Source organism: Onychostruthus taczanowskii, unplaced genomic scaffold (genome assembly GCF_017590055.1).
Source record: "Onychostruthus taczanowskii isolate IOZ18803 unplaced genomic scaffold, ASM1759005v1 scaffold3, whole genome shotgun sequence".
NCBI lineage: Eukaryota > Metazoa > Chordata > Aves > Passeriformes > Passeridae > Onychostruthus > Onychostruthus taczanowskii.
Window position 1 is genome coordinate 23,342,567 of NW_024500349.1, and position 56,859 is coordinate 23,399,425.

At 42.2% G+C, this 56,859-nt stretch overlaps 1 protein-coding gene and 1 long non-coding RNA gene across 8 annotated transcripts; one reads left to right on the forward strand and one right to left on the reverse strand.

The window, feature by feature from the left end:
• Positions 1–8,817: 8,817 nt before the first annotated feature.
• NKTR (natural killer cell triggering receptor) lies at positions 8,818–47,022 on the forward strand. Of its 7 annotated transcripts, none has more exons than XM_041408430.1 (17): positions 8,818–8,942; positions 9,194–9,273; positions 17,434–17,508; positions 20,149–20,256; positions 20,901–20,945; positions 22,613–22,700; positions 30,822–30,851; positions 31,743–31,888; positions 33,130–33,352; positions 33,894–34,046; positions 35,079–35,166; positions 36,673–36,818; positions 37,753–40,683; positions 41,292–41,387; positions 41,516–41,575; positions 42,829–42,927; positions 44,627–47,022. In XM_041408430.1, the coding sequence occupies exons 2-17, from the start codon at positions 9,216–9,218 to the stop codon at positions 44,703–44,705; spliced, it is 4,425 nt and encodes a 1,474-aa protein (XP_041264364.1). In that variant the 5' UTR covers positions 8,818–8,942; positions 9,194–9,215; the 3' UTR covers positions 44,706–47,022. The 7 variants fall into 7 exon arrangements, with proteins under 7 accessions (XP_041264364.1, XP_041264366.1, XP_041264365.1 ...); XM_041408432.1 differs by having other exon boundaries at positions 42,832–42,927; XM_041408431.1 differs by having other exon boundaries at positions 33,897–34,046.
• Positions 42,941–48,771, reverse strand: LOC121337957. Its single transcript, XR_005952963.1, has 3 exons — positions 48,668–48,771; positions 48,200–48,408; positions 42,941–44,138 (listed from the first exon to the last, which is right to left on the reverse strand). It is a non-coding gene; the product is annotated as an uncharacterized LOC121337957 (long non-coding RNA).
• Between the last annotated feature and the right edge of the window lie 8,088 nt (positions 48,772–56,859).

The following is a 56,859-nucleotide window of genomic DNA, read 5'->3' on the forward strand; positions in this document are numbered from 1 at the left end:
ACAGCAAATAAAAGGTGTAGGGAGGGTGTGAGCGAGTTCCTGCCAGGGGTCAGTGGCAGCTCAGTCAGGCCAAGCAGCAGAAGGTGGTTCTGACAGCAGGTTCATCCTACAATTGTTTGAGACAAGTCAGTGGCTGAGGTTGACTTTAGAGAAGGAAAATGATTGATGTGGTGCTCTGGCAGGAAAACAGGAAGAAAATTAAGGTAGAGACACAGTTTTACTTCAAGAAATGAATTGTTTTCACCTCAGAATTAAAGGACACATTATTCACATTTATAGCACCAGGAGAATTTGATTCAGCCACACCTTACTTGTCAGTGCCAGCAGGGATGCAGGAGAAAATGTGGCCATGGAGATGTGATTAAATACCCTTTAAAGAAGTTTTCCAGTTATTTTCCTTGGCTCATATGTTCTAACTAGACCCAGGGGCATCCAGTGTTTGGGACAAAAATTACACTCAAAACCTTTTTCGATTCTGTGGGTTTCGGTTTGGTGAGCTCTGCAGATGTTGGTCGGTAGCACTGAAGTGGCCAGCACCTGAAACATTTTCAGTGTAGCCAGGATCTAAAAGCTTAGGCAAAAAGAGTCATAGAATGGAATCACAGAACTGTTTAGGTTGCTAAGGTCTTCTAAAACCAAAATTAACCATTAACACTGCCAAGGCCAACACTAAACCATGTCTCTAAGTGCTACATCTACACATCTTTTAAATCCTTCCAGGAATGGTGACTGTCCTACTTCCCTGGGCATCCTGTTCCAATGCCTGGCCACCCTTTCCATAAAGAAATCTTCCCTAATATCCCATCTAAACTTCCCCTGGTGCAACTTGAGGCCATTTCCTCTCGTTCTGTCACTGTTCCCTGGGAGAAGGGACTAACCCCCAGCTGGCTGCACCTTTCCATCAGGGAATTGTAGGATCAAAAGCCCGTCTGAGCCTCCTTTTCTCTGGGAACCCACAGTTCCATGGGGTTTATATACAAACCTGTATGTAGGTTTACAGCTGTTTCTTGCCTCAGAATCTGAGGCTGAATCTGTGCAGCCACTCTTGTATTGATCCTGATTTATGTTTATAGACATTGTGTGATTTTATCACTCTTTCATTTACCCACATCCATTAACACTTCCACATCTGACTGCCTATTTAGATACCAACAGACAGAAACAGCTTCATGGCTGGATTTTCCCTCATCCTGTTCTTTAATTCACCATTAAAGCTTCGTTATTATTGTGATGGTAAAAGGCTTAGTTATCCACCATTACTGTCCCAAAGGCCAGGCAGGTCCCCTGGACAAACACTTGGCAGATTCAAGCACCAGGACTAAATCTTATAAGGTGATGCAGAACGTAACAGAAATTATTTCCAGCTTATCCATAATCCTCCATCAGAAAAGCAACATTTATCTGTCTTTGACTGACAAGAACACATGATTTGATCAGGACATCCAAGCTGCAGGTACAGGATACCTCACCTACATGATACCTGCAGCAAGATGATCTTTAAAAGATCTGTTCCAACTCAAACTATTCTATGATTTTCAAAATCTCTGTGTGGTTTCTCACATGGTCAATCCTAATTTCTCATGCTGGGAGGGAAGTTTTGGCACGCACTGGAAGGAAGCAGGCTGGAGTTTGGCTGCTTCCTAATTCACATTTTATTTACATGTTTAAATTCAGGTTGTACTTTAAGCTCCCGTCTTATCATAAGGCAAACTCTTCCTATGCAGAGGCATAAACAAGATTTTCACTACATCATGCCAGAGTTTTATATATCTCTGTCCACCAAGATATCTTTTAGTATCAAATTAAGAGAGGCACTGAACTCCCAGCACAGATATTTTGCTGCTGCTGCAGGAAAGAGAAATTGTCATTGCCAAACAGATCGATGCAGTTTCCTGTCTCTGACAGTGGCCAGTGCTGAATGTTTCAGAAGACAATATAAATCCTTCCCTTCTTCCAACCTGCTCTATCCATAAGTGCACACACTGCACTTAATTGCTCAATCCGGTAAAATAATATCTTCCTAACCTTAGCTGATCGTAATTGCATAGAGCTTTATTTATATCACCATCAATATTCATCTGGATGGGTATTACCAGCACTGCTACCAGGAGGCACTGAGTGTTTTATTACTGCTGTTCTCTAAAGGCACTGTGCCAATCCAGGACTTCTGGCAATCCTTCATTCCCCGATAGAAACCGCCCACTTCTGTGCCGGAGCTCCCTGCAGGAATCCATCCTGCCTGTGCCCACAAGCCAGAATTTCACAGGGTCATAGAGTCACTGAATTATTTGGGAAGGAATGGACCTGAAAGATCATCATCTTCCAACCCTCCTGCCATGGGCAGGGACACCTTCCACTATCCCAGGTTGCTCCAAGCTCCATCCAACCTGGCCTTGGACACTTCCAGGGATCCAGGGGCAGTCACAGCTTCTCTGGGCACCCTGTGCCAGGGTCTCCCCCCCCTCAAAGGGAACAATTCCTTCCCAATATCCCACCTAACCCTGTCCTCTCTTAGTTTGAACTCATTCCCCCTGTTGCTGTCACTCCAGGCCCTTCTCCAAATTCCCTCTCCAGCTCTCCTGGAGCCCTTTTAGGGTTCTGAGACCTTTCTCTTCTCCAGGTGAACACCCCCAGCTCTCTCAGCCTGGCTCCAGAGAAGAGCCATTCCAGCCCTTGGAGCAGCTCCATGACCTCCTCTGGACCAGCTCCAACAGATCCATGTCTGTCTTGGACTGAGGACTCCAGAGCTGGACAGGGCACTCCCAGGTGAGGTTTCATGAAGGCAGAGTAGATGGGCAGAATCACCTCCCTTGACCTGCTGACCCGAATTCTTCTGTGCCCTCATTTGTTACCAGGATTCTCTTTTCATTCCTCAGGTTCAAGAGCAGGGAGCTGTTCCCTTTTGCCTACTCAGATCCTCTGTGAATTCCCCAGCTCGCTGGAGCTCATGGCCAGCTGCTCAGCTTTTCCTTCCTGGCACTGCTCTTGCTGTTATTATCACTCTGCTCTGGAGCCTCAGCTGCAGATTCACTGCTTTAACACCAGAACAAAGCACTGTATCAATTAGTTTGACCTCCCAGCTCACAGGGGCCACTACATTTCACCCAGTTCCCTTCGCACTGTGCCTTGAATTCTTTATTTTTAAAGCACTGGCAGCTGTATGGATTTATCCATCCCCAACATGGCTTTGTGTGGAGTCAGCGTGGTTTCCATATGATTTAATGGTTCAGGACCAGCAGTGCATACAAATGGAGCTGCACTTGTTCCAGGGCCAGTCTGGGTCTCAGAGTGATGCAGAGCTCAGCTGGTTCTGCTTGGAGCCAGCTCCAGCCTCTCTGTGCCACATGTCACACCCCTGGAGCAGGAAGTTTGGGACAGCAGTGACAAGGTGTCCCAGCAGTGCTATGTGAAGTCATCTCTGGCTCAGCACAGCAAAGTGATGAATCTCTGCCGCTCGGCAGAGCTGCTTTGATGGTCCCCAGCACGGGCAGGGCCCCGAATCTCTGCCTATATTTGCATCTCAGCTAATTAACAATCCCTCCTGCGAGCTGCAGAAGCTGTCTGAGCTAAAGCTAACAAGCTCTGAAGCACCTGAGCTGACTCAGATTCAAGCGTTTCAAGCTGCATAACAGAGTGTTCTCAGATGGTGCTGGGTGAGAATATCGAGCTGGATTTACACATCTTTAATAATGCAAAGGCAAAAAGGTAAATTAAAATTTAGGGGGAAAAACAAAGGGAAAAATCTAGGGGAGAGGAATCATCGTGCCATGTTCCCCTGAAAAAGGTATTAATTAAATATTAGTTCCAATCGGAGTGATCCTGGGGATATCACAGCCTCTTACAGGGTTGTGTGGTTGCCTCCAGCAATACACATGAATTTTCTTTTTCTACTTGCTCAGTACCATTTTTTATTTCTAATCTCTGCATTGGTGTCACTTCTGAACAAGAACAGGCTTTTAGGCAAAATTGCCTTATCCCTTTTCCCAACTGCAGACCAATAGAGGTTGTCAAAGTCCCTACCAAAAGCTCTCCGTTGTCACCCACTCCGAGAGCTCAGGATTTAATAGGAGAGACAAGAGGCACAGGGAGACAGATGGGAGATGGCAAGAACACAGTAACACAAACAGTCTAATTTTATTGGAAAGGGTAAAAACTCCCTTGTGCTGCTGTTCTGCAGCGTGTCCCACTTACTGCCTTTCCACATAAGACTCCACATGCAGAACCAGACATGGCATCGTTAACCTCCACAATCTCCCAAATTCACTGGTTAATTATACGCTGTAGAAACGAACCTCTTGTTTTTGACCTAGTTTGAGTGCCACTGAGTGGGTAAATCATGTCTGATATGAGGTAATACACTTCTGCCTTTGCATAAAGAATAGTTTTGAGTGCTAACAAGACATCAGGGTGGGAGTTTTTTTCATAATTCTGAATTATAACACCCTGAAGTAAATGAAAAAAATAATTAATCACTTTGGGGCTGGGATCAGGCCAAGTGTGATCTTGAGACATTCCCAAGACATCAACCCTCACATCAGGCATTTATTAGTTAAGGAGATGTAAAATCATCAACCCCTTTATCTACACACAGCAGAATATTTTAAAAATGGACATATTTTTGTAAAATTATTTGGGGAGAACTCATACTATTGCAGGCAGGGGTAAGGGGAGCAAATAAGGAATCGTAACGTAACATAAACAGGAAGGTTGTGGAGGTAGAGATCACCCTGCAGCAGCTGGGATGAAATGTGGGTTTCAAGGCCTGAAGAAGCCACAAGCACAGGAATACTCCCTGCCCCATTAAGCAATTCACACATAATGGATTAATGAGTTGCTGATATTTCTATCACGCTGGGGCAGTCATTAACAAATTCTGCTTACTGCCTGGATAGCAGATGGGGCCACCTACTCATGCCAGGGATGGAAACACTCCTAAAGCTTCAGGGCAGGATGGGGGGATGCTCAGTAATCCTTCAGGAAGTGTGTTAGTGGTTCAGGTATTAAGTGGGTTCACAGGAAATCCCAGGGGAAAGGGAAGCCTGAGTGAAGAGAACCACAGGCAGTGTTTGGATGTTTGAGGTTACAGATACCCCTGTACCCTGTCCAAGTGTGTCCCCACATCAGCACTCCTCCCCAGAAAAAGCCCTGGGATAAAAGTTTTGCTTAAGATGTGCTATTTCCTCCCCTTTAGCTCTCTAAACTCAAATGCTGACCTGGGGATTTTTTTAATGAAGCCCCTTTTTGCTGTTCCCATTTGTTCAACAGATAAACTGCCTATCAGCCTTTCACTTTTAATTTCAAGTGTGCTCAGCACTGAGGCTTGGTGTAATTAAAGCCCCTTTTCAGTTATTCTGGACTGCAATATTTACTTTTCGTAACAAATACCAAAGAAATGGTTTTGCATGACTGACTGACTGAAGGAAACACTCCAGGTGCTCATCTGTTCTTCGGTAACAAGTTTTTTTTAAATTTAAATGCAGAATTTTCCAGCTCTTTTTTTATCTTTCAATGCTCAAAACCTCAGTGACCCCCGTGAACAGCTCTGAGTCAGTTCTTCTCCTGGTGTCAACACTTTGCATGCTTCCTGGAGCAGAATCTGCATGGAACAGTGAAGAGTGAGATTTTGAACAAACAGGCATGAATTTGTCTCACCAAAATATTCCAAGCACCAGCCCCAGAACCCAAATGCCCCAGAACCCAAATGCCCCAGATAATGAAAAGCTTGGTTGGAAATTCCTTCTCCTCCTTAAGTAACAAACTAGGTAGGAAAATACTCAGCACCAAGGAGTAGAGCAGAGGTTTTTCAGGCACTAGGCCTTCTACCAACAACTTGTTGCTCAGAAAAAAAACTCGTTTCCCATTGTAGTCTCACGTTCCATGCATGGAATTTGCAAAAAAGATAAGGAAAAGCCTCGAAAATACCTAAACAAAAGCTGCTTAGTTCAAGCTTTCATGGCCACATGGAGACTAATAGTTATTAAGGCAATCAAAGACTCTTTGGAAATTAAAGTTTACGCCCCAGCTCAAGCAGTTTTACCCCAAACTGCCTGCAGGCTCTGTAGCTTTGCAGCCTCCTACTTTTCAACCTCGCAGACCAAGAGGGCTCTGTCTCAGGCAAGAATGCATCTTCCAGCCAAGATTTGTCCACGTGCATTCTTAGGCATGAATTGTACCACCAAGAAATCTCTAATGTCGATTTGAGGTAGGATAAAGTTGGATCCGCAGATCTTGGTGTGCTCAAAAGTTGTGTCTTGGACTGGAAAATAAATAATCAGGAAAATTTTGGCCTATAAAAGGAGGACATTTCACAAACTTATGGCTTCTTGGTGTGCTCAAAAGTTGTGTCTTGGACTGGAAAATAACCAGGAAAATTTTAGCCTATAAAAGGAGGACGTTTCACAAACTTATGGCCTATCAAAAATTAGAATGACACAGAAGCAATTATTCATAACGGTGCTGAGTGTGATGCCCCTCACACAGCCTAGACCCAGAGCCTCTGCCATCAAAGGGGACTTTGTCACTGCTTTCAATGGACACAGGATGTGACCAGAGCAGCATCTGCAGCAGCTCCCAGAGAGGAACACGAGGGAAAAAAGATCTTCATTTGTAACTCAGTGTTTCATCTTTCAAAAGATCGGCTTCAGATGTGCTTCGGAAACTCTTCTTTTGGGTATCTCTTTCTTTCACCAAGCTGCATATTTATCAGCTCTATCTAGACATGATCTTAGGAGCTTATCTCCCAAGAGATCAGAACTTCTTTCCAATTTGCCTTTGTATTAAAATAATCAGGGCTTGAAATCAGCTTTTTTATTTTTTTATTGCTCACAATCTTTGCTATTTTCATCATGAGCAAGCAGCACATTTCCATGTCTTTTTTGGGACCTTCTGCTTATTTATTTGCTCATCTGCCTCTAGCAAGTTCATGAGGACAGAAAAGCAAGAAACTGCAGGTGAAAGGGAATCAATAATCCATTTGAAGATTAAGGAAATCAAGGAGATGTGCTTTCAAATTTTAATTCTGGCAAGGAATTCCTGCAGACCTCCTGCAACTCAACCTCTCAGTAGCTTTGTTTCTCAGCTACCATGGAAAAGTGAGGCAAGTAACACCCTTCTACTTTATGAGAGCATTTCACAGCCAAATAATTGAGGACCAGACTTGTTCCTTTTTATTTTTTTCCCTCTTTTTTTTTTTTCACATTTTTGACAGCTTACCCTGTAAGTGTCCCCCCAAGGACCAGCAAACCAGCATGACAACTCCAGTGACAGGATTCCTGAGGGACCACTTGCACAATCATGTATTATTACCTAATAAAGAATGACAGAATCTGGCTGTTAAAACTTCAAGAGATCCTCAAACACTATAGTGACAGCAAGCATAAAACCATAGATAAATTACATCTAAAACAATCCCACTTTGCTGCATTCCCAACTGCTAAAACATCCTGTGATTTCAGCATTGCTACTTTATTCTCAGCAGGGATTTTTTTTTTTTTTATCTAAAACCTCTGAATTTCTCCTCAGACAAGGACATAATTGCAGATACTGCTGCCAGGTAAAATTACTGCAGAGTTCTGGTTTGTACAACTTTTGGGAAGCATTGGAAATAATTTGTTTTTTGAGTGCTGAGGACTAAGTATCCTTCCTGCTTAGAAAGAAACAAAACTTCTTTCTGGAATTACTACAGGTACTGTTACAACAGGATTTATATAAATTAAATTAATAAACCAAAGTGTTTTAAGCTTCTGGATATCCTTGGTGTGAAGTAATTTTGCCTGAAGGATGTGTTAGGCTGAGGATTTACAGTTTTAACACTCCTTCCTAAACAATTTGACGCCTCAATTTCTCGTTACCACTTCCACACTCCAACATGGTCCAACATCTGAAAGGTGGAATAAATAACCTGTGGCCTGCTGCAATCATTAAAATGTATTTGGTTTAAATTTTTTGGAGTTTTTAAGGCTGAGGCTGAGCAAGAGGCAGGATGATCCCAGGCTGGCTGCAGCCACATTCTCATCCTGAGGGGGAATCAAGAATTCATTGCAGCAATCATTTTCCATCCATAATCTTCTGAGGGCTTATTTATACTCGCAAAAATATTTTTCTTTCATAGAGAGTTGTCTTAGACGTGTCAAATTAAAGAAGTGAAGGAACTTGGGGGCGTCCCTCGGCACGGCCATAAGGGTGAGGGGTCAGGGCAGAGAGATCCTCCCACCACGGCGGGTTATTTATTCTGTAAAGGTTATCTATTCTGTAATTTATCCACTATATTTATTCCGCAAAGGTTATTTATGATGCTATTTATTCCCTTTATGTATTCTGTAAAGCCCCTTCCTGCTCCCCGAGCAGCGTTCAAAGAGGTGGGCAAGCAAATTCCCACTCCCGTTTGTACAGAGAGGGGAGAACACCAGAGGGAACCGAGCCGCTATTCAAACTCACAGCCCACCACTTAAAGGCAATTACATTTCCCACGGGGGAAAAGCATGAGTTAAGAGTTGGGTTTTTAATTTTTTTTTTTTTTAACATTCATCGTTTCAAACGCGGCAGCGGTGAAGCTCGATCACGCCACTTCTAGCACGGAGAAGAGCCCCCTTCCCCTCATGGCGCCACTCCCCTTCCCCCCCACCCCGGCAAAGCACGAGTTAAGAGCTGGATTTATTTCTCACACTATCATTACTATTATTATTATTTAAACATTCATCATTTCAAACGCAGCACGGCGGAGGCGGCTCACGCGCTCCCTCACGGAACCGCCCCCCGGCCCCTCACGCAGAGGGCGGGAAAGCGCGGCGGGCAGGGCGGGCAGGGGGCGTGGCCTGGCGCGGCCATTGAGGCCGGGCGGGTAATGGCGGCCGGGGGCGGCGGCGCCGCCTGGCGGCGGGGCGGGGGGGCAGCGGGGGCTGAGGGGGCCGCGCCGTGAGGGGACAAAGCGCTGGAGCCGCCAGGTAAAACCCCGGGAGAAGGGAGCGATGGTGCGGGCTGGGAAGCGGCTGCGAGGAGGAGATGGGCCGCGCTGACGGCGCCGAGCCCGGCTGCGTGTTGGCGGCAGGAACCGCTTCCCCTCAGAGCGAGTTTCCCCCGCCGCCGGGGTCGGGGCTGAGGCGGAGCCGCCCCGCTGTAATTGAACCCCGGGGTGAGGAGGGAGGGACGGACGGAGGGAGGGACCGCGGGGGCTCCTTCTCTGCTTTGTGTCCAGGTGGCGAGGCCGAGGGGCGGCCATGGGGGTGCAGGACCGGCCCCAGTGCTTCTTCGAGATAGAGATCAACAGGGAGCCAGGTAAGGCTGTGTTCGGGGCTTTTAAATCACGTTGTTTGCCTGCATAATGGGCCCAAGCCGCTAGCAGCGAGTTTGGCCATTGATGCGTTATTTCTGAGTTACTTTTTAATAACTTCGGATGTTTTCTGGGGTGCTGGATGCTCCTCGTTCCCCCTTGAGGTCGATTTTTATTTGCACACGTGAATATAAAGGTTCGGCAGGGCTGATAAACGCTGTTCTGGAGGTAAAAAGCCGTCTGGTGATGTATTATACCTTCTCTGTGATATCTTTGTTATGCCACTTCTGTAAACTGTGGAAAATCGGGGCAGGCAGTGAGGACACTGGATATTTTCTCCTATAAGTATTTTTAATGATACAGTAATTAGAACTGGGAAGGAACTTAGGAGGTCATCTGGGCTAAATCTTTCCTTGTCCTGCTCAAAATGCATCTTCTGAATATAAAGGAAGGACTGGGCATTCAATCATAGAAGCACAGAACATCTCACCAGCCGGCCTGTTAAAAAAACCCCAATAATTAAAATAAATCCATCTTTTAACTCATAGTTTCCCTGTACAAGTGTGATGCCCAGAAGCAGTAGGCTGTGAGTTTTAATGCTGAAGAGCAGCTTGGATCCCTCTTGTGTTTTCCCCCTCTCTGTAAAGGTGGGAGTGGAGATTTTTCTCACCCATCTCTTTGAACGAGCATTTATCAATGCGTATTAGTTGTCTCACACATACTCCGTGCTTTATCTTGCTACCGCTTGTCTCTAGAAAAATGATTGTATGTGATGGCTTCATTAGGCTTTCACTTTCATTTTCTGCTTCAATGTTTCTCTGGAAACCTTTGAATTAAGAGCTTATATCTCAGAGATTCCAAATTTCAGCCTCATTCAGATGCAACTGAAACCCTTTCAGCGTTTTATTTTCACCACAGTTTCAGAAGAGAGGTTCTGTTCTAACTTCAGAGACCTGATAGGGCATATCTATAAATCTGTTGCTGTTGTAACTCCTCTCTGAGTTATTTTGATTGGCACAGTGGTTTCTGAGTACTTCCAGTGAGGAGATAAGTGATGATGTACATGGAGTTTTAACGTGTTCCGTTGCTTTAATTTCAGGTGAAATTTGCTATGGAACGAGACAACTAAAACTGTTTCAGGTTGGGTGGGTTTCCACTTAGGAATGGTAGTTTGATGGGAGTGATTTAGAGCAATGACAATTCATTCTCAATCTCATTTGCTGTTAATCTTTTTAGGTTTAGTGTGGGTTTGGGTTTTTTTTGTTCTGAAGGATCTCTCCCTGCGCTGTTTTCTCTGCTCTCCCTGCACAGGTTGCTGCTCCCATTTCATAATCTCTCCTCCTGCCTCTTCCCCTCCTCAGCCTTGAGCTGTTCATCTCCAGTGAGAGTGGATTACCTCGTTTTCCCCCAAACCTATTTGGGTTTGGTGACTGATAGAGCTGTCAGGGAGGAATTGCAGTGTTGGTGTTCTTGGTGGTGCAGAGCTTGGGTTACCTGGAGCAGACCCAGGGCTTTGGCTCTGTTTTTGTCTGTCTGCATTTATTTTCTTTTGGAAGTAACAGGAATCTCCCAGCTGCACATCAAACTTGGAGCCCTGCTGGTTTCATTACACCTGACTCATGGCTTGGATTTTGCAGGAAAAATGCCAGTTTGTAAAATTGGTGTTGGGACTTGCGTGCTGGCTGGTCATGCTACTTTATTCTGGTGCCATTTTATTAATTCACCATGCAACTCTGGCTCAGGATTTAAGGATATATTTTAAAAGCTTAAACATTGCTCTCTTAGCTCTAAGATGACCTTCAGAAGCTGAATCAAGTGGTAAATCAGTGCTTCCAGATGACACCAAGCACTTACTCAGAGATGTGCTCTCCTGCTGGCACTAGTGAGGTATTCATTTTAACTTCTACACTGCCAGCAGATTTCCAAATGAACATTTTGCTTATTTTGGCTTCAATAAATAAGCTGACGTGCTTATTGCATTTTAGGAGAAGTGGGGAGCAGAACAGCCTTGCATTTTGTTGCTAGCCAAGAAAAAAGGCCTTGCCCCCCACCTTGTGTGCACTGAAAAGCTGAACCAACATCTCCAGAAAATGCAGAGAGAAGGGGACGTGCCTCTTGCAGCAGTGGGAGCATCTTTTTGCCTGCAGAACACAAAACTGGCTCCTTTTTTACACTGTAGGTTGCTGCCAGTCCAAAAACATTCCCCCCACGCAGCTGCCAGATCTTGGCTCTGCCCTTCCAGGCTTTGCTTGCTCAGGGTGTGCCAGGATACCTGTAGCAATTAAAAGCCAGGTCAGTTTTACTCTAATAAGATCCCTTGGAAAATGCAGGAGTGAAGCTCTGTTTTGGCTGTGCTTCCAGAAGCTTTATTACAGCTTTTGTGTCCATATTTTATTACAGCTACAGAACCCTAGAATAAAACTCAGTGCCAGCTTGTGCTTGCCTCTTGCAGTGGGGCAAACTTTGTTGACTTGGTGTTTTTTAGAGCTAAATTTAGTCTGCTTTTAAATAAGTTGCCTGTTAAGCATTTTTCTTTTTAATAAATGCAGGTTGTGGCTCATAATTTTTAAAGGGCAAATGGAAAACAAATCAGGGAGAAGCATTTATTTTGATACTGGCACAAACAGTGCTTCTCCTTTCTTTTGGGCCCCCCACCAGTGGATTTGGGCACATTGAGTGTGCACACAGGATTAAACTGCTTACAGTATTCCAAGAATTTTGGGATGGCAGCAGATGCTTGTTTAAATAATTCTGTCTTTACTCTGTGAGGCAAAATCTGTGTGAAGCTGCAGCCTTTCAGGTACTGTGGTAACTGGAACAGATGTCCCACTAGCATGTCACAGATGCATTCTGCTGCTGTGGCAGCTTCTGTGGCCATCCAAGATCTTTTTCCCACGTCTCACCCCACCTTCTGACTGGTGTCATCCACATGAAGTTTGGTAAATTTACTCAGTTTTGATTTGTTTCATTCTTATTCATAGAATTTTTTTTTTCTCCTGTGTGCTGTTACTGTTTCACCCCTGGCTCATTGATTTGTTCCACTTCAGTTTCTTTCATTCCTGGGATGTGCCCCTTCCCAGAGCAATCAGTCTGGTCTTTACCTCTCTCTTTCTGGTCACTTTAGCCTGAAGTTTGGTGTATTTTGGGATTTCAGCTGCTGTGAATTTATGTGAAAGGAGCACCCTTGCAACAGTCATTCTCTTGTGCCTCCAGTAATACACCAGTGATGCCTTGTGGAGTTTTTGTTAAATTCCTAAAGACAGAAACTGTTCTCAACCGGCTCCACATTAACTTTTAGTCTTTAGAAGGGAAAAAGTTGTATATTTGCAGAAAATAGAACCCAGAACTTTGGCTGCCCATGAACCCATGGGCAACCACTGTGTGTGGGACAGCAGGAGCCAAGGGGATCCCATATGGAGAAAACCCTTCTCAGGGGTGGGAAATGGAGATTTGAAAGAAATTGATTTAATAAAAAATGTATTCAGAATAATCTTGTGGAGTTGTTGTCAGGGCAGGATGAGAAATACCCTGAAGTCTCACCTTGAGGTCTGGAACAAGTTGGATCAGTAAATAAAAGAAAAACTGATCAGCCTCTTCTGCCAGGAGAAGGCCAAGTGCTGCCTCTCGCTTCCATATCCCTGGGAAACTGAACCCAGGGAATGTTTGATGTGTGCAGGGCTGAAATAAATTTGGTTTTGTGGAGAATGGAGGGAACTTCAGGTGGTATTTGTGGAAGAATGGGCTTAGAGAGAGAAATTTGTGCAAGTTTTCCTTGCAAAGAGTGCAGGTGGGGCATGGAAATGTTTAATGTGTCAGGGCTACAGGTCCCTGCTCAGGCAACTGAGGCATCCATTCTTGAAACTCATATTTTAAATAAAATCTGTGCTTGTTCCACACTGAAGTTTTATTTCCTTGAAAACTGTAGCCACATTTCTACTTTGAAGCAGTTTTTTTTAAATCCCTGTGCCTTAGCATTGACAGATTTAGGGATAAACAAATTAATAAAATTCAAATAGGGTCCTTTTAGTGAGCTGTTATTTAAACTTGTATGCAAATCTGTCTGAGCCTTTGGGCCCTTGGCAGCCATCCTGGGCTGTGCATCATTGTCTCACTGGTTGCAATCCCTGCTTTCTCCTTCTGCAGGATATTCCTGCTGATAGGCTGGGAAAAATGCCTCTTGTGTGGTTTGCTCAAAGAAACTGAGGAAAGATACAATCCAGGAAATACAGTTTTGAAAAACCAGGTTTGTTTTGGGAGTGTGTGGCTGAACTTGATACCTGTGTGCCCCAAACATAATAAAATGTAGCAAAGCACATTAGTTGGAAAATAACTTGAAACGATATGTGTTTGGCTCCAAAGGTTTTTTTTTTCCCAAAAAAGTTAAGCAGCTAAATTAGGGGATTTACCTTTGAAACAATAAACATTTGAAATCAATGATTATTTTAATAAACTTTGCTAGCAGGAGCCCTTGTTTCAGTATAGCATGGACATTGCTACTCTGAGTTTCTACCACTTCATTTGAATCAAGTACAAGCTCTTCCTCAGCTGGAAAATTGTTAAGGAGTTCAAAAACAAAAGAAAAAAAAGTTCATTGTTTAGTTTGAAGACAAAGTTCTGAAATTGGATTATTTTCGGTCATTTTGCCTTCTGGTTTCTCTTAATTGGTACAGCTCATTAGCTGTAGAGAGCACTTATCAAATTTAAGCACAGCTTAAATTTTATATAGGTATCACTTGCTGTATGTAATGTACATATTTTTTAAAGAATAGAGCAAGTGGTGAAAGAAAAAAGTTAAAAGCCTGTTTACAAATAATACTTAATCAAATTATTGTTTCATAAATAATAGGCAAATGCAAGGCTTTTAAAGTAAAAAAAAAAAAAAAAAGCAGTTTTTACTTTAGCCTGGAGTTGAGGTGTGCAGGCTCTTTTCTTGGTTAAAGCCAGCTGAGGACTCTGGGTAGGTTTGGGAGCAGATTTTGCCTGCTTGACTGGCTCTTTTTAGTGATTTTTGTTTGTTTCTTTTAATTTACTGTTCAAATATTATGGTTAGTCACAGGGAGCTTGTTCCCTGATCAGATCACTTAACCTTTGCATTGGGGAAATGAAGCTGAAGAAAGCTTTGGAAATTCTCTGCAGTGAAGGTGGATAATTTCAGAGGAGAGGTGTCTAAATCTGGGGAAATAAGTAGCATCTCAAATGCTTTTTTTATCTGTGCTATATCAGCATATACCTCTGCACCAAGTTTAAAATGAGAATTTTTTTTTTCTTTTTTTTGGTGAGGGATGAGGTAAGAGAAAGATTTGTAGGTGCTAATCATACGTACTTTTATTGTTTTTTTTTTATTAGCAGCTGTTCTTTCCTGCATCTTTGACCAAGGTGTGAAAATGGGTTTGATCTTTCTCTGGCACATTTCATTGCCTGTTTGTCAGTGGAAAATACAACCTCTCAGTGATAATGGTATTCATGCAGTTGCAGTAAAATGCAGCCAGTAACCCAGCAGATGGATTCACAGTGTGTGGTTTGTGTCTCAGGAGCAGACAGCAGCGTTCTGTGTGGCTGCTGGGTAAGCAGTGCTCCAGGTTTTATGGAGGAGACAGCCCTCATCTTATAAACTGGATCTGTCATCTTTGGATCTTGGGTAACGTGCACTACAATTTGGAGGATTAAAGGGCATAAAGAGATCAGGCTGGATGGGCATGGAGTAACCTGATCTACTGGAAGGTATCCCTGCACACGGAGCTGGATGATTTAAGGTCCCCTCCAGCAGGAATCATTCTGTGGTTTTATGAGCACCTGGCAGACTTTGTTATTGACAAAGCGCTGGTGAAAAATACTGCTGAAACTGATACCTTAGTTATGAATGTCTCCTTCCATCTTCTGCCTTGTCATCTGCAAGAACATAAGAGAGTTCTTCCAGTGAGCACCACAGTGGAGGTGTCTGCTGCTTCAGGTGCTAAATGTGGTGGGTTTGCAGCAAAATCCTTCTACGATTTATGCCTCAGAGTACAAGTCCCTGCTGGAGCCTGCAGGGACTAACAGCCCTCAGTTACTTGGCAGCTGGCACCTTGGTGAAGCAGCAGCTGGGCTGGAGAGCAGAATGGGGGGAGTGACAGCTTTTTCCCTGGAAAGTGTCGTGTGTTATTTCACACAGTGAATGCAGGAGGAATCTTCTTGTGCAGAGACAGAGTTGGGGCTGTTCAGCCTGGAGAAGAGAAGGCTCCAGGGAGACCTTAGGGTCTCTTCCAGGACCTAGAGGGGCCCCAGGAGAGCTGGAGAGGGACTCACATGGGCATGGAGCAATGGGACAAGGTGTCAAACTGAAGGAGGGTGGGTTTACCTGAGATATTAGGTAGAAATTCCTCCCTGTGAGGGTGCTGAGGCCCTGGCACAGGGTGCCCAGAGAAGCTGTGGCTGCCCCTGGATCCCTGGAAGTGTCCAAGGCCAGGCTGGACAGGACTTGGAGCAGCCTGGGACAGTGGAAGGTGTCCCTGCCATGGCAGTAGAGCTGGGACTGGATGAACTTTAAAGTCCCTTCCAACCCAAACCATTGTGGGCTTCTCTTCCATGGTTCTGTGCAGCCTGGACGTGGCTCTCTGAAGCCCTCAGTCACTGCTCAGTCCTGTCCTTGTGCAGCAGAGGAATGGGAATGGGATTTGTGTTCCCCTGAATTCCTGGGCTAGAATAAAAATTGGGAACTCTTCAACTGAACTGTCTTCTCTGTTGTGTTCCTTGTGGGAATCTTCAATCCTCCCAGCTTACAATGGTTTCTTCACCTACAAATAGCTATCCTCTCATAGTGATAGTTACAGAACTGCTGTTTGATGGGGGATCTTTGAATATTCCCTATTTCTTCATTCTTTGGACACTCTCCCTACCCATTTCCTTCAGATTTTCCTGCTTAGAGAACATTCTTGCTGCAGTTAATGAGATTCAGACCTTTCAACAGCTCAAGGCATCTTGAATTTTTATCTAAGATTATCAAGTACTGATGCTGTTATTTTATTTCTTCTTTTCTGAACCACCAATTCACCATCTTATAATTGCATATATTTGAACAGAGCCTTAAAATTGAATGCAGTTTCTTAGGAGCTCTAAAAAATTGTTTTGGTGACTAAGTATTGAATGAAATACATTTGAACTTGAATTTCTTTTTTCTTTAAAGGAAAGAAAAGAGAAGTTATTCGTGGAACAGTTACTTTTTAAAATGAAGTCTTACCAGTGTGCACCACTAGAGTGTAGTGCTCATTGACAGATTATTGCTGGTCTCCTTGTAATTCTGCCCAACAGTGAGGCTTCTATGGATTACTTTACAATCTGCAGAGATACCACTTTTTTCTTTATTAATTATGTATTTTTTAAAGATTTCATACATTTGGGAGCAGTTTGTCATGGATTTTTTTTTTAGTACTTTACATCCCAGTATCTTGGAAAATAAAATATAAAGTGTAAATCAGTTTTAAAACAGTTTTCTTTATATTCAACCACTTTTCAGCAGTATTTTAATAGATTTGGAAGGTACATAACACAATTACCACCAGTAGCAAAGAGAAAATATTTGGTTCCTAATATCTGGCAAGTGAAGCATTAGTCCTGCCTGCCTTTCATCTTCCCTGTTTGATTCATCTGGGTTTTTTTGAAACTGAAGGATTTTGGGCCAAGAGTGCCAATGCAGCTGTAATCCTCAGCACAATGTGGAGCTAAGCCAGTTGGACTTTGTAGGTAATGATCACAGGGAAAACTGTGGAAATGTGATTATTAATGTATTTGTATAAACACAGTAATTGGGGAGGGAATTGCTCCAGCTCTCTGAGGACCTGTATTTATGGGAAATCATTTTCAAAATGGAAAAGATCTGACATGATTAAACTATTTTAGTAAATCAGCTTGGCTTTCCAGGTTCAAATCACAATGGAATCTCTAGGACTTCTGATAAATTGGATGGAGTGACATTTCTTAATGTTTTTTTTTTTATATAATTATGTTATTCTTCTTTCTTGCTGTGTGTTTTAATATAAGCATACGTAAGGTGTTTTCTTATTCTACTTGATAAAATAACCTTTTCTCAGAAAAAATTACATTTTTAGAACATACATATTGATTTATATGCAGATTTTCATATTCCAGACAGTTCTAAAACTCTAATTTTTTTTTTAATGATTTTCTAGTTGGTCGAATTATGTTTCAGCTCTTCTCAGACATTTGTCCAAAGACTTGCAAGAACTTCCTTTGCTTGTGCTCGGGTACGTAGCTGAAATTTTTCTTGTTGATAAATAACATTTTTATTGTTCATAATAATTTTATTGTTAATAATTTTTTAATTGTTAATGATAATTTCGTTGTTGACAGTAATTTTTATTGTTAATAATTATTTGTTTATACAAGTACAAACCACAGCCATATGCAAGGCCTGTGCCCACCTGAGGAGGGGGGATGCTGTCCCATTCTGGACCATAGAATCTGCATGAAGCCATCGTCAAGCCAGGGTGTTTTTGGCAGATGGAGGAGGACAGAGTGATCCTGGCATTGCTGTCAGAAGTAGATTTGGCCCCTGGAAAGGTCCTTTCTGCCCAGAGAGAGAGTGGCTTTTGAATTCCAGCAGCTGGCCTTGCAGATGCTGCCCACCTGTGGAACAACCACGGGCCCATCTGCTGTGGTGCTTTGTCAGGAGCTGATTCCCTTCTGATCTCAAACGGGCACCACTTGGCACCCAATTCACCCTGGGTCACACTGAGCTGCCAGTCCAGCTGCTACCAGGGCAGCCAAATCTCCTCTGCCATCCCATTCCCACAGGGTTTGCAGGACATGGAAAGGGCTGTTTAGGCAAGATGGGGGTCAAAGACAATGATTTTTCTTTTCCTGACAAAATTCATGCATGTCTAGAGCAAAAAGAACAGGGCTGGTGTTTGGGCTGAAACAAAAGAGAAGCTGAGCTCAAGGGCAGTGTATTGGTTGTTGTGTGAAAGTGTCTGAGCTTAGGGAGCTGCTGCAGCTCTTGCCAGTGCAACAACTGCTGTGTCTTTACCTGGCTGGGAAAGCACTGGCAGTACTCTAAAGGGGGGTAAGAAAAGGGACTGGGACTTCTGGCCACAGCCAGAGCTCCCATCTCACCTCCAGCTCTGTTAAGAGCTTTAATTTTCAGTTTTAAAAGGAACAGAAATGTTATCATTTATGTGTTCATAATATATAACTTCAGAAAATGCCACAAAAGTATTACAATGCCATAAAAATACTTCATTTGCTGTGAAGTATACCATAGATAACTCATTTCATTGTTAATTTTTGAAGTTCTAAAGTGTTTCAACTGATGTAATATTTGTTTGGAAAAGAGTGTTAAAAACTCCTCACTGGAGGGTTTTATGATTTTCCATCTTACTAAAACAATTCCAATGCAGACTCTGGTCTGAGCTGCATTTCACTTCTGGGGCTGCAGTGGAGGCAGCACTGCTGATGTTCTGTTGGTACAGGAATGTAACTGCACCAGCTCAGGTGCCATGCAGGATCCAGTTCCAGGGGGTTTTCCATACCCCTGAGGGACATCCTGAGACAGGACCAAACATGCAGGCACCATTCCATGGTGTTGTTTGATGAAGGGTTTCAGTGCTGTACAAAGAGGGGCATGTTTTGGGGAGGAGTGTGTCCATCCCTGTCATAAACAGCATTGCTTGCATAACTCGTGTGGAAATCAAAAATGGGGTAGGAGGAGGTGTGGACTGGGATTATGGGTGTGGAGAGGCAGGTAAATAACTTGTATTCCATGAGTGAAGGATGATATACAGCAATGCCCTGAGTGGGTTTTGTGCCACAAACTGCCCTTTGCCCTCATCCTGGCAGTGATGGGCTTGGAATGGCAAATTTGGGATGTTTGGGGTGGCAGAGTAATAGATTGCAGCAGGGGAGTGTTGGCTCTGGGTAATGAGTGTATCTGCATTTCTGAGAGTGCAGAATATTTGGTGCAATGTCCTAAAACCTGTTTATCAAATACCTATTCCATAACCAGTGATGGGATGAAAATGAACACTGGGTTATTTGTCCTGTTATTTATTCTGTTAATTCATGTTTCAGTGCACAGCATCTCCTGTACATGGGGATAATGTGGGGTTTTAACTGCTGCACAGTGTATAATATTATTAATATGACCTTTTACTGTTAATTGCCACCTTCTGCCAGCTCCCCTCCTCTGGGAAGCTCAAGCCAGTGTCTCTTGACCAGTATAGATCCCTCATGAACCTAGTGCCTACAGCCTCAGCCCTGCCAGTCATTGTCACCTCACCCACAAGCCCAGGGCAGCTTCTCTTCTGGATTTTGGAAGAAGTGCTAATGAAACTTGAAATTGTGGGAACACTAACTCAAAAATCACCAGCCCACCTGATCTGCAGGTGGTGTAAAGGGGTGGCCAGACACTGTGCATGGGCTGGGGAAGGTGTGGAAACTTGGAGTAGCTCAATCCCTCTTTTCCAAGTGTGGGGCACATTGAAACTGAGTTGAAACCTGTTTTCCTGCCTTTTCTCCTGGAAATCATCTGCCACATCCAGATGTGTGAGTGGTTTGAAAAGGATACTGTGACCTGCATAGGAATGTAGCTGTACCCACAGAAAATAGTTAACCCACCATTATCCTGAACTCTTTTTTTTTTTAAATAAATTATCCTGAGTAGATTTACACACTCCTTGAGGGGGGAAGGGAAATTTTTTAAGAAACAACTTAATTTTCACCTCAGAGCCCCCTTGTAAAAATCCCCCTTCTGCATGGTAAAAAGCCATCAGGTGGGACTGTGTTATCTTTTAGTTATGGCTCCCATGTTCATTAGAACTAGGGAGGGAAATCCCTTGGAATTTGTCCAGTGACAATCTGTAGATTGTTTTTGTTTCACCTTCTTGCAGGTGAAAAAGGAATCGGCAAAACAACTGGGAAGAAGCTGTGCTACAAAGGCACCACGTTCCATCGTGTGGTTAAAAACTTCATGATTCAGGGTGGGGACTTCAGTGAAGGTAAAATGGGCTTTTAAAACCTCCAAGTTTGAAATGGAACTGAAACGTTGTCATTTTTGTGTTCACAACTTCAGAAAATGCCACAAAAGTATTACAATGCCATAAAAATACTGCATTTGTGTGAAGTATAGCATAGATCACCCATTTCATTGTTAATTTTTGAAGTTCTAAAATGTTTCAACTGATGTAATATTTGTTTAGAAAAGAGTGTTAAAAACTCCTCACTGGAGGGTTTTATGATTTTCCATCTTATTAAAACAATTCCAGTGCAGACTCTGGTCTGAACTGTTTTCACTTCTGGGTCTGCAGTAGGGGCAGCACTGCTGATGTTCTTTTGGTACAGGAATGTAACTGTTTGAATGAGTTTAAAATTAGTAATAAAACACACAATGAGCTAGAAATGTTTTAAAAGTTTCCAGAAGGAGTTTTCCTGGATTTTTAGTTCCTTTCCTGAAATACCTGTCCTTACCAAAATGTCTGTTTTCACTGTGTCCTAAAATCCTGGGCTTGACCAGAAGAGCCTGAGGAGGGAATATCTTATTTTGAGAGTCAGGTGCTGGTGGAATGTTGTGCACAGCTTTTGTATAAATGAAACAAAAAGTTTTCAGCAAAAAGTCGTTTCATTGCTGCTTTTTAATCTGTAGGTAATGGAAAAGGAGGTGAATCTATTTATGGTGGCTATTTTAAAGGTAAGAGCAAATATGTCTTTGCAGATTCTCTGTTCAGTCCTGAGATAAACAAGTCTTGATTCCCAAACTACTTAATGAAAACAGGTTCACTCATAGATCACCTTTTGCATGAAACTAATGTTGCATGAGAATTCCTTTTATATGCATGACTTTTTGATAATTTTTTTTGTTAATATTTAACTTAAATTGACAATTAATTAAGGCTAACATAATTGGTTAAACATGACTTTCAGCATGGAGGCTAGGCAACTTTATTCATGAATAAACTCCTATCTTCCTGCCTAAAACTGTCAACATATTCTTTTGTTTATAGAGAATGTGGTCTTTTGCAAAATGAAAAGGTAAGAGACAAAAGCTCAGTAACACAAATTCAAACTCTGTTCCCTTGTCCCCTCCCTAGTAAATATATAGACAACTGCTAAGTCCCTTTGTAGATGGATATCTGTGTTGCTTGGAGAAATGAAGAGTTTGTGTCTAACCTTTGTGAGGGTTAATGACTTATTCTGAGAGAAAATCCACATAATTCCAGCTCTAAACAGTGATTTCTTCTTTTGTTAATGTCCCTTTTCCTCCCCTTCCCTACTCAAGGTTTGTATGCTTAGGGTTCATTTCTGATTGTATTTGTCTGCCACACAAGTAATTTTCCTTGCAAAGAATTGATAAATAAATGTACAATTACCTCTTGTAAAAATCTGTTGGAAGGAAAATGGTGAGTTTTTCAATTATTTGTTTAAAAACATACAATTATTTCTTGAAAAAAAACAGGTGGTTACTGTGATATTCAAGTGTTAAGACAGTGAATATATTTATTTACAGCCTCTGCTTCTGTGTGTGCTGCAAGTAGCTCTGGTTAGATGCATGAAACTAAGTTTATTTTAAAAAAGAGACATAGTTTGATGTGGGACTATTAAGGTTTTAGTCAAGGAAAGGCTTGAACAGATCCATTTACTAAGAAGTTACTCAGGGTTTGTTTCTCATGTGAGTGCTAAGTATGCAGGATTGTGTTTTCATATGTGATCTGAAAATTAATAGCTTTGTACATTCAAATTAGTACTTTTATCTTTGGAAATGACCTGGAGAAGATCTGGTGTTGTATTCTGCTGTACAACCAGAACTCCTCTTTAATTCACTGTAACATAAAATGCATGTTCAGTTTACTCTTAATGGCTTTTATACTTAGATTCAGATACAGAGAGGTTTTTTCCTTCTATGCTTTGACACTTCCAGTTTTGAGTGTAGAGGTGGCATCTTTTAGTGTGCCATGCAGGCAAATAAACAGATTCTTCTCCTGATCTTTCCACCTGGAGTGTAAATAACAGCAACATGTATGTTAATTTTTGTTTTAGAATGCCAGCAACCTTGTTCTTACCCAAATAACTCAGGATTTAAATCCATAATCTAATGTTTATTGAAGACACTCATAATGACTCGAATTATTCTTAATTAGAAATGTTTGCACTATATCTGCACCATTGTAAGAAGCAAAGTTTTGTCTCAACTGTAATTTGAAGAGACTTGTTTAAACCTTGTTATTGTTTTTCCTCCAACCTGTTCCCGTTTCTCCAGCAGCAGCAGAATCTCTCCTTAGAGCATCCATAAGTTACTTAGAAAACAACCTGCCTCCCTTGCCAGGGAAAATCTGACAAACATATTTTTTCTTCAAACAGATGAAAACTTTATTCTCAAACATGACAGAGCGTTCCTTTTGTCAATGGCAAACCGAGGGAAACATACCAATGGTTCCCAATTTTTCATGTGAGTAGATTTGATCCCTCAGTGGAGCTTTTCTTACACAGAGAAGCGCTGTTCATGAGAAAGATGGTATTGCTAAATTATCCATATCCATGTTCTCCATCTGATCCTGGCTAGGAGTGAGTGGCACCTGCAGCAGGAAGTGTTAGAGATCAATATTTCCTTGTGGTATTCATTTAGATTAAAGCTGGTGCTCCATGGATGTTCTTCCTTTGTGGCTTTTTTCCCTAAAAATATGATTTATGTTCAGTTCTTAGCAGCCAGGAAATAGATTCTTTGCCTTTGTGGGTGCACAAATCTTATCAGATTATCTGCAAATGAAAATGATGAGCATTTTATGTAAGGGGGAGTGAGATCTAGAGGTGGTTTGTTTTGCTTTTTAAAAAATGGTGTTTTTTGATTTACTTTTTGGGGGTGTTTGTTGTTTTTTCAGGAGGAGAATGAGTGGGGGTTTCTATTTGGTAATTGTGATTATTATTATTAATTCTTTTTTTTTTAGTATTTGTTCCTGACATGCTTTTTTAATACATATTCTGCATAATTCTCTTAACTTGTGCATATACCAACACTATATAGAATTATGTGCTGATAACCAGATTTTTCCTTCTTTACCTTTAAAAAAATGCCATTCTAGTAACCACATTCTGTTAAATTCTAGAAATTACAGACAACATTTTTACCCTTACTCATAAGTAAAACACTCAGGTCTGATACTTGAGGGTTTCCTGGTCAAAGCAGGTGTGTGGGGGGTTGAGTGTCAGTTTTTTTAAGCTTGCAAACTTTGATGTGATTATTCCTTTTGTTAATTCCCTTTTCAAAATTGCCTCCTGTTAATGTTTACCAGTTTGTATTTGGAAAGAGCAGGTTGATAACTTTAGTCTAGAAATACTTTGTGAAACAACACTGGGGTTTGAAAAGTAAATTTTAGCATAGTTACTTAAGTAGAAAAAGTCTCTTTTTTTCTTTGCCATCTTTCTTGGGGGATAAGAATGAATGGCGCTTCCCTGTCTTCAGTAAAGGAGTAAATTGTCCTCAAAAATCTTGGTTTTTTTTTCTTTGCCTGAAAAAGATCTTCAGTATGATATGATGTAGTTCAGATAAGAAACATTTTTTGGTCTTTTCCTAAAAAATGTCCTGAAAATGGAAGATGCATAGGAACCTAAAAGAAAGTCTGACACTTACCACTGTTTACACATTCTATAGAGATAAAATTCTTTTCAAATCTTGTTTTCTGTTCCCTTCAAAGGAAATTTTACATGTTGTGCTTCATTGCAATAAATCTGAAAAGATATGTGTGCACATTAATATGGAAAACAGTTTGTATAAATACAACTCCATGGCTTAATAAGCTCTCTGAAGGCATTGCTTCATTAGTTTTCACTTGATGACTTGCCTTTGGGTTCTCTTGCCTTAATTTTCCATTTTTAAGCTTATCTGAACATTAAACATGAAAACCTAATGATGTCACATCAGTCAAGCAGCTGTCATTTGAGGGCTCTAAAGTTTCTTTTCTCTCCTGCATTTGATTCCAAAGTCATCTTCTTTCCCTGATGCTTGGTAGGCTCAGCTTGTTCAATCAGATTTGAACACCTTGTCTCTCCCCACACACCAAAACAACGCAAGGTTGTGTTGGATACTAAATTACAATTAATACAGGCCAATAAATGAAGATTATTTAAAAGCACTTTCATCAAATACAGAAGTATTTTGAAAGATTCAGATTCCTTGAAAAGTTCCAGTTTTTTTCATAGAATTACTTTAAGGAGAAGTGTGAGTTCAGTGGAGTTGAGGCAGAGTAAGAGACCTAAAAGCTTCCACGTGAGCTGGATTCACCTGAGCTGCCTGCAGGAATCCAGAGCTGGTTTTAGCTCTGGTTAGGCTTGAGTTTAGGCTCCTGGGGTGTCCTCTGTGGCCTTCAGGATGAGGATGCTCTGGAGCTCTTCCCTTCCCATGCAGATTTCTGGGCTACCTCTAATGTCTGAAAAGGCACCAGCCTGCCCTGGAGCCAGGGGAGAGAATCAGAATTCCAAGTGGGAAAGAGCTCCTAAAGGTTGTGTCCAGGCAGTTTGTGCCTTCACTTCAAAATGCAGTTTATTAAAGCAGTTAGTCTTGCTGGGTGGCATTTGTCTGATTACTTGAGGGAATGTGCAGTGCATCTATAGAGTTTTCCTTTAATAAAATATTTTCTTCCTTTACACTTGAAGCTGAAATTAAAATGTGTTTTTTATACTCCCAGTAATGCTCAGTTTCTCTGTAGTTTATCATTAGGAAAAATATTCTTCAAATGCTTAACCTGAAAAGTGTGTGAAAGGCAATATTCACTGGTAGCCTTCAGATTTTTTTTTTTAAATATTTGTATATATTTCATTTCTTTGATTAAATTTATAGAAAGGGAGATAATTCATCTGAGCTTCTTTAGAGCTCTGCATTTGTTTTCAGGGATGAGAACTCTATATCTTGTACACATCTAATGTAGCAGATAAGGAGTGCAAATAAGTGTTTTCTTTTCTTGTATATAATAGTTTGTGCAAGTAGGAGTAAAATAATAGCAAGGATCCTAACTATAAGATTCTGTTAATTCATCAAAATTCCCTGCTCCAAGGAGAAAAGTTGTATTTGGAATAATGAGTCTTTACAGGAAGTACTCAGGCAGCAAATGTCTCTTTGGCATATTGCACCAGCAAACCAAGCACAACAAGACTCTGCAATGCCTAAAAGTTGATTTAAAGTGGACAGTTTTATTTGAAACAGAATCTCCAGACTCATGCTGATGTAAACAGCCATCTGAGCCATCCTAAAAAATCATCAGCTTTCTTGGAGCAGTCAGGGATTTCTCTGGCATGAAAGATCTTGGAGGGCTGATGGGCAGCAATGAGAGCTGGGCATGGAAAAGGCAGTGGGAGTGATGTCAGGAGGCTTCAGGGAAAAGCATGGACTGAAATCCAGGCACTGCTGGGGAGTGGCACAGGGCAGAGGTGGGGAGAGTCAGAAGTGTGTCTGTGTAGTATCACCAGTGCTGGGTTTAGTGCTTGTAGACTGTTTTCCTCCCTTTTCTGTTTGGGGTTTTTATTTTTCCCTTAATAGAGTAGGAGCAACAGTTGGGTGGGAAGGAGAAAGTGTAGCTGAGGGAGGATTGTGAGTTCCATGCACATGTGCTGTAAATAGGCCAGGTCTGCTCTCATGTGCCTGAGGAACATTTCCTGCTCTGGAGGAACACAGCATTTTGCAGTCCAGCAGAAAGGATCCAGAGAGAATCCCTCTACGTTTGTAAAATACTGCAATTTCAGTTTTCTGTACCCAAAGGCTTGCAGCAGTTCATTGCAGGCCTGTGTTGGAGGGAGTTGTAAAGGCACCAGGTTGGAAATTGGCTCGTTGTGTTTTCAGGGAGCCCCACTCTTTTTTTTTTTTTTTTTTTTTTTTTTTTTTTTTGTGAATAACTCCTGTAGAACCCTCAGTGATTTTACAAGTGTTCTAAACCTCATCTGGGCATGTAATTCTGTAACTGCCCTGTTTCCATGTGGGCCCTGAGCTAGGATTTGCAGGAACCACTCCAGAATCATCTTTTCTTTTTCTGTATCTCCAGTAGCTGCTTTCTTTGAATTGCTGCCACCATCAGCAGCACTTCTGGGGGAGCACAGACAGAGCTGATACCCAGGGCTGTTCTGGATTTTCCAGCTCGGTGGCTGGATTCCTCTGGGTGATGTTCTGGAGCCATGTGCTCCCTTCTCTTTTTTCTGTGAATATCTTGTCTCTTCAGAGCCACTCCATCATCCTGTGGCCATCCCCACCTGCCAGTGAGGAATTCCCAGTACAGAATAGTGCAGCTCTGGTGAAAATGAGGGAATAAAGTAACATTAATGACTCCTGATCCTCCCCCTGCTCCGCTCTGTTTCCCCTCTCACACAAATCTGCCAAGCTACATTTGTAGCAAACCACAAGTGCCCCTGCAGAAGGAAGAGGAAAGCAGCAATAGGAAGCAAAACAAAGTAACCTCTTTGTGGAAGGAGGGAAATTTTGTGTCCTAACTTTTTAATTATAGTTCAGCTGTGGAGTGTGCTGAGGAATAAGCCCTTAGTGCAACCTAAAGAGGAGTCCTGGATTCTGTTCCTTATCAGTTTAAATGCTTGGAGTTCTTGCCTCTCTGTTCCACAGCTATTTAAAACTTGAGTCTGATTTCCTATTACTGACAGATTTTTTTTTTGTTTCCTTATCGAGGGTGTTGCTGGTTTAATGTGTCTCTCAAGCTCTGCTTTCTTGCTCAGAACTAAATAGGTTTTTTTTGATTTAAAAATGTGTGGTGCCATGCCCAGTTCATAAACTGAACCAAGGGAATCACTTTGATCTGCTAAATGAAGGATAAAATAATTTGGGAGTACTCTTGTTTTGATTTTACAAATTATTTCTGAATGTTACCAGCTCATTAAAAGTAGTTCACATCTTTATGGTCTCCCAAACCAGGTATTTTTTTAATCAACAGTTAATAATTTCTTTTTTTTTTTTTCTGTGAATGAAATACCTTTGAGCTAATTATTGAACACCCAAAGGAATCACTTTGATCTGCTAAATGAAGGATAAAATAATTTGGGAGTACTCTTGTTTTGATTTTACAAATTATTTCTGAATGTTACCAGCTCATTAAAAGTAGTTCACATCTTTATGGTCTCCCAAACCAGGTATTTTTCTAATCAACAGTTAATAATTTCTTTTTTTTTTTTGTTTTTTCTGTGAATGAAATAACTTTGAGCTAATTATTGAACAGTTGACTAATACAAAAAGGAAAAAATGTCAAATGGAAGGGGCTGATGTTGCATTATCTTTGAGCATTATTGGTACACGTGCACTTCTCACACAAGCAGGTCCCATTGGCTTGATCAAAACTTTATGGAAAAATGAAACCATTCCCAGGATATTTTAATGTGTAATCAATAACAAAAAGATCATTTTAGCACTCGACTGTGCAGAGATAATTAATCACTGATAGTTTGTTGGGGGTGGGGGAGGGCTGTGGGTGTGCTCAGCTGATAATGCAGTTTTCAAACATTGCTGCTGCTCAGAATCACACCAGGGTAAAATCCACTATCAGCTGCTGCAGCTGTTTGGGCTTGTTTGCACCTGCAATGTGGTTTTTGTTCTAAAATTCTGAGCAGGAGCAATCAATGCACATATTTTAGAGAAAACACTGATTTTTCATACTTGTAGAAAAGCTTCATAGTGGGAGGAGGATGTTAGCTTAATGTGAACTCCTGGCTGTACACGTTTCCTCTGTGAATCCAAACGTTTGTGTGCCAGCCTGGGGAGTTCCTGCTTGGGAATGGATTCAGCAGAACCTTTGAACCCCTGTGGAGCTGCAGGCATGTGAATAAACCCACAGAAACTGGTTATTCATCTGCTTCAAGTTGGGCATTTTTTGCTGGATTGAGACTCAGAGGGGAGTGGGGGCATTCTCTTTCTAACTGTTTGTTTTTGCAGTAGTTTTGCAAGCAGGTTTTGTCTCGAGTTTTCTTTTTGTTTTTAAGGAGAACTTTAGTTTTCAAAGTGTATTCGAAAGAAAATTTAGAGCCCTCTTTTAGGCATCCTTTTTCTGCATACAACTTGATTAATAATAATTTTAAACTTGTATTTAATAAAACATAGACTCAGTTTTGTCTGAAAATGTATTACAATTTATTTCTGCCATTTTTGTGTAAAATTTACAGAAACAGTGTTACATCGTGCGCTCCAAAGGTAATGTCTCATTCCTCTAAGGCTGTGTCCTTTCCTTTTCTTTCTGTTTTTCTCTTTCTTGTTTTTCTGACATATTGTTATGTGCATTGAACCCTTTCTTAGGCCTGAGGTTCTTTGAGGGGGGTGGGTGAGAACGTGCTTTTACCAAAAAGATGATTTTCTCTTCAGCAGTATCTTAAAGCAATTTAAACTTGAGTGAAGAAAGGTATTTGTCCTTCTGTAAATAACCTGCACAACAATCTTAAAAGGCAGATTTTGAATGGTGTAAATGATGAGAGTTCTATATAGAAATGTTCTAATAAAGTATTATTTTGGGGGGATGAACTCATCATGACTTTAATGACTTCCATAATGCCAAGAAAGGAGGTAGGTTTGCTCCTGGTTAAGTTCTGAAGCCAAAGCAAATATTCAAAGATTGCTGCAGAAAACCTTGGAATGCTTTTTTAAAGTGTACCTTTGCAGAATAAATGTCAGATTACAGCCCTGACACTGAGGTGAGAACTTTCAAAAGCACCACAAGGATTTAGAGCTCTGTTTTCCATGGGAAGTTGTTCAGTCATCCAAGTCCTTGTGGTGCATCTGAAAGGTTTCCCTGTGGGACAGAGCTTCTCCTGCAGTTCTCTCTTGGTGGACAAGGACAGAAACCCTGTCCATTTTACCTCTCAAACTGCCAGGGGAGTGGGGCAGCCTCTGCATGGGTTTTAATGCACCAACCACCCCTTCCTCTGCTCAGTAAGCACCAGTCCAAAGGCACCTCCTGCTTAGGTAATTTGCTTAATTAGTCTCCAATGCTGCTGCAGCATGGCAGGAGCACCTGCAGGCTCCTCAGCCCTGGTTTTGAGCCTATTGCTGTTTCCAGCTAATTCTAAACCCTCAGTCTTCACTACTATTGGTTTCATTGAAGTAACCCACTTCTATTTTTTTTTTTCACCCCTTTAAATCAGCTTCATCATTAAAGCCACTTAAACTGTTTACTTAGCAGCAGGTTGTTAATGCAGTTAACTCTTGCTTCAAGAGCTTCAAAAGCCATAAGGGTTTTTCTTTTTGTAGCAATACGCTGTGGTAGCAAGGAAAAATCAAAGAACACCCACTGCTATTGAGAAATTTAATGTTGTGTTAATAGCATTTCTTCCCCTGTGTTAACCCAAAGAAGCTCTCTGTGTTATTCAGTATTAAGGAAGTGGGTGGGCTGGTTGACATTTGGAGCTTAAAAAAAAAAAAATCAAGAGTGTAAACACTCCTGATTCACAGTTCCACCTTTTGGGATGTGTTCAGCACTGCAGGGTTTTGTGACCCAACAGTTCAAAACTCGAGGGAAGAGAAGTGTTTAAGAAGTAATATTTTATTCTAGCAGTAAAAAACTGACTTCTTCATACCAAATCTGTGTTATTGTAAATCTAGAAAAATCACCTGTGATTATTTATTTTGAGAGAGGGGAATTCACTGGAAGAAGGCTTTAAAAAAGCACAATAGTGCTTGGGAGGAGAGAGAGAAAGAATGTTTTCAGAAGTGATTTCTATTTTATTTCTCCCCCAATATTTGGGCAGGCTCTGATGTTCTTTACTCAATATTCCAGCATAGCAGGATCCCCTGTGCAGCAGGAATTCAGGCTCACTTGGAGAAGTAACTTCAGTTTGCTTTTGGAAAAGGATTCACAGCATTAGAATCCAAAAGATTTGTACAAAAGGCAGTTGCATTTTCCATTCAGGCTCAGTGTGAGAAGCTGAAAAATAGGGAGGAAATCTGCATTTATCAGTGAAGTGTAGGTGGCACAGAATGTCTGCTGTTGATTTTGGGAAGCCTGTGAGTTTTTGAGCTGAAGTGTTTGATGATTTAAGACAGAAATATTGCTTTGTATTTTGAGTCAGGAGGCCAAGCAGGTAAATGGGGAGTGAGAAAGAAGTGGTGGGAGGTGAGGGGAAGCAGAGAATCTCTCACGTATCATAGCTTTTCTTTTTAAAATAAGCTGTCTTTAAAGTGACCTTGCAATCTAAGAAGCTAACAAGCTCAGAAACATTTAAATCCAACTGGTCACCTAATATTTATCACAATTGTATCTTCTCTGTGATTAAAAATCCTAAAGTTACATTAAATGTGTATTTAAAGACGCTTGGAAATTGTTTACTGCATGCATGAAATGATACTTGGTACAGCTTTCAGTATGCACACTTAGCTAAACTTCAAACAAACACCATGTAAAAGTTTAAGAAAGCCTGTATGTATAATCTGTAATTTTAATTTGTTAATTCCATGTATTTAACTGTGTTTTTTCACTATTTTTGTCTTACCTTCACCTCTCTTTTTTTTTTTTTTTCCTGTGTCATTCTCCTCTTTTACTTCATCTGAATCCCTGATTTTATTTTATTTTACCATCTTCCCATCTTGCTGTTTGTCCAACAGAACAACAAAACCTGCTCCTCATCTCGATGGGTAAGAATCCTTTCCAATTTCTCAAATGATTGCTGAAGTTTGAGGGTTATATTGAAAGTAGACAACAATGGGGAAACAAATCCTTAACTCTGTGGAAATTATACAATGGGATGAGATGGAAAACAATAGTTTCAGTTCTATAAAAATTTCAAGTTGCAACTTATTTCCTAAAGCAGGACAAAAACTTGAATTGTCTTAAATCCTAGGATTATTTCTTTAAAACTGCTTGCTGCCTTCAGCCCATAAATCTGGGAGCTGAATTGCCAAATTTAATATATTTGAGCAGCCATCTCTTTTGGGGCTTGTTTTTAATCCCTAAAATTTATGGGGCAAATGGAAGACAGAAAGAGAAATGTGGTACCATAGAACAAAACCAAGGATTCCTTTATTTTAACTGTCCCTGCAGTGCCAGAGGGGAATTGTATCCTGGGTTTGTAGAGATCTATAAATTCTGCTTCTCTGGGGAGGAGTTCTGTCATGCTTATAGATGGGCTCTTGATCTCTATTGCACAAAACTGCAAAAATAGAAGGGTGGGTTAGGAATTTTAATCTGTTTACTCTGCTCTTGTTGAGGAGACGAGACTGCTTCAGTTTGAGGGAAATACTTGATGGCAGAGTGGAACTTTGTTTCACATTGCATAAAATCTTAGCATTGTTGTCAATGCTAAACTTAAAACCATAAAAAAAAAAACTTAATGCATTAAGAGCTCAATGTTTCTATCTCAGACTGACTTTTCAAATGTGAAATTAATTGGAAAATCATCACAGCGGTTCACATTTTGTGATTTGTAAATACTTCCTTTCTGCAGTGGTTCACATTTTGTGATTTGTAAATACTTCCTTTCTGCAGTGGTTCACATTTTGTGATTTGTAAATACTTCCTTTCTGCAGTGTGCACGTTGTCTTTGGACTGGTTATTTCTGGGTTTGAAGTCATAGAACAGATAGAAAATCTCAAAACCGATACTGCCAGCAGGCCCTACGCAGACGTGCGAGTCATTGACTGCGGGGTGCTGGTCACCAGATCAGCTAAAGATGGTGAGTTCCCTGAATTCTTCTTTAATTCAGCATTCCCAAATTAGTGATGTTTATGTATGGGGAAATGGGTTTGTAGGGAATTCTCAAAGCCTGACAGAAGGCTCACACAGTGTGTGCATCTGTGTGCAAACCCTGAGATGAGAAATGCTGACTTGGAAATGCCATGGAATGGACAGACATTGCTGAGAGAGGAATGGAACCAGGAACAAGCTTCAAAGGATGGCCTTGCAAATAAAACTAGATACTTTGGAGAAATAAAACCATCACTTAGATTTGAAAAATAAGATAGGTGATGATGTATCAGAAGTCTAAACAGAAATGAGTGGGTCGGAAAGGGCTTTGTCCAACACTCATGTTCTCAGAGAGTACAATAATTCCACCAACAGCTAAAAATCATTATGGTAGACGTGTAGAATCTTAATTAATTCTTGTGAGCCTGTAAAACGTAAATCTTGATGTAGGAGAGGAAGGCACAGCAAAAAAAAAAAAATACTTTCTGCTCTCAACATTTGTCCCCTGTTCATACTAGAGGTTGACATGGCAAACTCAAAAAATAATGAAAAGTTATTTTTCTGTGTTAGAAAGAGGGAGACACAATATGCTTTTCTTAAAGTTGAATTTTGTGCACTCTCCAAAGGTTTATTTTAAGATTCTGTGAAGTCAATATATGCAATATATGTGGTCAAGTTTATTTTTCTTTTCATGAAGATTCATAGAGAATAAATGATCTTAAATGCATGTTTCAACAGTCTCTGTGAATTAGTGGAGTGTTGTAAGTTTGCATTTCTGTATAATTTCTGATTTTCCTTAGGATAAGGTGGTAAATTATGTCCTTTAGAGAAAGTCAGGAGGAGCTCTAGTGTGAAAGTGTGAGGATGCAGAAAAGAGAAAATAACAAAGTTTTAAAAATAAAAAATACACAACTGGGCCAGCAATGAATTTATTCTTAATCTTTGGTTTGCAACCTGTGCATTGTTTCTAAAAGTACCTAATTTTTTTACTAGAAGTGGTCTTTGCTTATCTGTATATTCTGTCTTTGCTGGAAAATATGTGTATAATACCAACATGGATTTAGACTGGGCACAATCAGATGAATTTTTGATTCTTTGATATTGTGAAAAAGTTCACAGAGCTTTTCTAAAATGGCCCATTTGTGTATTTATACATCTGTGAAATGGTGTGCTTTGTGCTTTTACATGCACACACGTGTGCACAGTGCCAATTGAAAATATCTGTTCAAGCTTTGGAGAAGAAGAAGAAAGTCTGCTCTGACTCAGAAGCCTCAGAGTCCTCTTCCAGTGCATCCAGCTCTTCAGAATCCTCATCTGAGAGTGAGGCTGAGAACGAAAGGAGCAGGAGGAAAAAGAGGAAAAGAAAAGCTAAAACCAAACAGTCCAGGAAACGAAGGAAGGAGGAGAGGAAGAAGGAGGAGCCAAGGTGCAAGCGAACCTCAAGCCAAAGACGGTGACTGTTCTCAAAAATCTAACAATTGCAGTAAAATCTGGGCAATTCTGCTTTGTTTTCATGAAGTGCTCAAGCAGTAAATATGAAAATGCTTTTAAGTTTGGGGTTTGGTGCATGATTTTATAAACAAACAAAAAACCCTGAAGTTGAGCTTGTTGAATTTCCATTAAATGGAAGATCTTTGTAGATAAAAGCAAGAGTGATGTCGAAATTACTAAATCCCAGCACGTTAAACTATTCAGGGCTCAGCACACCTGTGCAAAAGTGAGACTTCAGGCAAATTGGAGAACTTTGTACATATATTTGATTATCTTTTAAAATATTTCACAACAAGTTGTAAATGAAAAGCAGAATTACTTGCTGTAAAGCAAGAACTGAACTTTCTCTCCAGTAACAATCCTCCCTTTAGCCTAAAATGAGTTGTGGAACACATCTTGGTTGTTAAGCCAACTCTTAAGTTTGATGCATCTTGTCTTGGAATCCAGTTGGACAAGGGATTTTCCCAGCTAACTGTGATTTCTCACCCTGCTCTTTCCCTTAGCAGCCTTTCTGACAAGAGCGATGTCGCAGACAAAGTCGACCTTAGCACCAAGCGGGACAAGCCCGTGGTACGTCCTGAAGAAATCCCCCCAGTGCCTGAAAACAGATTTTTGCTCAGAAGAGATGTGCCTGTTGTCAATGTAGAGCCTGAACCGTAAGGAACTCCGAGCTTTTTATTCTGACTTGCTGAAAACTGTGCATGAAATATTTCTGTTAACATTCTCTTCCTGGTGCTGCTCACTGCAGTGTCAGAATTGCTGCATGTGGTCATTTTATTGGCCTTTTTATAGTTTCTTTTCCTTGTGACCTGTGCCAGGGGTTTTTAGTGAGATCTTGAGATGATTTCATTGGTCTTTAAGGTGTTAAACTCAATTAAAAACAATTAATGACTAATTTCAGAAGTAATCATGCAATGCAAACCACAGGAAATACTTGATTGCAAGGGAAACTTGGGATTGGGAGGGGTGATTTTTTTGTCTTGCTCAGACTGATGAAGAAACTTTGGTTCAGAATGAGTCCCCTGGAATTTCATGACTTTAGCAGTGTTTGAGAATAAGAGAAAATGCTCTTCTTTTGCTACAAAGGAAGTCACAAGTTCATGAGATGCTTTCAATGTGTTTTGTACCTCCACTGTCACATTTCATTGCTTTTGTAGCTGAGCTAATCCATTACAGTGATTTAGCTCTAAAATCAGTGTTGGGTTTGTATGGTGTTGGGTTTTTTTATTTTCCCTTAATGGTACAGTCTCCTGTAAGTCTTTTCTTGGAACATCACTCAAGTTCCCAAAGATTTACTCACTACTTTTGGGGATATTACATAGGCTGAAAGAAGCAAAGCTTTAGAACCTGTGAACTATCCTGAACTGAGATCCTGAAACTCTTCTGCCCATGTTGTCTTCAGGATTTGTGCCCCAAACACAAGTTAACCTCTTGTGACAGTGTTTTGCAAGTTCATTGTTAGCATTAATTTCTGTGTCAAGAGATCAGCCTGCACATTTGGTTGAGAACAAATACATGTTGATTTGCCTTTTGTTGCAGAACTCTCTTGCTTTGTTTCTTGAAAAAAACACTGAATTCTGTCTGAAAATGAATAAGATGATGAATATTTCTCATGTTTAACTTAAACTAATTGTAAGTTAATTGATTTTTTTTGCTGTGTAACTTCATACTTTTATTAATTTATGTAGGAAGCTTCTTGATGCCGCGCCAGTTCTGACTGACCAGAAACCATCAGTCTCCAAATCTGGACGGAAAATTAAAGGAAGAGGCACAATAGTATGTGACAATTTTATTTATTTCTTTATTTCCTTTCACCCAGAGTAACATCTCCAACTTTGAGCTTTGAATTTCCCTGGAGGGTTTTGTGTGACACTTTATTTACATGTCGTAGGATCTCGTTTAGAAAGCATTGAAACCCTGTCAGGTAGTTGATTTTATAAAGCTTCTTTTCCATCCTTCCTGTTACTGTCTTTTAACTTAAAGATTGTTTGGAGAACAAAATGCCTAAATGGAATGTTTGGAAATACTTATGTAAATAAAGACTTGGGGGAAAAATAACTTAAAGCAGAGTGGAATTGGCTTCTGCCAAGTTACTGTCTTTTAACTTAAAGATTGTTTGGAGAACAAAATGCCTAAATGGAATGTTTGGAAATACTTATGTAAATAAAGACTTGGGGAAAAATAACTTAAAGTGGAGTGGAATTGGCTTCTGCCAGATATTGGCGTTTCTGTCCTTTTTTTCATCATTTTGGCACCTTCTCAGCAAAATTAAGAATGAAAAAAGATGCCATTTAGGGCTGGCAGTTGGAGAAACACATTTTTCTTCCATCTCTTACAGTCTTTATTAGCACAGTTTCTGTCCAGGTGTGATATTTTTCAAAATACTGATTTGTAGGTTCCACGAGACTCTAGAATATAAAATGTGAGAATCAGGGAGGTCCATGACACCCTTCAATCTTTAAGGCCATTCTTCTGTAAAAGCTGGTTTTTATGTAGTTATTGCTTCAGCTGAAATAATAGGGAAGCTCAGGTTATCTTGATTTTGGTTTTTTGTATAAGAAAGATGTTTTTAAGCCTTCTGTAATTACCTGGATAAATAAATTCATGCATCTTTGTGAGTTTATTCTGGGGGACAACACTGTTTTTACCCCATTTTATTGCTTTCATAAGTGGCTCAAAATAATTGAGTCAAATCCAGATGTGCTTTTATTGAGCCAAGGAGCATCTGATTTCCTCACAGAATTTACCTAAGTGTGTATCCCACTGGGTAATGGAAAATAATGAGTTAGCAATAGCAGAGTTCTTCTTTTTCTGCTGCACAAGTAGCTCTTGTTGCCTACTTAAATGCTCTGCCTAAGCATAATTTTTCAAATGTGAAGCTTCATTGCTCTTTTTTATGAAAGAGTTTGGGGGTTTTTTGTGATTTTTTTTTGTGTTCAGTTTCTTATTTTTTTAATTGCTTTAAAGTGACTTAATCTGGATTCCCATTTCTGTAGAGTTGAACAGCAGTAACTTTTGAAATGGGGTTTGTCTTTGCTCCTGCAAACCGTGAATAGTCTGACTGAAGTGAAACATCTGTGCTTTAAAAACGAGGGTGGTTATCTGCAGTAATTGCCTTATTCCAAAAGGGAATCCGTGGCCTCTTCCTCGATTCTTCCTTTCACGTTTCCAAAAGCTGGGTGAGCTGCTGGCCTCTCTCAGGCTTTGCAGAATGCTCTGTATAAAAGGTGCAGTAGTTGTGTAAGAAAGCCTTGCTGCAGCTGTGTGTGTTTGCTGTCCCAGCGCTATCACACCCCGCCGCGGTCGCGCTCCTGCTCCGAGTCGGACGACGAGGAGAGCAGCGAGACCCCTCCCCACTGGAAGGAGGAGATGCAGAGGCTGCGGACGTACCGAGCACCCAGCGGGGAGAAGTGGAGCAAAGGAGACAAGTAAGAGCCTCACCACAGCTCTGAGATGTCCTGGCCTTTGGCAAACCCTCACTGGTTGTGTAGATGTAACCACGGCACTACCAGGATGACAGGAAACTGCCTCATGTTTTGCCAGGGGAGGTTTAGATTGGATATTAGGAAATTATTTTTTTCACAGAAAACACTGGAGCAGGCTGCCCAGGGAAGTGTGGAGCCACCATCTCTGGAAGTGCTCAGAAAACGTGGATGTGGCACCTGAGGACATGGTTTAGTGCTAACCAGGTGGTGGGACTTGGTGATCTTAAAGATCTTTTCCAGCCTTAAGGATTCAGTGATTTCCTTCTCCTCAAAGTGGATTACATGCTTTCTTTGGAGTAAAACAATCAAATTCACTAAGCCTCTGTTATTTTAGTTGTATGTTCTTTCAGCAGTTGCAAACTGTGTGATGGATGGAAGTCAGCTCTCCAGAATTCCTGATGGCTTGATACTAAATATGAGCTTCTATCAAATTACAGGACATAAATCTTAAAAGGAAAACTTAAAAATATTATATGTAACTAGTAGTGCATAATTGCAAACGTTTCAGATTATTCTTTTTTATGTACTGAGATGTTTTAAAACTTGTATTTAAGTGTGGCTTAAGGAGCCTGTTTTGTAGAGGTCAAAGTCCTGCAGACTGAGGTAATTAAAACTTTAAAGCTCTTTACATGGGTCCTAAAATATGGGAAACTTGCTTGTGTTGGCTGATTTATTTCTTAGGGAGAAGTAGCTCTTGATAGTAGTGCAATTCTACATCTTAAAATGAGTGTAAGGAACTCAAAGCAATTCTCAGATTTTAAAAGTGTGTGTGCTAGGGTTTGTGTAATCTTATTTAAAGTTAAGTTTAAAAATACTTTATCCAAAGGTTTTTAAAGATTTTGCACTTAGTCTGGGGTTTCTTTGTTTGTTTTTCCAGGTTGAGTGACCCCTGTACCAGCAGGTGGGATGAGAGGAGTGCATCCCGGAGATCCAGGTCTTGGTCCCATAACGGTTATGCTGATCTGAGCACTGTGAGATACTCCAGCCATCACAAGAAGCACAGGAAAGAGAAGAAGAAGGTGAAGCATAAAAAGAAATCTAAAAAGCAGAAGCATTTCAAGAAGCACAAGCAAACAAAGAAAAAGAAAACATCAGCCTCATCAGATGTAGAATCCTCTCATTCCTTCCACAGGAGGACAAAACCATCTTGTGATCGTGAGAGGAAATCTCGTTCTTCCTCATTGTCTTCCAGGCGTTCATCCAGGAGAGACTGGTCTAAATCTGATAAGGAAGACCAGAGCTTGTCATCTTTATCCAGCAGAGGGTCTCGGTCGTACTACAGGTCCAGATCCAGGTCTCGGTCTAAATCAAGATCTTACTCCAGAAGAAGTTCTAGATCAAGATCAGCCTCCAAATCATCGCGATCTCGAAGTAGGTCGCGGTCAAGTTCTAACCCCAGGCAGCAAAAGACTGTTCCCAGTTCTCCAAGAAATATTTCAGCACGGTTAAATGACACTAAGCTGACCAAGACTGCTGAGCCTGTCCGAGCAGTGATACTGCCCAGTGACAAGGTTATCGTGCCACCAGTTGTCCCAGAAAGCCTCCCTGTCATACCCTTAAGTGACAGTCCCCCACCTTCAAGGTGGAAACCTGGGCAGAAACCTTGGAAGCCATCGTATGAGCGAATTCAGGAGATGAAAGCTAAAACAACCCACTTAATTCCCACCCAAACTAATTACAATTTAGTGGTCGTTAAGGAGGCCAACACTTCTTCCTCGTACCGCAAGCAGGAGAGGAGCTCCGAGAGCGATCGGAGCGGTTATTCCAAAGGCCGCAGCGACAGGAGCTCGGAGAGCTGGCCGAGGTCCAGGAGCAGGTCCTCTCGAAGCCACTCCTACTCAAGATCTTACTCAAGGTCTAGGAGCCCATCGAGCTCGAGGACAAAATCTCCTTCCTCTGGCAGGTCACCGTCCCCGAGTAAATACCGCAGTGACAGGTCGGGGTACAGCGAGTCCACGTCCGACTATTCCCTCAGCGACGAGGACAGGCACAGGAACAAAAGGAAACCCACATCCAGCGATCCCAAAGCTCGGGGCCTCAAACTGAGGCAGGAAACGAGCTCAGATAGCACGTTGCCTTACAAGCATCCAAAGGACTACGATGAGTCTTCCCAAGGGTTGAAGGAGAGTGACAGTTTGTCATCCTCAGACTTATCTTCCGACAGCGAGCGCTCTGCCAAACCGGTCCAAGAAAAAGAAGGCCGCTTTCTGTTAGAAGGGGATGCTGAGAAACAGGATAAAAATAGCTTAAGTTCTGAGAGAGGGGAGGAGAAAGCCAAGGGTGAGCGGGATTCTGATCACTCCAAAAAGAAAGCTGCTAAGGAGAAATGCTCAGAGCAGCCCAGAGGTGGTGCAAAAACAAAACGCAAATCCTACTCAGGTAGCAAATGGGACTCGGAGTCAAACTCTGAAAGAGGAGAGGCAAAGCATAATAGAGGGGATTCCAGACCCTCCTCTGGGAAAGAAGAAGGAGAGGCCACCTCAGGGTCTGACACAGAGCTTAGTGTTACCAAAAGGATAAAAAAACAATCCAATTCCTCAGAGGGCTTTTTGGGTTCTGACTGTGTGTGGAAGACAAGCAAACACTTGTCAACTTCTGAATCTGAGAGTTCTTGTTCCAGCTCAGCAGACACTCGAGGCAAGTTGAAAAAACACAAACATGGGTTGAAAAAGACTCCTAAAAAATCACATTCCAAAAAAGCAAAAGAAAAGTCGAAAGGCAAAAAGGACAAAAAACACAAAGTCCAGAAAAGAAAAGAAATGTTTCATTGGCAGCCCCCCCTTGAGTTCGGGGAAGAAGAGGATGATGAGATAAATGAAAAGCCAGTTACCAAGGATGATAAAAAAGAAAAGCAGCTTAGCAGGGACATAAAGGATAAAAAACAAGTTTATGAAAAGGATGAAATAGTCACAGATAAAATGGGAAATGGTGAAAAGTCGTGTGTGAATGAAAACCTTTTAGATAAAAACACCTCATGTGGGGCCTCGCCAGATCACAGCAACCTTAATAAAGAGCCCATTGAAACAAGCACTTCAACTGGTATTTTAAACTCAGGAATAAACGTGGCTGCTTGCAAGAGTGAGATTAAACAAGCTGAAGAAAATAACCAGAATGGGCTGGAAGATGTTATTCAGACAGATGACAACATGGAGATTTGTACTCCGGATCGTAACTCGCCAGGGAAGGTGGATGTGGATGTTTTGTCTCCTGTCATTCTCACTGCTAAACCTTTAAGTGCTGCTGTAAAAAAAGAGTTACAGGTTGAGACACCTGAGCAAGATGCTGTCAAACTGGGAAACAGCATAAGAGACTTTATTAATATTAAAGAAGAAAAAGAAACTGGAAGGCAAGAAAATAACTCTGCCCCTGTGTCTGGTGCTAAAGACTGTAGTTTAAAAAGTGAAATTTCTGAAAATGCTTCAAGCAATATGATAGACAATAAATGGAAGCCTTTGCAAGGTGTTGGTAACTTAAAACCAACAACAATTAGTACAACCACGGAGGTTAAAAATGTAGCATCGGCACCGGAGCCTAAACCAGCAGGTTTAAGAATTGAAATAAAAGCAAAAAATAAAGTAAGACCTGGGTCTCTCTTTGATGAAGTGAGGAAAACAGCCCGGCTAAATCGTCGGCCAAGGAACCAAGAAAGTTCCAGTGAGGAGGAATCTCCAAGCAGAGATGACAACAGCCCTTCCAGGAGTCTCAGCAGGTCACGAAGTAAATCTGAGTCTAAATCCAGACACAGAACGAGGTCCATATCCTACAGTCACTCGAGAAGCCGATCCCGAAGTTCTACCTATTCATACAGGTGAGAAGCGTGTGCTGCTCCCACAGCCAGCTCTGGTAAACTGTATGTTCTTGTGTTTTCAAAGAATGCTTTTCAGGTTGTGTTTTTTGTTTTTTAACGGCCCTGTGTTACAGAACCACAGAGTGGTTTGGGTTGGGAGGGACCTTAAAGCCCATCCAGTTCCAACCCCCCTGCCATGGGCAGGGACACCTTCCGCTATCCCAGGGTGCTCCAAGTCCCGTCCAACGTGGTTTTGGACACTTCCAGGAATCCAGGGACAGCCACGGCTTCTCTGGGCAACCTGTGTCAGTGTGAAGTGACCTCCTTCTCCTGTCCCCTCATCCCTTGTCTCAAGTCCATCTCCAGCTCTTCTGGAGCCCCTTTAGGCCCTGTAAGGGGCTCTGAGGTCTCCCTGGAGTCTTCCCTTCTCTGGTGAGCATTCCCAGCTCTCCCAGCCTGGCTCCAGAGCAGAGGAGCTCCAGCCCTTGGATTAACTCAGTGGCCATATCACCCAGCAAGTGTGCAATAAATATTTAGCTAGCAAGCTAAAGATTCATAACTTCTTCTGGTTCCCATTTTCTGCTGCTCTTCTCCTCAGCTGTGTTCTCTCTTGGTGTCCTTGGTTGTAGGTCCAGGAGCTACTCGAGGAGCCGGAGCCGGGGCTGGTACAGCCGAGATCGCTCCAGGAGCCGGAGTAGCTCCTACCACAGTTACAAGAGCCGTAGGTGAGTTCACCCAGCTGGAAACAGTGCCAAATGTGTTCTCCTCCTCTTGTTCCCTCTCTCCCCCTGCCCTCTTCAGCACTTTTGGTTTCTGTTGACTAAAAACCCCTCTGTGGTTTTGATTTTGTCAGTCGGAGCTACAGCAGGAGCCGATCCAGGAGCAGTTCCTATGGTCACCACAGTCGATCCAGGTATGGATTTGATGCCTTGTGCAGGCTGACCTAGAACGGAGACTAGATGGAGCTAAAGAATAAAGTAGGGATTTATTCAAAGGCCTCAACAGATCCACCTTGGGCAGCACAACCCAAAATGGTCCCAAAATGCAAGGGTCTCTCCCTGGGATCAGCTCTGCTCCATGTGCACATTGCAGTTCATCGTCTAATTCCAGCTCAGCCCCTGCACTCCCATCCTGCTTGTTTTTCTCTCTCCAGCCCACGGGGTTTGTGCTCCTGGGCTGAGATTTGGATCATTTGTCCTTGGTGCCCAGCTGGAGCAGGAATTGTTTTGTCTCCCTGCTCTGTGCACAGAGCTCACCATGCCCTGATGTGAAGCTCAGAACTACACACAAAAGCAGCACAGAATCTGAAAAATATGAAAGCTAAAACCTGAGGCATCAGATTGTCCTTTTATACAAACTCTGCAAGAAATGTGCTGCCCATCAAATCATCTTAGTATAAGTCTACCTTTATTTACATTTCTTTAAAACAGACTTTATAATTACTGTCTATGATATATTATATATTGTATATACTACTTATTTTTTTGTACATACTGTAATACAAATGCATATCTAAATACATATTTATTTATAGAAATGCTTTTTAGGATTACTTTTATCTCATAGAATCCCAGAATGGTTTGGGTTAGACAGGACCTTAAAGATGATCCTGCCATGGGCAGGGGCACCCTCCCCTAGACCAGGGTGCTCCAAGCCCCATCCAGCCTGGCCTTGGACACTTCCAGGGACCAGTAGTACTTAAAACTATTATTACAATATCATGATGGCAACTTGAATCAAAGCAGAATGAGCACAAGACACTTTCAAAAGCTGAAAATAACCAAACCATCCTGGCATTACAGTTGTAGGCAATGCTAAAAGTAGTAGTGAACACATTTGCTTTTGTTTTTTTAAATAATATTGAGTTATAAATGGACTCGCTTGGCTTGCTTTCAGAAGTATCAGCAAACAAGAATTTTACTGGGAAAAATAAAAGGGACAGCACAGAGCTTTAGAAATGCTTAGTATGTCCTTCCTGATAAAATTTGAGATTTTACTGTTGAAGATTGTTGTTGTGTTGAGACCTTTGTAAAGTGTAGAATTCTTTGCCGCATCCTTGACAATAATTTCTATACATCCCCTCATATCTCTATATAAATGTCATTTAAAACAGCATTTTAGACCAGAAATCATGAATTCAGTATTACTTTTTTCCCCCCTTTAAAGCAGGTCCTACACCTATGACAGTTACTACAGCAGGAGCCGGAGCAGGAGCAAGAGGAGCGACAGCTACCGGAGATCTCGGAGCTACGACCGGAGATCCAGGTGGGTCTGACCCTGCTTGGGTGCACAAGGATTTGCTGAACACAAACACAGGATGTTTAACAAGGCCAGGCTGCTGCTTTTTCCCCATAAGAATAAGAAATACACTCAGCAAAAGTAATAATTCAAACCAAATTCTAATTAAAATCAGAGCGTGAGCGAAGAAGTCGGAAGTTAAGACATTCCAAATAGGAGGATGGGGAGGCAGCCAGGATAAGGAAAAGTTGATTTCCATTTCATTGTGTCCATGCTTTCAAAATAAGCACCTTTTTCCCATGGAAAAGATGAAGTTCCCATCCCTGGAAGTGTTAAGAACTTGTGGAAATGGCATTGAGGACACGGTTTAATAGTGAAGACAGTGGGGCTGGGTTTGCTTGGTGACCTCAAAGGTCTTTGCCAACCCTAATGATTCTATTATTTGATTAATTCTATTTTTTTAACAATATCAAGTGTTTCTTAAAACCCACATAGCTCTCAAGATTTAATTCAAGTGCTCTGTTATGGATTAAAAGCTGCCTGGTATGCAAAGAATTCCACTGTATGGTAAATTCTTTTTGGTTATGCTGCAGAGGTGGATCTAAAACAATCTGGAAGGGAAACTAAAAGTTTTGCTGCAATCCAGATTTAATTTTAAAATTCGTAGAATGTATTTTGAAAGAATATTGTTACCTGCAAATTTGCTGAGTTTAGAATAAAATTTATTCTCCTCAGTCCAGAGGATTTATATACGTGTAAGTGAGCCCATTTCACAGAGATCAGAGATATGGAGAGTTGTAGATACATTTAATATCACTGATGATTTGTTTTATACCTTTTAATATGCCTCCTATTAGTAATAAATCAGGTTTCTAAGACTACTGTACATTTTCATCCTCTCCTCATATGAAATTTTTCACAGCTTTATACCAACTCTGAATGGACTTTGCTCTCACCCATTTGCACAAGACAACATTCATCTTGTGTTGGAGGGAAAATGAACGAGATCTAATGAAGAATGTGGAAATAACCTTAAAAACCATTGCTTTGTTATGTTGAGGAGCTTCAGTGTAGGATTAGGAAATGCTCACCTTTCACTTAGAAAGCTTCCCTTACAGGCAGGAGGCTGGAAAATCTCTGAAAGCTTGTTCTGTGTAATTTGAACGTGTCCTGTGGCTTGTCTGAAACCATCTGGGCTCTGTGTTGACATTTGGCCAGGTGCTGAGCTTGGAATTTGTCTGGAGGAGCCAAAACATTTTAAATACAATTTCCACGCTGCAGACACACAAACATACCTCTGTTGTGGTTATGGGGCCTAAGTTTTAAGACCCTCCTTCAAACAAGAAAATGAAATATATAAATCAAGGATTTGTGAAATTATCCTAGTTGAGAAATGCTTGCAGTGTAAAATTCCACTTATTAGAATACACTTCTCACTCAGCTCAATTAGCTTTTGTAAAAACATTAATTTTGGATGTTTTTTAGCTGTAACAGAGAGAGCAAGAAGTTAAGTTGGACTTGAGTTACACCAAGTTTTCATCATTTCAATTTCATGATTATTTCCATTTTGAGTAACCTTGAATGAATCCTCCACTTACAAGAAATACAATCCTGTAAAAGACTAGTGTGTTTTCTTATCTGTAACAATTCCTTGACATGATGAAATTTTACATTTGAAGCTCAAACTGCAGCTTTGGGGCATTTAAATCTTTTTTTCTCCTTGCAGATCCTACGGCTCCGACAGCGACAGCGACCGAAGCTACTCCAACAACAGGAGCCCCAGTGAGAGCAGCAGATACAGCTGAGAACGTTCCTTTGAGGATGGAAACTCTGTTCCAGAATTTTTTCAGTGTTATATTCAAAAAAACTCTTCTGACAGTGTCACAAGTGAAGGCTGTTTGCTGAATTAGCTGAAACCTTGCCATTTAACAGTGAACTCAACTCTGCTTACAGAGAGAAGGACTGAGCTCGACAGCTGATGTTATTTTTTATTTTTTTTATGTCAAATGCAACTTTTACAAAATAATAATAAAAAAAACCCAGTTTGGTTTCCTTGAATCAGCTTTTCCAAGCCATGTATTACACTTAGGTGAATTGCTGCTGCCACTTTTTGGGTGCAGCAGTCAGGACTGTCTTCAAGTCTGTTTATAAACACCTTAGGAAAGATGTGCTAGCAACTATTAAACTGTGAAGTCAATTTCTTAAAAAGGCTGCCATTTCTAGTTGATAAAAATGCTTTTTTATTGCTGAAAGCTGTTTTCATTCTGTCTTGGTTGTTGATTATTGCATTCTATAGAGGATATAGGTGAGGAAAACAAAGCCTGCCACTCTGTCTTAATCCCTCCTGAACTGTGGTGTTCTGGAATTCTGCTGGAAAAGACGAGCTGATGCCCAGTGGGAATTGTCAAACTGACAAGCAGTGAGCAAAAGTGTGATGAATGAGTTTGGAGCTTAATACCCAACTTGTCTAAACTTTTTATGTTTAAAAGAGGAATTTTGTGATAAACAGCAATGTCCTTCAGAGACTAAAAATGTGTTTCCAAACGCTTCCTGACTTTGATTTTAGTTCCTATTACAGTGCTTGGCATCCTTCAATACATTTTGAGTGTTGTAAACCATGAGTGTATCCAAACCATGAGTTTGTCCAAAGCACTCTTTCAAACACTGACATGATGATAATTTTTTGAGAAAAGCAGCCATAAAGGTTCCTCTATAAAAGCTCTGTATCCCATTCACCATAGGGAATATCAGATACTGACATTGCAGATATTGAACTATATCTTGTTAAAGCAGGACTTGGAAAATACTGGGATGCCTCATAAAAAGCATGAACAATGCCTTCAAAGTAAAGTTTAGTACCAAAAATTATTCTTAAGTTACAGGCAAATGGCTTGCAAAAAAAAAAAAAAATAGAGTCAAGCTGAAGATCATTGAGTAATTCTTGCAATATTCTGATTCAGTTGATTTAAAATAATCTGTAAAGTTTTTTTGGGGGGATTTAGAAAGTTATGTAATGAGAACCAGATTTTTTTAATGGCATAATGTCACCTGAAAATTGGGGTCTGTGGTGACAAAGCCGACGTGGTTTGATTAGAGCTAATGACACTGCTGTACCATAACAGTTTCCATTGCTGACTTTCTGTAATGGCTGGAGATGCTTTCATTTGCTCATTTTCAAATACTGGAAATTAGTTTTCTTAATCTCATCAGGACCCAGTAGCTTTGACAATTAAAAGCGGCAATTTCTCGCTGAGGCATCAATTCCTTCTCTCTTTGATTGAATTAAGCTCCCCAAAATTTGATGATTTTTTTTTTTTTTGGTACACTTATGAAAAGCAAGTTCAAAGGGAGATGGTGACGATTCCCTCCATTTCTGTCCAGCCACATCAATTGGCCATGGAGGTTTTTCACTTTTCTAGAAGTACCCAAAACTCTGCTCTTACCCTTTTCCTACACTTAAGAGTTTAGTCACAAAGCGTGTGCACGCAACCTTTCCACCTTTTGGTAAACTTCTGATGCTTTTTAGCATTAAATACATTTAATACCCAAGTCAGGATACATTTACAAACATGTTTCTAACAGCAGCAGCCATCTCGGAGTCCTCAACAAATATTTCAGTGATATTTGTTGTAGTTTCATCATTTTCAGTACAACTGTATCTTGGTTTTTTTCCCTTACTAAGAAAATAGAACTAGAGGGTTCATGGTGTTACAAAATACACAAATACAACCATTACTATTCAATACCTATTAGTGAAAATGCTGCTCCAGGATCAGATTTTTATCATATTTTAGATCTGATTTGACTTTTTTTAAGGCCAGGAAAAGGTAATGGAAATATGATCAAACAGTTAACTGTAGTTATCAAAAATTACTGCTCTGTCACTACAATCTTTCATATCTTTAGTCAAAGGTTTATAAAGAAATTCCATCAGGTAGACAATGGTTGGGGAGAGGTTGAGGGAAGGGTTGGGGGTATTTTTACTTAGTGAAGTCTGTTAAAATGTGTTTCAGATGGAAAATGTCCCCCTGAGCTGGTTTTCTAACGCTGCTCTATGTTTTTGCAATTTTGTTATTCCAAAGTAGTTGCTGTTTGTAAAATAAACTTTTGTACATATCTGCATATGCTATTTTCTCTGCATCTGGAAAAATTTGTGGTGCTGCTTGAAGGAAACGGGCAGGAAAATTAAAAATACACTTTCAGAATCCACTTTTGTCCCTTGCAAGACTCAGACACAAATTTGCTTTTCCTTTTCTTGACCTACATAGGGGAACTATTCCTCAGCAGGACTCTGGGTTTACATAATAGTCATTGGAGGAGCAAATATTTTGAAATTTCCAAGTGATTTGAGGTCTCACCATTTCCTCTAGATCTATAAAAGGTTCCTCTCCTTCATGAAAAGAAACACTTAACGGATCTCCACGGAAATCTGGGAATGGGCTGAGCTAATCCACTCTGCTAAATCTCCTTTCCTAAATACACATTCCCAGCTGATTTCCTCAGCATATTGGAAATGTGCTGTTAGCCCAGGGCAGCACACGTGGTGGCTTGCAGGCTGATCCATTAGGATTTCAGACCTTCTGTTCCCCAGAAACTGGATTTCAGTGGAAATACTGCCTTTGGCATGAGGAGAGGGGGATGAGGGGAGGTGATTCCTTGGTGTTTGCTGAGGATTTCAGTGTGATCTGGATAACCTGGCACTGCCTGACCTTGGAGGGGGAGTGGCACCACCACAGAGCGGATAAAAGTGTTGGACAAGCTCTTGTGTCTCAGGGCAGCATAAACCAGCTTGTCATGGAATGACTTGGTTGGAAGGGACCTTGAAAGGGACATTAAAGCTCATCCAGTGCCACTCCTGCCATGGGCAGGGACAACTTCCCTTGTCCCAGGCTGCTCCAAGCCCTGTCCAGCCTGGTTTTGGACACTTCCAGGAATCCAGGGGCAGCCACAGCTTCTATGGGCACCCCGTGCTATTGCAGAGAAAATTGGGAATTTATTCCCATTGTCTCATCTAACCCAGTCCTCTTTCAGTTTGAAGCAATTTTGTGTCCTGTCCCTGCTCTCCTGGAGCCCCTTCAGGCCCTGGAAGGGCTCTGAGCTCTTGCTGGAGGCTTCTCTTCTCCAGGTGAACATTCCCAGCTCTCCCAGCCCTTGGAACATCCCCATGGCCTCCTCTGGATTCATTCCTGCAGCTCCAGGTCCCTCCTGTACAGTGACCCCAGAGCTGGACCCAGCACTGCAGGGTGGGGTGAAGGGGCAGTATCCCCTCCCCAACAGGGTGTTACAAGTAGTCACCAACCTTTCTTTCATGTTTTTGATGCTTCCAGAGCTGTGTTCCCTGCAGGAGTCAATCCTGGGGATCCCAGGGCTGCTCTCAGGTGCTGCTGCTGCGGAGGTCACGCTGTCACCTTGAGCTGGCTGTGGAGGCAGGGCTGGAGCAGTGCTGGGTAAAAATAGAGTGGTGACACCCAGGCATGGACTGCTCAGGATCGAAACAGGTCTGAAATCCTGCAGTGAAGTGCAATTAGTGCTCAATTAGGAGTGATTTCATCCAAAAGAAAAAAAGAATGGTTCTAAGCAAGGTTTGGTGTGCAGGTCTGTGGTTGTTTTGGGAATGGGTTATCCACAGGATATTGAGGAGTGGATCTGTCTCCAGTTGCAGGTGAGTGCCTTGTCTCAAATAAGACAACATTAAATGAACCATCTGCCTCTCCAACAACTACTTATAAATCACAGATGTACAAAGCCACAGCATAAACACACTTACCCTGCACTGTCTCTGTGCCAGGAAGATTCCCTTCCCACTCCATCACTTCCAAACAAGGGCTATTTGTCCTTGAACTCGAGGGGAAGGAGCATTCCCTGTGCTCTTCCCGAGGATCCCTGGGTCTGTGGCAGAGGATTAAATTTCTATTCTGGCTTTGCGTGGTTCCTGATGATCCCACTCAGAGCAGAGCACCGTGTTTGGATGACCTTGGGCTGCACCCTGGAATCCCATCTGCTGTCATTCCCAAATGGAACATGGCCTGGGATTTAAATCAGGAGGAGATCAAGTTCTGCGTGCCCCACCCCTGCTTCACATCCTTGTAAATCATTATTTTTTAGGTGGTGCAGAAACAGAAATGATTTTCCACCTGGTACATTAAAACTGCTTACAAATCATCTGAACAATTAAAGGGACCCAGGCCTGAATTTTATCACATCCATGTAATCCCTGGGAAGTGGATGGGATTGCATGAGTGAAATCAGAGGGCCTGTGGCAGGTTTGGGGAGGGTTTTTAATGAAGGTAATAAATTTGTGTGTGGTGGATGCACAAAGAAGGGATTTGCATTAATTTGGGATTAACTGATATTTCTGCTGTGTATCTGTCTGTGGCATTGTGTGTTTTTACAAGTTTCACTGTTGTTTCTATTACAAAAGATAGCTACACTCTCTTAGAGAAATTGTTTGATCTTTTGTACCCCCATTTCATCCCCTCAGAATTGCTTCCCCTTAAATTGTTTACTCCCTACTTTTCCCACCACTTGGCTGTCTGTCATGATGACAGTCCCCCTGTCCCTCCCCTCATGTCCTTAATGGCCACGTCAATCCCAGCTGCACTGCCCACCTTCCCTGTCAGTCACTATAACCACCCCTACCTTCTTTGAGAAAATTCTGTGTTAATTGTCCCCTCTTTAGCAGATTATTTGTCTCTGGGGCTTCTTCCCTCCTCTGTGTGGTCCCTACTGGTTCTGTCAGGTCCTCTACTCCTCCCCTTGCTTTCCCCTTTTGGTTGCTTTGTGTTTCCACCCCTTACACCCACTCCTTTTATGCGAGCCTTTTCCAGGGAACTGGGAATATTTCTGTGTCTGCTCTGGGGTGCCCTGACCCCCAGGACAGCACTGACTCTGACCCTCATTCATGGAGAAAGTTTCCTGGACTTCAAGATGGACCAGAACCCACAAAAGTGTGAAATAGATTATGGAGAGCAGTGTAGGTGTGTCACTTGGTGAGACATTTAGGTTTGGGGATTTTTAGTATGTTGTGGATGGAAGCAAGATGGAGGGCACAGGGTGTTGTCCTGGGTTTCTTCTTCATGCTTCTTCTTCCTTCTTCTTCATGGGTTTGGGAGGCATTTTGTGACTCGGCAGAAAAGTCCACATTGGGGCTCTTTGGGATCAGTTATTGGGTTAAAAGGGAAAATAATCTAGGTGTCAGTTCTTAATTGGATAGTTTAGTCTCAAAGACCTTGGAAGAAGAGATTGTGGCCATTTTGTGCCTTCTGATGAAAATCTGAACTCACAGTAGTGAGACTGTTTTACTGATAAGGAATAATAAACACCTGAGTGTGAACATGAAATACTGCCTCAAGTGCCTTCAGTGCAGAGCCAGGGAAACCAACAACTGGAACCACCACAAGAGCTGTCTGGACCCTTTTTCCTTGGCCCTTGTTCCTGCTCCCACTGAGGAATAAAGCCTCCCTGGTATCCACACAAGTGTCCTCTCTGTTGTTCCTTTCTCTTGGATCCTCATAGCCCGCACATGCCAGCATCACCCACGCTGCAGCACTCAGCACCAGCTGGGCAGTCTCTGAGAGAGCCTGGGAATGGCCACTCTTGTGGCACCTTCCAGTCACACAAGGAATCACAGAATCTCCAGGTTGGAAGAGACCTTCAAGATCATCAAGTCCAACCCAGCCCCAACAACTCAACTGAACCCTGGCCCCCAGTGCCACATCCAGGCTTTGTTAAACACACCCAGGGATGGGGATTGCACCACCTCCCCGGGCAGCCATTCCAGAGCTTTATCACCCTTTCTGTGAAAAAGTTTTTCTTAATATCCAGTCTATATTTCCCTTGGTGTAGCTTGAGACTCTGATCTCTCATTCTGCCAGTTACTGCCTGGAGAAAGAGCCCAACCCCATCTGATTACAACCACCCTTCAGGAAGTTGTTAGGGATTGATAAGGTCACCAAGCTGCTAGCTGGCATCCCATTGCTCCTGCAACTGCAGTGTGAGCCACATCTGTCCTTGCAGGAACGGGGTGCAGCCCAGGGAAAGTGATGTTCTTATCCCAAGGATTCTCTGACTTTGCACCTGGAATTGTGTGTGCACTGTTGGGCCCCTCAGCACAGAAACACTGAGGGGTTGGAGCGTGTCCAGGGAAGGGAACGGAGCTGGGAAGGGGTTGGAGCACCAGGAGAGGCTGAGGGAGCTGGGAAGGGGCTCAGCCTGGAGAAAAGGAGGCTCAGGGGGGACCTTGTGGCTCTGCACAGCTCCTGCCAGGAGGGGACAGCCAGGGGATCGGGCTCTGCTCCAGGGAACAGGGACAGGAGGAGAGGGAACGGCCTCAGGCTGGGCCAGGGGAGGTTTGGATTTGATATCAGAAAACAATTCTTCATGGAAAGGGTGGTAAGGCATTGGAAGAGGCTGCCCAGAGCAGTGGTGGAATCCCCATCCCTGGAAGCACTCAAAAAATGGGTGGATGTGGCACCTGGGGACAAGGTTTGTGGTGAACAGTGTTGGGGTAATGGTTGGACTTGATTTTGGAGCTCTTTTCCAACCTTAAGGATTTTGTGATTCTGGCACGGAGACTTCTGAGCTCAACACAGCTTGTGAACACTTGTAGCTCCCACTCTGCCATTATGTCCCAGTCCTGGCCTCAGGCTGCAAAATTCTTTAATTAATTCCTGCAGACAGGAAGGGGCTGCCCTCCCTCTTGGGGTTGCTTTTTCTTCCAGCTCATGGTGTACGCTGTGAGGGAGGATGAGGAAGGTCCTTCCCCTCTCCTTGGTGCCTTGGCCACCCACTTGGGCAATATCCACATAACTTTACCCCAATGAATTTTGGCAAATGAAAATGATGCCTCAGGTTTAGCTTTTATATTTTTCAGATTCTGTGCTGCTTTAGTGTGTGGGTCTGAGCTTCACATCAGGGCATGGTGAGCTCTGTGCACAGAGCAGGGAGACAAAACAATTCCTGCTCCAGCTGGGCACCAAGGACAAATGATCCAAATCTCAGCCCAAGAGCACAAACCCCGTGGGCTGCAGAGAGAAAAACAAGCAGGATGGGAGTGCAGGGGCTGAGCTGGAATTGGACACTGAACTGCAATGTGCACATGGAGCAGAGCTGATCCCAGGGAGAGACCCCGGGAGCGCTCGTGCATTTTGGGACCATTTGGGTTCATCTTGGGTGCAGTCCTGGCTGGGTTCTTGTGCTGCCCAAGGTGGATCCATGGAGGAGATCCTTTGAATAAATTCCTGTTTTATTCTTTAGCTCTGTCCAGTCTCTGCTCCAGGGCAGCCTGCACAAGCCATCAAAAAACCATGAGGAGGTTTGAGAAGGTCCTTCTGAAGGGGGGAGGGTGAGGATTGCTGCACTTCCAGAAGAAACACCTGGCTCTTGGTAATGTGAGGTGAATCACTCAGCAGAGCTTTGTGGGCCTTCAGAAGCAGGAGATTTGAGAAAGAATGAGAACGAACCCATTCCATTGAGAGGGACACGTTTCAGCATAAAGAGAGATTTTTAAAAACAAACTTTGTGAAGCAATGTCAATTTTATGTACTAAAATAATAGATTGTTCCTTCATTTCCCTTATTCCCACTGTCTATCCCTGAAAGGACAGATCAGTCCCCATGGTGTACCATGATCGAGGCTGCCCAGGGGTATCCCCGTGAGGTGCTGGTGTCACCTGGTGTCACTGGCACAGAGCAGCTGCTGCTCCCCAGGTGGCATCCCTGTTTGGCACCCAGGACTGGGATTGTTCAGCCTGGAGGGGAGAAGCTCCAGGGTGATCTCACTGTGGCCTCCCAGGGCCTGGAGGAGCTACAGGAACCATGGAGAGAGACTTTTCAAGAGCCTGGAGAGATAGTGATGCCTTGTGCAGGCTGACCTGGAACAGAGACTGGACAGAGCTAAAGAATAAAACAGGAATTTATTCAAAGGATCTCCTCCATGGATCCACCTTGGGCAGCACAAGAGCCCAGCCAGGGCTGCAGCCAAGATGAACCCAAATGGTCCCAAAATGCACGAGCGCTCACGGGGTCTCTCCCTGGGATCAGCTCTGCTCCATGTGCACATTGCAGTTCAGTGTCCAATTCCAGCTCAGCCCCTGCACTCCCATCCTGCTTGTTTTTCTCTCTCCAGCCCACGGGGTTTGTGCTCTTGGGCTGAGATTTGGATCATTTGTCCTTGGTGCCCAGCTGGAGCAGGAATTGTTTTGTCTCCCTGCTCTGTGCACAGAGCTCACCATGCCCTGATGTGAAGCTCAGACCCACACACTAAAGCAGCACAGAATCTGAAAATAGAAAAGCTAAAATCTGAGGCATCAACAGGGTGAGGGGGAATGGCTTCGAACTGAGAGAGAATAGTTTTAGATTGGATATTAGGAATAAAGTCTTGGCTGTGAGGGTGGTGAGGTCCTGGAAAAAGTTTCCTGGGGAAGCTGTGGCTGCCCCTGGATCCCTGGAAGTGCCCAAGGCCAGGTTGGATGGGGCTTGGAGCAGCCTGGGATAGTGGAAAGTTTCCCTGCCATGGCAGGGTGTGGAACTGGATGAGTTTTTAGGCCCCTTCCAACCCAAACCATTGTGTGATTCTGTGGTGATTTTAGGGAACACACTGGAAATGTCATACTCCATGCAGACCTACAGGTCCTCCACCTCAGGCTAAACAGGAATCACCCTCAGCCCATGGGCTCCAGACCCTGGGCCTCACCTCTTCCTTCTTCAAACATCAGATCTTCCCCTTGTCACAAGTAATTTTCATTTTAAAAATGCAAAATTAATTAAAAAAAGCCCAAGAGAGAGGGAGGATGTCAAGGACTCGATGTTCCCATCTGTGGGAAGCAGGGATGGTGAGTGGGAGCCCTTGCAGAGACTTGGAGGTGCATTTTGGTTTCTCTGTGCCACCAAAGCCACTGAAAATCATCTGGGACAATTCTCTGCTCCTGAGAGCTCACAAGTTGCTGTGAAGATGCAATTGCCTTCTGGGCTTGGCAGGGTTGGTTATTGCAGAAGCAAGAGCTGCCTAAGGAAAATGTGGTCAGCAGTAGAGAATCTGGGAATATGAGCTCACATCATCTCAAACCCAGGCTGCCTGCTCGTGTCTCTGGTGTGATTTTTGATCTCAGGAATGTAGCAATACACCTCTCTTCTATTAAACCAGGAGGGAAAACAAAGGAAAAAAAAAATCTGTTTTATCAAAACTGCTCTCTGTAACAAAACCCACATATTGATGGAGAAATCCAGCTTTAGCCATGGATTTCCTGCTGACTTTCTGCAGGAAGCTGCATAGATTCCATGCTCATCTTTCATTTCCATGAATAGCTCTGAACTGACACCTTTCACAAGGAGTTTGTGCCAGAGAACATGGCAAAAAGGGGCCTTTTCAGCTCTGCACAGTTTCCTCCTCTGCAGAGTCAGGATCAACTCCAGCTGTATAAATCACAGCAGTTCTTATCCAACCAGTCTATGAAAAAATTTACAGGGCTGATATTGAGCAGTTGGACTGCCAAAACCAAAATTGCCTGAACTATGCACTCTATTAAAAAAAAAAAAAAAAAAAAAAAAAAAAAAGACAACAACAACCAAAAACCAACAAAAACCAAACCAAGACAAAACCCCCAACATTCTTCTTTTTGTTGTTGTCTAAATTAAAGACAACCTCCTTTTCTGTTGCATGAACCCATCACTGCTGGTCACAGAGAGGAAGAGAACAACCTATTTCCTTCTAATAAAATCAGAGAATCTCAAAGTGGTTTGGGTTGGAAGGGACCTTAAAGCCCATCCAGTGCCACCCCTGCCATGGCAGGGACACCTTCCACTGTCCCAGGTCGCTCCAAATCCCATCCAGCCTGGCCTTGGGCACTGCCAGGGATCCAGGGGCAGCCACAGCTGCTCTGGGAATTCTATTCCAACCTCTCAGCACCCTCACAGGGAAGAATTCCATCCCAAAATCCCATTTAACCCTGCCCTCTGGCAGTGGGAATCCACTCCCCCTTGTCCTGTCCCTCCAGGCCCCCGTAAATATTTAAATAGAAGGGAACAGACTGCCTTAAATATTTGTAAAAGTCTAAGGTAGCAAGGTAGCTCTTGCCCAAACCTGGTCTTCTCTGCAATACATAACTCCAAGTCCTTTGATTATTTTGGGGGAACTTGAGGGGTTTTTGGAGTTTGGGTGAGTTTGTTTTGATTTCTTTTTCCAGCTTCTGTGATTGATCAACCCCTGGACTTCAGCACCAGCCCACAACCTCCCCAGATCACCATGTCTGTGCAGACAACCCACTCCTGGTGAGGATCCATGGATCCACAGGGATCTAAATCACCTCTTCACAAGTCCTGCAGGCAACATTCACCTGCCCTTGTCTGTGGTTTGCTGCTTGTCCCTCAGAACAAGAAGGGCTGCTGTTGTATTTGTGGGGTTCCCAGGCAAAAGAAGGAATGATGAATCTCACTCCATGTTCTCAGAAGGCTAATTTATTATTTTATAATACTATATTATATTAAAGAATACTAAACTAAACTATACTAAAGAATACAGAAAGGATACTTACTGAATGCTAAAAAGATAATAATGAAAACTCGTGACTCTTTCCAGAGCCTGGACACAGCTTGGCCCTGGCTGGCCATTGACTCAAAACAATTCACATGAAACCAATGAAACAATCACCTGTTGGTAAACAATCTCCAACCACATTCCAAAGCAGCAAAACACAGGAGAAGCAAATCAGATAATTATTGTTTTCCTTTTTCTCTGAGGCATCTCAGCTTCCCAGGAGAAGAATGCTGGGCAAAGTGATTTTTCCGGAAAATATGACTGTGACAGGCTGCCCATCCCAGGCAGGGATGTGACGCCTTTGCCACATCCCTGCTCCCCCATTCCCTCCCCAGACTGTGCTCTGCAGCCCAGCTCCTCTTATACAAGCAGCATTTTCCCTTTGTTTCTCCTAAATTGCAGACTATTTTTTTTTTTCCAGGCTAATTCTCTACTGCGTCAAGCTTGTTTTGAAGTCCCAGCCCATCCTCCAAAGCTCCTCCAGTCCCTCCCGGCTCGCTATCATTTGCAGCTGGAAGAAGCAAATTTTCTATTCATGCAAGTAATTATTAAAAAAATATTTTTGAGCAGTACCAGGCCTGGGACAGATCCCCAGGGAGTCCCAGGCTGTGTATCTCCTCGCTTTCCTGGTGGATCATAAATAACTCCTGTGAGCAATGTTCCCTCCTTCCAGCACTGCTTTCCTCCAGCTCTGTGTCATCTGTCCCTGCCATCTTCCCTCTTCCAGCTGTGCTGGAGCTGCAGGGATAGGAGCTGGTGTCTTAAATTTAATTTGAGCTTCAGCTTCTGGATTTGGGTCTTACAAAACCGTGGCTGAAGGTGCCCGCTGGTGTCTTAAATTTAATTTGAGCTTCAGCTTCTGGATTTGGGTCTTACAAAACCAAAAGGTGCCGATGGTTTGTTTTCCATACCCACCCTTGGAGCCTTGGTGGTTCTAAACCCTGCTGTAAATTTAGCCTTGAAAAGCTGAGTTTTCTACCCTGAGACACCTCTTTGAGGTCTTCACTTCACCCATGTGTCTTTAGGATCATGGAATTAGGAAAAAACCTTGTGTTGGAAGGGACCCTAAAAGTTCTTTCACTCCTACTCCCCTGCCATGGGCAGGGAATCTTCTCTGCTGAATATTTCAGCACAAATACCAGCAGTTAATGGGGATTTTTGGCACTAATATAAATCAGAGTATTTCTGTGTGATCTTCATCCTGGATTTGTTGTTTAGTTTTTTTGTTGGTGGTTTTTTGAGAGTTTTGTGTGTGGTTTGTTTTTCTGGGTTTTTGGGGGGGTTGGTTTTTTTTTTTGTCTTTTTTTGTTTGGAGCATTACATAACATGGCTTAGGCAGGGGAGGAAAACTCCCTGGATATTTCCTGTATATGAATATTTCCAGAGTAAGATGGTTTCTTGTTTTTCACATTGCCAATTTCACAGAAT

What these genes read in the sequence shown, in the direction of transcription:
- NKTR (XM_041408430.1), top strand. Translation starts at nt 9,216, where the DNA reads ATGGGGGTGCAGGACCGGCCCCAGTGCTTCTTCGAGATAGAGATCAAC. An exon ending in AGAGATCAACAGGGAGCCAG is followed by an intron (nt 9,274 to 17,433) that starts GTAAGGCTGTGT and finishes ATGATTTTCTAG; the next exon opens with TTGGTCGAATTATGTTTCAG. An exon ending in GTCAATGTAGAGCCTGAACC is followed by an intron (nt 34,047 to 35,078) that starts GTAAGGAACTCC and finishes TAATTTATGTAG; the next exon opens with GAAGCTTCTTGATGCCGCGC.